The following is a 71217-nucleotide window of genomic DNA, read 5'->3' on the forward strand; positions in this document are numbered from 1 at the left end:
AAAAGTGAACTTCTCAGACCTAACGTGAAAACAACCTATCATATGATTTCTTCCTGGTGCACGAACTGGACAATACAAAACACCGTTGATGCATATCCCGTGTTTGAAAGAATGCTGGGGTGTGGAACACTTGATCGTTCTCCATTTAAGTTCTTGAGTTCCCAATGTCAGAACTTGATGCTGCTGATCAAGAGGAGTTATTTTTGAGTACCCTGATAAGGACAATACCTTGAATTGATTATCAATGGGATCATACCCCAGAATGCTTCTCACCCTAAATATAAAGCTGCTACTCTTTATTTTCGGTAAGGTTAAAGCTTGTCCTGTGCTAGGGTTACATATTATCTGTAGTGACATCCGCTTATGTATAACTCTAAGAGATACCAAGCCTTGGACATGACCACTAACGTAACAAGAAGAACCACGAAAGGGGATACACGATAGATGCTTGACAGCTACAGGAGGCGAGTTCTTATCAAGATTCTGAGGAGGCGAGTTCTTATCAAGATTCTGAGGCTGAGGTAACGAAAGGAATACAAGCTTGTATTTTTGTCTGTAGACGAACAATAGCTGCGGGTGAGCTGAAGCTCGGGTGGTGAATAACTCTGTTGTACAGGGAAGATCAACTATTGAGGCCCAGAGCTTCGATACGCAACGACATCTAGCTAAGGACTTCATCGGCAGTTTAGACAGTATATCGATTATGAGATCAGTAGGGATCGTCTTCTCTTCCATTCAACAAGGTCTTAGTTCGCTTATTGCGCTTAGATTTCATGTCGGAGATGACCTTGCTGTAAACCCTAGCTTCCCTTAAAAGAATAAAATTAAAGCGGCGGTTTAAAGTTTGATCTCCGTATATACATAGCAAACGTATATTGTGCATGCTTTCTTGGCTAAGAGAAGCCTATAAAGCATATCGAGAGGTTTGAGGCCTTTGTTAACGTGCAAAAAGTAGGATCTCAAAGGGTTCTTGAGAGTCATGTTTAGTTTCTTACCTTCTACACATTATATTGATTGATCAACCAAAAAATAATATTATTTCACATTCAAGGTGTTGGGGTTTTTGTATGATTCATATGTAAAATATGATGTAAAACACATTGTTTTCTCTCTTTTCTTCTTCTGTACTTGTAAACTTGATGATTGATTAAGGTAATACCAAAATCTTTCTATAAACCATGTAAAGTACCTGAAACATTTTCATAGTAGTGGCTATTACAAATTAATTTTGCTTTGTTGCATGCTTTTGCCAAGAGCGGCGATTTTGGTATCATAAACACATGCATGTTTTTTTATCAACATTTAATTTAGAAGACTTCAAACTCCATTAGAGGAGGATAAAACAAAGCTACAAAGAGCCAACAACAATAAGAAACTGATAAAACAGGGGATATAATTGATACAAATCACAGCAAGAAACAACAAAAATTGCATAACAATTTCATAAACTTCTTGAATACTTGCATCTAGTGTAATCCAAAGGATCACAATCACTGTACCAAAAGCAGAGATGGGGATTAGTTGGGAGGAAGATCCTTCCAATACCAACAATGCTTGCGCTTCCAATTCACTCCATACAAGAGGAAATATAGAAAAAAGAAATTGCTCCAAACAGGAGACAACCGAGAACTTCATATCCATCAACACCATATTCATCAAGTGAAATATGCCAATGAGTTTCTCTTGCAACTGCCACCAAAAAGAGAAAAACAAAATCACAGCACCAGAAGCTAAACTGAATACAACAAAGAACCTGCAGTACTGGATACAACAAAGAACCTGCATACTGCAGAGAGAGATCGCACAAAGGTAGAACTGAAGGAAAATCTATCCATCAGTACATCATCAACTAAAACCAGAGACCAACACATGCATGTTTTATATCTTTTTACATGTGCATAAGCTTCACATTCTCTGCATGGTCTACAAAGGTGTAAGCTCTGTTACCTTTAAAGGCTTCCTTTTCCTTTATATTCCAACTCTCGTGGTAAATGTAGAAAGGCTCGGTTTGGCTAGACGCTTGGTAGTGCCGTGAGTCAGTGACAACACGAGCCATCTAAATAGTCTTTTTTTTTCAAATACATTCCTGCACGACGCTGATAATACGGATGTATCCTCTGACCATTACTATTTTCAGCATCTTCTAAAATTTACAATTTTTCATAATATACCATGGTAGTTTATCAATATTTTCTTTTAAACCAAGTACTTGAACCTTTTTGGTGTATATACAGAGAATTACAATATCAATTACAGAAATCTACACACAGGATCTCACAGTTACACATTGGTAGATAGAGAAGAGTATAAAGCTAATGTTAGCTAAGAACAAAACCCATTGCTCTTGAGTGTGTACTGAACCAATTCTGCAAAGTGTAAACATATCCATAAAATACTCCCTTAAAAAACATAGGCGACTCCATTGCTTTCTCCCTCTTTGTGAATTCGAGTATATGTTGGGTTATGGTTATAACTAAACAAACCAGTGGAAATACAGTGGCGTGGCTTTATGAAAATCTATGATCTTTATTTTTTTGTGAGAGCTTTAATTAAGAGCCAAAGCAGCTCTCTTACAGATCTTAAAGTCATAAGAACAGTTACATAAGATTCACGTTCTCTACATGGTTTAGAAGCGTTCGAACACTTCTACCCTTTAGCGCTTGTATTCCTTGGATTTCAACTCTAACGATACTGTTTCTCTTGATATTGTAGTAGAAGAGGTAGAAAGGTTTAGTTGGAATGTCCATCGACAACACAATTTCATCTGTACCAATCACACCAACGAAGTACAACTCGGCCATCCCAGCTAACTCAATCCCCAAAGGAGGCAACACATAAACATGCTTGGACCATTTATGTTTCTCGGCGTCTTGTAGAACCCACAAGACAAAACTTCCGGTTCCTCTACTAAGAGAGTAAGGCTCTTCCCACCTGAGTGAACCTAATTTACCATTATAGTTTATCAAAGTTGCTTTATGATCCACTGCTCTACTAAAATTTTCAGTGACTTTCATAAAACTGAACTTCTCAGACCTAAAATCAAAGCAAACTATCATAGTAGCCTTTGTGAAACCGTCTCCGTTGGCTCTATAATACAAAAGACCATTGATGCATATCTCATTATGTACAGGACAATGAGGCACACAACATTCCTTCCTTCTCCATGAGAGCTTTTGAGTTCCTAGTGTCAGAATTCGATACTCCTTCCAATTACCCTTATATTTATCATTAGACGAGGTCATGGAAAATAACTTGTATTGTTTTCCAATAGGATCATACCCAAAATAACTCTTCTGCCCAACCGTCTTCATCTTCGGTAAAGGTAAGCGTTGTCCCGTGCTAGGGTTACATATGAACTGCATCTTTGAGCTTTTCCTTTCCTTTACGATATCGTATCTAAGGCAGAGGAAGCCGTTGATAGTACTAAAACTTTCATTGGAAAAGTTGAAGGGGACTTTCGTAAGACAACTAGCGGTTACAAGAGACGGGTTCTCAACAGGATCTTGAGGCTGAGGTGAAGAGAGGAAGAGCAACTCGCTCTGTGTTTGGCAGGCGAACAAGAGCTGTGGACTAGCAGAAGATTTGGTCAAGAACAACACATCAGTGAACTCAGGACGGTAAAAAATTGAGGACCAAAGCTTCGAGACGCAGCGACATGTCGCTATATATTTCGCTATATGTTTGGTCGGAAATCTTGAGAATATCTCGATAAGGAGATCAGTAGGTAACAAGTCTTCTCTTACATTCGTCGAGTTCTTTGATAGCTTAGTGAGTCGGGTAATGGTAAGACAAACTTCCGTGTCGTTCTGCCGCTGTGATTTCATGGCGGAAACGCCCTATAAACCCTAGATTTCTCTGAATGCGTATTGTTCCGAACGATGTTGAAGAGGTAAATAACTAACGTTAATAATTGATTTTCTCCATATATATAGACATAGATAGTTAAATTTTATTTTATGATTTATAGGAAAAGTAACAATAACATAAGAACATGTAAATTGTTTAATTAAGTTTTGCTGTATTTGGTCTAAGGAATTGGTATTTATCCAACTAAACAAAGGCTTTCCTTTTCCAAAGTTCTGAAGATTTTAGAAATTTATTTTATCTTTTATTTTTAGATTTATCAGATAAACTAGCAACTTTATCCCTAGAAATTTCTAAATAGGTTTATTAGATTAGAGGTTTAAAAAATATAGAGTTAAAATAAATCTTTTTACTGGATGTATCAATTATATGAATTTATTAGAAAATGTAGATTTTATCATGTCAAAAGATATTTTTAATTATTAGAAAAAATGATTTACACAATCTAAAGAGATGGAATGTAAAAAAGAAAAATCAATTATTTTTTGACAAAAAAACAATTATTTTATTATTTTTACCAGGCCACAATACTTTCACAGCGTAGTTTTAGTTTAAACTCAAATTAATGTTGTAGTTTTAGTGAACGAATTCTTAATTTATGTAAAACCTCTATGTATCAAATGAGTGAATGATGCGTTTTAAAACTCTCAACATAAGTTGTCGACAATAAAAAAACTTTCACCAAAAGTTTTAATAAATAAAATCTATCACTAAGAGGTGCTAAGACCAGATTAATCCAGTCTTTTAACTAGAATTCTTAGTTTTGGATAAGAGAAGATTCTTAACTTTTCTTAGATTTTAACTAAGAAAAACTAAGAATCGTCTCTTGAATAAGAGATATAAAAATTATTTCTTAACTGAAAAGTGTAAAAAAAAATTCAAATTATGAGTTAAGAACCCCGACTAAGAAACCGGGGTTAATCATGTGTTACTTTAGAACATAAGTAACAAATAGGATTACTCATGAACATAACAGTATAAAAGGATTAAATTACTTAACAAATAGGCTTACTCATGAACATAACAGTATAATTCATCTTTAATGTGTGAATGATTACGAATAAGGGACAAAATATATACTCGAAGAAAGATGAACGCCATAATTAAAACCAGAAAATAGTTATTGAATAATATAAAGGACTGAAAACTAAATGATCATGAGCTGTTACAATCTCAAGTAATAAACAAATTCCTAGACAACTACATAAGCTTCACGTCCTCCACATGGTGTAAAAATGTATTAATTGTACGATGCTTAAACGCATCCGTTCCTAGGATTTCAACTTTTCTGATAATTCCCCTCTCGAAATTGTAGTAGAAAACATAGAAAAGGCTAGATGAATGGCGTGGTGACATCACAATTTCATTACCACCTGATATTCCAATGAAGTAATAGGTATGAACTATATCTTTCCTTCTTCTTTTTGGAGCAAGAACTATATCCTTCCACAAACTGGGAAGTTCGTATATATGTTTTGACCATTCATGTTTCTCAGCATCTGCTAGAACCCACAACTCAATCAGTGCCGTGCGAAGGTCTACCGGGGCTTGAGGCAAAAGTAAAAATGAAACCTTTAAACCAAATTTTTTTTTTGATAAAAATATAATGTATAGTTAAAGAAAAATTAACAGTAGTATGATTTAAATTAGTAAAGATTAAGAAAAATTAATCAGTTAAAAGAACTATTTATAATTAGCTCTATAATAAACAAATAACTTACCATAGTATAAATTAGTATGAGATGTTAACTTAACAAAATACAAAAAAAAACAAAAAGCACTAGAAAAAAATAAATTAATGACAAGGTCTATACATGAAGAAACATATATCCGAATACAAGAAGAGATGGTAATGATTAAATAAAAAGAAACCAAATACATATAGATCATGTAGGATAACGCGTAAGAAATAAAATATACAATTTAAAAAATATATATATATAGATCATGTATAAAGTAGTTGAGATTTATTTTCTTTTTCTATTTAGAAATTTTGATATCACGAAAGGGATCTTTCTTTCTGATTTCGAAAAATTAACAATAAAACAAAATATTTTTTTCTGATAAAAGAAAAGAAGAGCAACTGTGAGGTTCGAACTTCAGTTGACAAGATAGTGTGTTTAATAAGACCACTATGCTACACAGGATTATTAAAAATTTGGGGCCCTAAAATGTCTATATATTTTGGGGGCCTGAGGCAAAAGCCTTTTTGATAACACATGAAGCACGCCTCTGAACTCAATGCATCTACTTTGTCCAATAACTTGGCTATCCCCGTCTGAGGTAAGTGTAGCTAAATTACCATTGTAGTTTACCAGATTTGATACAATACATTTGACATCTTCCATAGGTTTTCTAATAGATGTAAGCTTTTCAGAAGTTACATCAAAGCAAACTATCACATAACGATGCTCTACACTATCAACCATAGAATAATAATACAAACAACCATTGATGCATATCTCACCAGATATAGGTTGATGGGGTACGCTACATTCGACCATTCTCCATGATAGTTTTCCTGTCCCTATAGTCAGAACTTTGTACTCCTGGCATAACAAATAACTTCGATAACATGGCCAGGTCATGGATAATACCTTGAATTGCTTACCTATCGGATCATAGGCAAAAAAGCGTCTTACGTTAACCCTTCTTCTCGTCTTCACTTTGGGTAAAGGTAAGGATTGTCCGGTGCTAGGGTTACATATCTCTGGAACTGTATGCTTCCCTCCCTTCACGGTCCGAAGATGTGTAAGGCAGACCAAACCTCGGACGTGACCACAAATTTGAAAGCCAATACCAACAAATGGGAACTTCATATGATAATCGGGGACTACAAGAGACGAGTTATTGTCCGGATTTTTAGGTGCCGTGAAGAAGAAAAAATCATGATCCTTTAGGCAGAAGAAAAGAAGCTTCTGACGAGTTGAAGATCTGGTCAAGAATAACTCGGTGAAATCATGGCTACGAAGTATGGAAGCCCAGAGCTTTGATAGGCAACGAGACCTAGCTATAGATTTCGCGGGCAATCTCAAAAGCAGTTCGTAGATGAGATCATGTGGGATCGGCTCCGAGTTTTCTCTTTCGTTGAATGCTGTAGAGGAACGTGATATGCATGAGAAACTGGTTGGAACATCGTTTGAGAGGTTGAGCCGCCGTAGTTTCATGGCGCAGACACTTGTCTTCAAAACCCTAGGTTTCTCTGAATTCGCATCGTTCGGAACCCTAAGTAAATAACGTATCACATCACACTATCAAGGATTAACTTTTGTGCATGCTTAGTTTAGAGAAAGCCCATGTAGCCAACACATTTTGGCCCGTAAATCAAAGATTCGTTAAAGAAAAGAAAAACTGTGACTTGCTTGTATTGTTAATTCATGTGTAACTTTTGTTTTTGTGATTCATTTGTAACTTTTGTTTGTAAAGTAAGACCCCTTCTGAAATCCTATAAAACCTTGAAATATTCATGTGTTTTCTTTGTGTTATTTGCAACAGAAGTAAACGGATGGGAAAATTTAAGATCTTATTTGTTGCTTGCGTTACTAGGAAACTCTTTATAACACAAAGTTACAAAAAAAAAGAAAAACTCTTTATAACATCCCAGCATCGCTACAAACACTTATCTGATCAGCTTTTCAAAATCTCTCAAACATTTGTTTACAAAAGAAAATCTCTAAACATTTGACAAATTCTTCTCTTCTTGTTATACAATTCTAAACAAAAGTTGAAATACACAAGTGTAGCCTTCTAGGCTTCTCACGTGTTAAACTTCATGCATGCACGAAAGTTGTTTTCATATTTTTAGATATCTTTTAACTTTATTAAGAAATGTACAATCAATGATATTTTATATAATTGTTTAAATCATTACTAATTTTTGTTAAATAGTATTTTTAAATAAAAATCTATACTATACTAAAAGCACAATAAGATCAAAATCTAAGGTGTCCACCTAGGATTATTAATTCCAACCAATGATAGAACTTCATCTCTCCACATCACCATCGGTTTTGTTTAAGTTTGTGAGCCCACGGTTTGGTTTGGTCATTAATTTTTTCTAGCGTTCAGATTTCGAATCTCCATCTCGGTTCAATCATTTTGGTATGTTCGGTTATACTGTTTTTTTGTGATTAAGATTAGGGTTCCATAGTCACGCCTCTTCAATCTGACGTTTCCGTTTTCGCTTATCTTTTATTGCAAAGGCAATGAAGTCTTTTCTCAACTCTTAGCATCCTCTGTCGTTCAACTTCTCTTTCTGGCCAATAAATGTGAAAGGAATCGTTTTTGGCAAGCATGCAATGCAAATCACAGTGCATCAACGGAGGAAGGTACTGTGCTCCTGATACAACGGGAGAGACATGATCGATCAGGATTTGCGGCAGGCTTGCTTCTTTAGAATGATGAATGAAAGTGGAAAGCCTTGGCTTTGGTGGGATTATGTCACCGACTTTCCATCCGTTGTCCCATGAAACAGGAAAATTACAACAGACTATAAGCCGATCAAGTTATTCGTTCTCTTGGTAAACCCAACATCTTCTTCTTATTCTATATATATATATATATATATATGTCTTTCGAGTAGGAGTAGATGTTAATAAAATAGACAAATTCATTGGGGACATCAAAGCAAATACTGAGAATCACGTGTTCAGAGGTGAACAAGAAGCACAAGTGAGCTCTCTATCTTTTTCTCCCTTTTTTTCCACAAATGTAAGGCTTCTGATTATTGATTGCTAATTTTGTTTAAGGTTGGGAAAGGCTCGCGAGGAGATGTGACAATATTACCAACTATTGTGATAAACAACAAACAACCCAGAGGTGAGAGAAGCAAGGATGTTCTGTTGGAGAGATCGGTGGTGCTTATGGACCTTTGCTCAGGGTTCAGCGAGACGACTGAGCCACACATATGCTTAAACAAAGGTCCTCTCTATCCTTCCTATACATATCTCTATTTGATAAACACTAATTTTAACGTATGGTTCTGTGATTGCGCAGGCAGACATAGAAACCAACGAGTGTTTGCAAAACAATGGAGGGTGTTGGGAGGATAAGACTATCAACATTACAGCTTCCAGGGTGTGTAAGATCTTAAAATAATTTTTATTGTTTTGTTAGAGTTATGCTATATATATATCTACGTATATGTTACAGTAAAAAGGAGTCTCTTTATTGCAGGCCACTTTCAGAGGAAGAATATGTCAATGTCCTGTTGTTCAAGGTATCAAGTTTTGGGTGAAGGTAAAAAATAATGCTCAAATGTATGTTATAATTACCATAATGATATTTTTTTCACATGTTTAAACAATGGAGGATGCTGGAAACATACTCAAATGGGAAGAACATATTCGGCTTGCTGTGTAATATGGCATATCTCAAAACTAACTAACTTCCCCTCCTCTGTTTAAACATTCCCTCTCTTTCTATATATCTGACTTACAATGATTAATTCTTACCTCTTTTTCAAAAAAAAAATGATTGATTCTTACCTTTTATTTTATTTCTGTAGTTGTTGCTGCTGTTCAGTATGATCATTCAAAAGGCTGCAAATGTCCACCTGGATTAAAGGAATCTGGGCTCAAATATACAGTTTGTGAAAGTCATGACTCATGAGACTTGAACTGGAAATGGTGGAGAAAGAAAAGAAAGAATTCATCTCTCGGCTTCTCCAAGGTCAGTATCTTTCATTCAGTTTTTTAAACATATATATGTTTAACAACGTCCAAAGCTGTCTTTTTCATTTGTTTTGGTTATGTTAGTTGTAACAAAGCTTATATATCAAATAAATGCAGGATTTGGAGGAATGTTGCAGCTAAAACAGTCACTACACGTGTTCTTTAGGTGCGGAATCGGTAATGGTCGAACAGCTTCCTTCTGGTACGATTACTTGACTGAGTTAGGGCATATTGGGGATCTCTTGGGTCCTGCGGGATCAACAACTTCGCATACAGTGGAATGCAACTTTTTCAGTAGCAACACGTCTTGGAAATTATTACTTTCCTCCCGTACGTTTTCTTAATGCAGAAACTCCAATGGTTGGCATTTCTTCTACACAACGTCCATAAAATTCTTATGCGATGATGTGTATTTGTGGTGAGGTCCTGCTGGAATTTTTTTAAATAGATTGATCTCCTCCAAAGTGACATAGGAACGGCTTAGACAACCTGGACCTGTTGTTTCTTGCCATACTACGGTTTGGTTCAAGCAAGAAATTCCAGGATGATCTTTTGTTACTTGGATTGCTATGTCATCTAGACTCCCTTCTAGAGATAGGCTGTTGTCTTGGGGTTTGACTGTCCTTGCAAGCTGTGTTCTATGTACGAATGGTACAGAGTCTCATGGACATCTCTTCTTCCACTACGCTTTCGCAGTTGGATTGTGGAACATATTCACGGGGAACCAGCTAGACATTGGCCCATCAGACTTCTTGGACTCGGTGGACTACATGACTTATCACCGGACAGTGCAAACATCTTCAAGCTGCTACTGCAACTCATCATGTATAATATATGGAGAGAACGTAGATATATATATTTTCAGACAAACTTCCTCTTCTGCTGAGGCGGTTCTCAGTATAATTGATTGATCAATGAAGGATAAGCTTCTCTCCATTCCAACAGTTTACATCTCCCTCTATGCTCTAGCTCTACTTCTAATTCATTGAACCTTTCAGCTAATGATGCTCACTCTTTGTTTTTCATTTTCTTTGTTTCTCCTCCTCTGTCCTCAAAAGAGATAATAAAATGAGAGGAGATTTTGTTTCGGTTTGACTCGAAAAGAATCTAATCGCCATGTAACCATTTTGAGTAATCATGTCATTGACTTTGGCTCCGATGTATTAGATATATATTGGTGTTAGCTTTGTCTCCTCCCAGTTCAATTAAATTGTATTATATACTTTTAAATTATTTGATCAATGTGAACAAAGCATGTGTTTCCACGCATTAAAATAATGAACACTATTCTAAATTTTAATAGAGATATAGATAAAATTATAAAACAAACCAACATGTATGAAATTATGAATATGTCATCAATTTAATAAAATTAGGTTATTATGTTGATTAATTGTAAAAGCCTATCATATATTTTCATTAAAAAAAGTCTATCATTTTATTATAAATTGTTGTCTTGAACAATATTTCAGCTTAAACTTTTAACTTAACAAAATTAAATTTATATATATTTAAAACATCTATTACTCTCAAAGTATAAATGAAATTTTTTCGAACAATTTTAAAATGTTTAACAACTAAATATTCTACCATAATGAGCTGAATTTACATCAATATTGTTTTTAGGTCCAATATTAGTCCATTTTAACAAATAATAAAGAATTTACAAATTTAAATATTATTTATAAGAAATTTTTTAGCATAAGTATTCACGGGTGTATAATACCAACTCAATATCACTATACTTCTTCCACATAACCATTATATATCTTCAAAAATGGATTTCAAATCATTCATTATAAATCAATAAAAAACTCCATAAACAAATCCAAAGAAATATCATTGCATGTGCAGATCAATCGTCGAGGAGCAGACAACGTTGGTAATATCATGGAACCATCAATCAACGATTTTAAACAAAAGCACTCAAGATAACCGGGTATGAGCAAGTGCAACAGAACAGAAGTCTCTTGCATCATTTCTAACCAGATCAAAAAACAAAAAAATTAGAAATAAGAAAGAGAAAGCCTAAAGGAAAATAGAAGAGAAAAAAAAACGATTCTTAAAAAAAAAGACGTTTCTGAGGTTACTTCTTCACATGTCTTCTTTTTAGTGGCAAAAAATATTAATCTATGAAACCACTTATTCATTAATTTATAAAAACCACTCATGATGTTATTCATGTTGTCCTAAGCAAGTACAAAACAAAATAATACACTATTTTCACAAACCACTATCAAATACATCAAAAAAATAATTTTCAACTCAATAAAAATAAAACATACAAACCCGGCGCGTAGCGCCGGAATACCACTAGTATTTTTTAATAACTGGACATTTGATTAAAACATCATATACAAAGAAAGTATATGCTATTGTGTAGTAATCACTGAAAATTTATAGCTGGATTTGGGTATGGATGCATAGATGGAAAACCGGGCCAGATCCGCTCATGAGCATATGCAAAGGAACCGTTTTCTTAGACTATGATGGTTCTTTAATACATTTTATTTCATCTTTTAACGTTCTATTTCAACTTTTTTTCACCTCATCATTCAACACGTATTTAACTTTTACACACTAAAATGTTTTTGTTCAATAAAATCCAACACTCTATTTCATTAATTAATAATTATTTTTTATATATCCAAATTAAATAAATCTAGTCTTTATTCATAAAAAATTGAATAATAAATTTTTGTATAGAAAATAAAAATAAATTATTTAATTTATAATGTGAATATTAGTTTTAAATAATTAAGAGGATGTAAAAATATTAAAATCTTTAAAAAGTGACATGTGTCATTGTTAGACTTCACTTTCTTTTTATTCAACATGTTAGAATTTTTCGACACCAAGTAATCTAAATCATAAAATTTTATTTTTCAACATTTTCATTTTAGTGATTCATCTTTTATTCAACATCTCAGAACATTACGTATACGAAGAATAAATGCATAAATTTTTATTTGATCGTAGTACATTACAAAAGTTTTAAAATGTCAAACCGAGACTGAACCCGGTTTAGAATATTGATAACGTAGGCCGGTCTATTTATAGCTAACAATGGTATTGTGGTCTTACATCATGTTGTTAGGATTACTGCATGTATTTTATGAATGGATTTGGAATTAATTATGGATGCAGAGATGGAGAAGCGGTTTAGAGTATCGATAGAGGGGGAGCAGGGCCGGTCTGACATTATAACTTTTTTTATTTATAATACTCTACGTTTAAAAGGGCTAAAAAACTAGAGGTGCGAGAGGTTGATATCAAGCCGGTCTGAGACTCGTGCCAACGTCTCTGTCCGAGTTTAGCTAGACCTTTTATGTCAAATAATGCCACAAATCGAGCAGCATATGTGTTTGTCGCTAGCCTTTGACTATTTCCTGATGAAGGTTCAAAATATTCTCTAACTGATTGAATCAAAGGTTAACTAACCAATATTTTGAAGGGTGATTTGCCAAAAGTAATTCAAACCACGGTGAGAAATATTTAATAAAAATATTTATATACAAACAATAAGTCTATAGTGAGCAAATTCTATTGCACCCGCCGGCCGTAAGTATATTATTGATTTCCGAAACGACTATCATAAGATTATAAATCAATAAATCATAGGTTAAAATCTAAAATTTATATAAAATTTGCTTATTCTATTTGATAATCACACCTGTATACAAATATAATAAAAGATAGTTATTTGCGTGTAGTCTTTGACTTTCATTTCTCTCTCTCCATGTTCGACATGGATCTTCAAATCAAGAACACCACACAACGTGAGCCAACTTCTCCCATTCACAACAACGAAGATGGACAACAACAACAATTCCATCGAGGACCAGCCTGCAGGGAAGAAGAAACCTACCACCCTCTTACTTATCCCATGTCTCCTCATCACTACCTCTATGCTTCTCCTTTATCTCTCCCAAAACAAAATCATCCTCATCAGCAGCACCACCACTACTATCTCCGATTCCGATCATTCCAGACTCAGATACGATCCATGCGTCGGCCGATACATATATATTCATAATCTACCTTCTAGATTCAACAAAGACATCCTCCAAGACTGCGAGTCGATTTCAAGACCAAAAGATAAAACCAGCATGTGTAGGTACATTGAAAACTCCGGATTCGGACCTCAGATGGGTGATGGTGATTCCACCGATTCTAAGTACTCTCGGAGCTGGTACGCGACTAATCAGTTCATGCTTGAAGTTATTTTCCACGAGAAGATGAAGACATACGAGTGTTTGACGAGTAATTCGTCGCTGGCTTCGGCTATTTATGTACCTTACTACGCTGGTCTAGATTTACGGCGATATATGCAGTGGAGTTGTAACGTCTCTGAAAGAGACGCAGCCGGGAAGGAAATATTTAAATGGCTCAAAAAGCAACCCCAATGGAAAGGTACATACGCAGTCGTGTTATTATTATTTTTGGTAAGTTTCGCTTTTGACCCTCAGTGTTTTGATTAATTGCAATTATCACTAGTTACTAATTTGATTTAGGTGCTGATTGGTGAAAAACGTAAATTTCAACTCGAATAATTTCAATCGTGCTAAATACAACCCAAACAATTAGCCAGTAACGTCGTTTTGATCTATTTTTTTTAAATATATTCATTCTGGAACTCGAATCGTGTCTTGATCAATACCATTAAAAGAAGATCATTCCCAAATTATGTTTCTAATAAAAATTATATTTTTGCCAAAAATACCCTTATTTTTTACGAGAGAATAACAAAATTTATTAATGGTATTTAAGTCTTTTGGTTTTGGCCTACAAATACAGCTAAATAGATTTATAAATAATGGGCATATATATATATATATATATATACTTATAATATATGTTAACTTTAAATTTAATATAAATATTCTAAGTACAAAAATAAGACATACATATATTATGAACCATATATTATGAACCATATATAAATTAACAAACACAAGAAAATATTATTTTCTTAAATCTACGTATCAATATTCAAAATATATCATTAGAATATTATGCAGATTTTTAATACAAACCAAAACTCTATATCCTACACCATATATTATATACATATTTGAATATTATTTTTACGTGTAAAATATTATTTAACCATCGAAATGAGTATATACACACAAATTAAATAAATATATTTACTATGTCATTTTGTACATAATATTGATATGGCAATTACGAGTATTTAAGAATATTTTAAAAATTATCTTAAAATCAATTTTCAAATCTAAAATAAAAATACAAACTTATAATAGGTTATCAATAACGAAAATAAACTAATATTGTCATATCAATAAAAAAATATTATCATTTTTTGTTTGGATAGCATAATAAAAATTTCATCAAAGTCTAAAGAATCAAAATTTTTTGTAATATTAAAAAATACATGAGTAATTTAATCAAATATTTTATAAATATAAGCAGATATTTTGTGTGTTTATCATACCAATGGTATCAGATCGCGGTTACTAGCAAGTTTTTGAACTTTTACTGGGTTTTATCAGATATTTAATTAACAATTTTTTTCATTAAATCTGAACCGCATTATGTACATGTACCAGGTCTACCGGTTCAACCAAGAATCTAAGTTGGATATAAAAACAATTCTTAAACTCAAACATTATTATAGAATAACTAACATATTTGAACAAATGTCATATTTTGAAGAGAAAAAAATGATAAAAACCTAAAAACTCAATTGTTATGATTCAAAACAAATATAATGGTAGTTTGTAATTAGTTATCGATCAATAAATGAAAAAATAAACTCGCGCTTTCTAAGTGCGGATTAAAATCTAGTATTCATTTATGGGGGTACACTAACCACTAGACTAAAGTAACTTGTTGAAATATTATTACAAATTAGAAATTATATAAACTAATATACTTCTTCATATTATCCAATTAAAACTTTGGTGATGATTGTTTCTGATTTATATAGATACATCAACATTTTTAGTTATTATATCTTTAATAAACTTATATATTACTAAAATATAAATAATAAAATATTTATAACTATACGAAATGGAATACACTTAAATTTTGATACTATTTATAATATTTCTTATATACATTATTTTTAAGTTTTAAACTTAAGTGGAAAATTTTTATTTTTGAAATTTAATGTTATATATTTGTGATATTTTGTTAAAAATGTTAAGAGGCCTTTTATCTTTCTTTCACTAAGATATTTTGTTCAAAATATTAGACATATTAAACAATAACTAAAATATATATCTTACTAAAATAAAATAATAATATATATATATACTTATACGAAATTAAATATACTTAAAACTTTGGAACTATTTATAATTTTTTTTTTTTATATTTTTTTCAAAATTTTATACCTTGAATGGTTTTTATATATTTTAGTTATTGTTTAATATGTCTAACTAGATTTTGACCCGCCCTTTAAAGGGCGGGTATATGTTTTGTTTTATATTTAATTTTCATATTTGTGTTTTTTAATTCTATAACATAATCATGACTATTGATCTATTCTAACATGTCCCTTCAAAGGATGGGATTAAAATTTGATTAAAAATTAAAATTTGGTTTAATTGAGTGGACGGACCTGATCATTGACTTATTTACAATGCTAAATCAATGTTCGGTACAATTTTCAAAACATTGATTATCTATTTTATTAATAGATCATGAAAAGTAACCGACAAATCACCTTCTCTAACCTGGAATAAATCTTTACAAATATTTGGATTTGATTTTTAATATGATGCTAGTGTTTTAAAAATGTTTGAATTCGAATTGATCATTCGGCCTGATATGTGTTTAAGATTATTTCGTTCGATAAGAAAAAGTCAAGTGGTTCTTGTTAACCCTTTAATAAATAATAAATATTTTTTTGAAAAAATAAAGATTAATATTATTAATGAGACATTTTTATAATACATATTGAAATTGGTTTACCAATATTGTTTTGGTTTATGAAACTAAAATTGGTTTATAAATTAATTAGGTTTATTAAACCGATTTCAATATTTATTTATATACACACATATATATATATATACATATAAATATACATAAATATATAAATACAAAATACACAAAAAAAACAGCCGACGAAAAAAACCTAAGTAAACCTAACTAAGTTGTCGTCTTCCTCTTCCACCGCACCCTCGACGCTTCAGCCATCATCAACGCTTCAGCCACCATCGCTTCAACTGGAAAAGAGACAGTGTAAGAGATCCAAATCCTCTCAGCTTGCCAACGGTGACGAACTTAAGACCATGACGAAAGATTGATTGTCTCCACATCAAGCTTGTGATTGTCATCTGTACGGCGAGCAAGCATGATCCTTTGATAGCATGAATTGAGAAGAAATCCAGATACGAAAGAAACATGTGGTTGGAATGTGTTTTATTTTTGTGCATCATAAATCCATAAATCCGACTGTTTTGTTATAGAAGGAAACGTAACTGTTTAGATGAGAGAGAAGATCGTGGCTTTTTATTAAATAGATGCAGTTAGAAAATATATGGCTAATTTTTTTTAAGTATGTATTGTTGGAAATAATTGTTGGACATAACTTTTATCAATGGGTCACACTGCTGTTTTAATAGAATAGATATTTTTAACAAAATATCTTAGTGAAAGAAAGGTAAAAGACCTCTTAAAATTTTGAACAAAATATCACAAAAATATAATATTAACTTTGAAAAAAAATTCGACTTAAGTTTAAAAATTAAAAATAATGTATATAGAAAATTTATAAATATTTCAATGTTTTAAGCATATTTAATTTTGTATAATTATAAATATTTTCTTTTTAATATTTTAATAAGATATATGTGTATTAAAGATATTATAAGTAAAAAAATGCTAATGTATTTATATAAACCAGAAAAAATCATTACCAAATTTTTAATCGGATAAGATGAAGTATAATAGTTTATAATTTCTAATTTGTAATAATATTTGAAAAAGTTACTTTAGTCATATTTTTTTAAAAAAACTAGATCAAAACGACGTCGTTTTATCTTATTAACAATTGACTAATTTCTGTTAGAGTCAATGTTGATTTAGGCACATTTTAAAAAGTTAGTGTAGTTTTTTTTGAATTATAATTTAGTTGAAATGATATTTGGCATTGGCTAACTGTTCGGATTGTATGTGGCACGATTAAAATTGTTGGGGTTGAAATCGGCCCTTTTCCCGTGTTTATTGTCTCTGGTTTCCAAAATAGTTTTGAATTTACTGGAAAACTATTTTATCTACTAATCAAGATAATTGAAATGTGGATTCATGTAGAAACCATATTTGTAAACAGTTGGTTATTTCTTTTCAAATTAAGTATCATCATAAAATATATTTTTTGCTACAAAATAAATATTATTTTATAATTTCAATGCATTTATATTTTTATTTATAATTAAATTAATAAAATTTTAAATGTTATAGAATTTGAAGAGTGAGATAAAAGTAAAACAAAATATCAACTAGTTTTTAATTTGTGTAAAAAACCTTAACTGATATTTTGAAACAGAAAAATACGGTTTAGCTTTTGACCCTCAATGTTTTGATTAACTGAAGTTATTATTGGTTACTACTTTGATTCAGGTGATGATTGTCTCTGGTTTTTAAAATATTTTTGATTTGCTGGAAAATATTTGTTCTACCGATCAAGACTTTTGAAGTATGGATTCCTTAAAAAACAGATTTTGTAAATATCTACTTATTTCGTTTCACATTAAATATCTACTCATGTTTTCCTGAGAGTTTGCTATACATCGCAAGAGAATTTTTATACATTTTTCTGCTATAGTTATATTGCTATTTTGTACACCAGTACTGAAATTTGAGAAGATATTAAAACTAAATATATACTATTACAAATTACAAAATTATAAAAAATAATTTTTAACATTTAAAACTCAATACATTTTAAACAAGTAATATATATCAACTAAATTATTGTTATACATATCAGTAAACTTAATTAAATTAATGATTTTAGATTATGAAATAAACTTATTTTTATGGTATTAATAATATTTTGGTGCAATTTATAAAATTTTGTGATCAGTTATTTTATTAATTTGAAAATTGTTAAGATCTTACATTATTAGTGAGTTACTCATAATTATTTATGGCTAAATCAAAACACAAATCTATTAATTGAAAAACTAAAATTTAGAAACAAAAATAAACCAAAAATTAAAGCTAAAAACTACTCAAACAATCATGCTTTAGTCATTTATTAACCACTTTTTTTATTCTTCCTTCCACATGGCGATTTTGAAGAGAAATTCAAAAACATAAATCATTTTCAATGGTAAAGTACTCTTGTTCATATACTAGTATTGTTCAGTTATATAATATTAAAAAAAATCTTTGTCCAAAAAAAATTAGTATTAAAAGAACACAACTATGTTTTGGTAAGTATTATATGAGTTTCTAAATTTTTCTCTTTTTATTATTTTAAATATAACAGACTCAGATTTCCATTAAAGATGTTTTTATAATGTACCGTTTGCTATCAACCAAATATAGAATTATAAAACGCAACATACACAGAATTGTAAGAAAAAATAATATTATGTATAGAATAACAGAAGTTAAGTAAATTAAATTTATTAAATAATCAAATTCTAGTTTTGACGTATTTGTCAGTCCTACTAATGTTAGATTTGTTCTTTTGTTGGTTGGTAATATAACTAATGTTATTTTAGTGTTGGACGTGTGAGATTGTGGGCTTCCAACGCTACTCACTTACTCAAAATATTGTCAGCCAATTATTTGTTTTGACATAACTATCAAATTTAATTGTTTAATTGAAAATATAGGTCTGTCAGGCAAAGACCATTTTCTCGTTACCGGTCGGATTTCAAAAGATTTCCGGCGATACTCCGAAGATAACTCTAGTTGGGGAACCAACTTAATGCTTTTACCGGAATCGCAGAACCTTTCTTTTCTCACCATTGAACGAAGTCCAAAAAGACAAAACGAGTTCGCTATTCCTTATCCAACCTACTTTCACCCGACTTCAGCCGTCGAGATTCGCCAGTGGCAAGACAAGATGAAGCTCACAAACCGAACAGTACTCTTCTCATTCGCCGGAGCTCAAAGGCAAAGCAAAAACTATAAAGGTTTGGTTCGCACTCAAGTTATCGAACAATGCAATAGTTCTTCCAAGGCATGCAGGTTTCTTGACTGCGACGTTAAAGCCAACATCTGCGATAATCCGATCAGTTTGATGAAGCTTTTCGAGAGTTCGGTTTTTTGCTTACAACCACCGGGTGATTCGCTAACCAGAAGATCAGTATTTGATTCGATCTTGGCTGGTTGTATTCCGGTTTTCTTCAGTCAAGGAAGTGCATACAAGCAATATACATGGCACATACCGAACAACATTAGTGAATACTCTGTTTATATTTCGTATAAAGAGCTGAGAAACGGGGGAAAGAACAAAATCGAAGAGATTTTGCGTGGAATACCGAATGAGAAAGTTGTCGGTATGAGAGAAAATGTAATAAGACTGGTTCCTAAGATTGTGTACACTAAACCAAACCGACACAAACCGGATGGTGGGATTCTTGAGGATGCTTTTGATATTGCTGTGAAGGGAGTGGTAAAGAGAATAGAAGAAGCAAGGAGAGAAATTCAAGACTGAGGCACTTTCATTTTATGTATTTAGACCCAAAAAATGAGTTTCCTACTTTTTTGTATGTAGAATATAAGAAACAATAATGCTACCATAAAACTCATTTTTTGGGTAATGATTTGCATTTTTGTTAATTTTTATTATTGATTCATTTATTTGTATTTCCTCATACAAGTTTATACTAATCAAATCTAAAATGAAGGGAGAGAAAGACCTTTGTAGTGGTCTTTCTCGAGATTGTACTGCTAGCTTCTGGAGATGTTGGTAGAAAACTTCAAGACTAGATTCGTCTATGAATATTACATCAGAACCAGTGTTCATCTCACTCGCATTGTTGTAACTTGCTGAAAGATTCAGCTTCGCTAACAAAAACCTTGCCTGCCTCCATTGTAAAAAACATAATGACCAATCAAACCACAACATTTATTCACAATAAAAGAAAAGTAAGATTGCAGGATTATAAGACCACTTGAGATGAATAATTAAAAAGACGATTATGGATATTTCTAACCTGAGATCCATGTTGATCGCATACAACTAGTCTTGGCATGGGAAACGTCCATGAGCGATCATCTGCGCATCCTCTTGAGGCTCTTGCAATAGTTGCGCAAACGCCTACAAGACAAGGAAAAAAAGATCAGTTTATGAACATGTAAGATAAGTTATTTTTTAAGACATCAGTTGCATCTGTGGAGCTTATAAACCTGGTGCTCAGGATGATTCTGATAGCCAAGAGTGGGCCACTGTGCTATTGTCAATCAATGGAATACGACAATACTGAAGTATGAATCCAACAAGAGGATACGGTCTGAAGCGATTGAAGATACATCCAACAATGCTGCTTGAGGTATTGAGTTGAACGAATATGCTGTTAAAGATGGCTGTATCATAACGGCTGCGTTTGAGATATTTTCTCGGTTTAGTAGCATCCTGCTGTAGGCAGTTTCGTCTGGACTATTGTTGAACACCTGAGTATCATCATCACATAACATGTTAAGCAGAGTCACTTTTTAATTTGTACAGATTAAAGATTACAACTTTTTAAATGATCTCAGTTAATATATAGGGGTTAATTAAAATCGAAGCCATAAGAAATAGCTAGAGTCTAGCAAGACCCATGCATGATGAATTGATGATGATGATTCCTTTTGTCAGAATTTTAAAATGGTCTCATTGGTGCAAATTGTAGATAACGAATCAGGCTCGAGAAACAGGCACAATACTTTTTTTTTTTAAATGTAGCACAGCCATAACTTTCGAAAATCGTAATATGGAAAATTGAGAAACTTCTTGTTTTTAAGTCATACAACCACGACATCCAACTTTATAATGACTTAGTAGCTCAAATCATCATATAGCTACTACATCGTTAGTAATATATTATATATGGTTAACAAAGGAAAAACAAGTTGATCCGAGCATGTCATATATATACGTTAAAATGGTAGGTCTCACTTCACGTGTTGATGAATGTAACTTAAAAGATGCGAAACCCCGAAGGTGCCCATAGCATGTGGGACACATTCACGTACACCCAAACACAACACCAACAAACCCAAAACTCTCTATATAGACAACAACAAAAATCAAATTTAAGCCGAAGGAGAAGAAGAAAAAAAGTTAGAAGCAAAATGTCAAAAGTTTCTCTCGTTAGATGGTCATTGTTAGGGCTTCTGGTGATCGCCGTCGTGACTCCATCGGCGAAGTCCACCCTTCTCGGAGGGAAGTCAGATGTTGGGAACGTTCGAACCAACATTGAAATTCAAGAACTTGGAAGGTAATATATACGCATAACATGATACATTATAATTGATACATCCACCAACCATATGTCGTCTTATATTGGAATTAGAAGTGTGATGTGACTCTACGATTACAGGTACTGCGTGAAACAATTCAATCTACAACAACAGAGCAAGCAAGGTAACGAAGCATCCAATGCAAGAACGGACGCGGCTGTGTTGAGTCCGTTGAAATTTAGCCGAGTTGAGTCGGCTCAGAAACAGGTCGTGGCAGGTACCAAATACTATCTAAGGATTGCAGTGACTCAACCCGATGGCACGAGCAGGATGTTTGACTCGGTTATAGTTATTCAACCATGGCTCTTCTCTAAGAAGTTGCTCGAATTCACTCCTGTAGCTTAACCTTATTTGACTAACTTCATTTCTTTGTTCGTAAAGTCCCATAATATAATCGGACAAAAACCAAAATGTGTATGATGTGAATCTATTAGCAATGGGTTAATAGTTTGGTCTATAAAGATGTTTTACGTTGTACATAAATAAAGGTAAAATATGTTATGAAGATGTGATAAATTACTGAAATTTTGCGTCGTCGAGGAAAGTTTATAAATTTTACAAAACTTTATTTTTTGGTGTTTATTTATCAGCCATAAACATTTAATTCTAGGAATATATATAGGCAACGATGGTCAATGTATGTGAATCTTAAGTTAGTAACTGATAATGTTTTTGACCTAAACTCTCATAGACCAAAAGGGTAGAAACAAACGGAAGAATATGTAGTAGATTACTTGGCAAGGAAAGTAATAACGAATACGTAACTGGCATTATAGTTGAATCTAATCTACATAGCAATATTATATACACACAAGTTCGTTTGCTTATAATGATTTTAGTTTTCACTCTTTGTTCTTGGAAGATCGGTCTTTTCTTTGACCACCGAGAATACGTGAAATCTGCAAACCTCTACTAAACGCTTGGTTAAAGAGCATTCTTGTCTGAAACTCAGACACGAACGGGAACCAAGCCAAGAACGCTACCGGAGTGAACAAAAGCAAACCCATCAGAATCTCATAGCCTCGTGCCAGCGTCCGAACCGATGACCATATCCCTAGCCGTTGAATCAGAGGCTTACACGCTTGTGCAATCTATAGGCAAGAAGGGTGTTTTTAATTAGTTAACTAAAGATCATAACCTATTTTCACAAACAAGACAAAGACAAAGATGTCTTACCAGTAACATTCCCCAACCGGTTGGCATGAAAGCGAGCATACAAAGGAGGATGTCTTTAGGTGTTAAGAGACGAAGAGCTATGAAAGTAATGAGGATTGCAAGGAACGTGAGGAACACAAGACCCTTGATGATCCTGAAGAGTAGCTGGAAGTTTGTGCTGAACCGTCTCCTTCCCATACCCAAACCCTGTGATCGGTTTACATTCGGTTTAGTTAACTTTAGCTTTCACTTTAAACCGATTATATATAAAATGAAATGTTACCATACCTTGACAATGAGTAAAATGAACAAGATCACGAACCATGAAGCTCCATATATCTGCCAAAACATCGAAAACTTAGTTTACCACAAACTACAAGATTCATTGTAACATGAGATGAGTTAAGTTTCTCTCACCCACAAACTTTGATTCTCCTGTTTAAAAGTGCTGAGCTGGTACACAAGCCCATACTGAAAGATGAAGAACCGCAAAGCCAAAACAATCTCAAGGATGATACCGCGCTTTCCCGAGTGCCTAAGATGCCCAATCTCCTTCTCCCACCAAGACTCCCAGCTCTTCTCTGGAGGAACACCGATCCCTCCTCGGTTATATATCCACTTGTTCCAGTCCGTCCAATCATCCACAATCTTCTGCCACTCGAAACCAGACGGGTTGAACAAGAACGGAGCAAACAGCCACGTTACCACCATAAACCATATCGAAACGGTGATCAGAATATACGTGACCACGCCTCTATAAGCGTGTCCGAATATCTGATACACCAGGAGTAGTATCATCAGCTCTATGCCCTTCACGAAGTGGCTGCGGGAGTAGAATCTGTAGTTCTCGGCGAACTTGGCGTGGAACACCACGAAGCCACGCCCTGTGCCTCTGTACTCCGCGCCTCCGTGGAACAGCGTTCTGCCGTAGTAATGAGTCTTTGTGCCGAGCTGGAACGTGAAGAAGACTGAAGCGAGCTGTAGCTGCATCAGCACGAAGTCGATCAAGGCGTTGTGGAAGCCTCTCTCGAGTCCAATCTCCATCATCATGGGTAAGGCCATTAAGAAACCGATTTGCACGAAGGATTGAGAAGCGAGGGCTGCTTGAAGAGGCATGTTGGAACGGAAAGCCTTTTGGTTGCTTAAACCTTCTTCAAGACCACTGAGGACGAGGTATAAACGTCCATAGAGGAATACATAGACCGTAAGCACCGTTAACTGTTATAAAGACACAAGTAATGTTTCAGACAGAGATATGTTATACTGATTGTGAGATCAAGTAGAGCAGAGTTTAGACGTACCATGGTACTGAAATAGAACCCAATTGTAGTGAAATAACAAGAAAGCATACGGAAGAAATCGAAACGGTGTCCTAGTCTGTATAAGTCACGGCTTAGAGTTTGCTCTCCGTTTCCGTTAGCTATCTTTGCCTCAAACATTGAAATCTGGTTGAGTCCCACATCTCTCCCTTTACCAACTTGTATGTATTCATGATGTGTCACATTGCCTTCACGTAGAGTAGAGTTGAAACCTGAAAACAAAGTAAAGGTATGAGAAAACGATTAAAGGAAGTAAACGTGTTACCAGAAGAAGGGAGTTGAAGCAAGTGCCTGCAAATATGTCTTCACTTAGGTTGATAACTTTAGAAGCTTTGCAGACACCACCTCTGGTAAGGTGAAACAGCCGATCAAAAACATCCGGATGTCCATAATGGAATCGTACCCTGGAGGAGTTTAAACAAAAGGTCAACTTCGCAATATCCTTCAGAAAAATTCAAAACAGGAGAAAGGAACTTACTTCAAGGGGCTAGCTAGCACCCTCTGTCCAATAGTAACAAAACTGTTCTCCTGATTTGACATAAACCATGCAAGAGAAGAAACACTGCCACAAGTACGAAATGAATTCGTGCGTGAATACCACAGTGGCTCTCTAAATGGGCAGTACAAGAGATCATATTGTGATACCTTCCAGTGAAAATATGCTCTCTAAGTCCAAGTATTGTAGGGGTTCTTACGCCACCATGCTTTTCAAGAAACTCTTGCAGCAAGTTCCTCATTTTGAAAGCTTCCTCCATGTAGTTATCCTGGTTCATGTCTATTGTTTGTAACCCTTCTCCACGAGTAAAAATAATAGCATGATTCTGATTCTCCGGCTTTCCCTCTCCTAGTATTGCAGGTCCTGGTAGCTTAATCCGATAGATGACCTGCAGGAATAAATATAAACTCAATTCTCCAAACCAAAACAACAATGTATACTCATGACCCTTTCTAGTCAGCATACATGGAGTTATTTTGAAGTTTATACCTGGTCTAGTGTTTGCACAGATTCTGAAGAATCCATAGGTTTGGTCTGTGGAGCAGCTTTGACAAGAGCTGAGTAATAAATTTTGTCGTCTGCCCCTTTATAGCTGTCTTTATGTGTCTGCTCAACCTCATCGATATAAGCAACACGCAGAGATGGGTATCTGCCACAAAGAAACAGTTACATTCAACTCAAGCATCCGAGAATGAAAATAACAAAACAACTGAAGAAAACATACGTAGTCATGAGCCTCAATATGTCTTTAGCACGTTGGTCACCAGATCTCTTCTGGATACTATATTGTTGGCACGAAACCACAAAGGTGAACTTCATATCAGCAAGTGCTTGACACTGAGCCCAGAGTGACTTTCCGCTCTTTGATGCATCTTCGCTAGTTAACTCCAGAGCCTTGTACCCTTTCATTAATTCTTAAACAGAACAAAAAGCAGATTCAGGAATGTTTTCACAGGTTCTAAGAGCAGAAGTAATCATAAACAATGTCTCGAGAGGCACCTTCATCCTTTGCCATATCAAGGAAAGCTTGGAGCTCCAAAGCCTTTCGGTAATACATCATGCCTCGCACTGATTTATCAAAATCAGTCACAACATGCATATAGCAAGCACAATATCATAGAGCTAAAACGTGAAGCAGAGTTTGTCTGATGTAAATATTAATACAAAAGACCACATAGTACCAGTTTTGGTCAGTGTTTGGCCTCTGTAAGAAGCCCACAGACGAAGCTCCTCTTCCAAGTCTTCTCTTGCTCTGATTTCTTCCTCGCTGCCACATTTAATTCGTTCCAGAAAGTTTGTCCACTCATCTGAGGTGAACAACAGACTCAGTTGACAGGGTAGAACTCCAGATTACAATTTAAGTGTCACAAGAACAAATGGAAACAAACCTGGAAAGATCTTCTGCAAGTAAAAGAGAATGGAGACTCCATCTTCATTTTGCTTCTCCAAGCCAAAAATGGAGAAAAGAACATCCTCTTGATAGTATGGTGTTAGGACCCTATGGAAAATCAAAAACATAGACACTAAGTTGTTGTAATTACAGAGAAATGTAGCATATGACTGAAACAGAATTTCTTCCTCAGTCCAGAACATTCATCCATACATGCAAATGCAATATATGGCCAAAACTTAGGTTGAAAGAGGATGGAACATACGAAAAAGAAAGCATGTTGCGGATCTTGGGTGCATCTGGCATTTCCATGAATAAGGAGTTTGAAAAGAAAGTAAGACGCCTACGAGCTTCCAAGTTAGATGGTACATCCATAGCAGACTCTTTAACAGTAAGCAAAAGATGAAGCCTCTTGATCTGCGCAATGAAAAGAAGGAAACAAACAAATAACTTAAAAGGTCCTCAGATGCAAAAGAGATCAAATCGATGAATTTAAATGAGAAAAAACTTGCCTTTTCTTTCCATGCTTCTGTTTGAGAGTACACAGGGAACCGAAGTTGGCTGAAATATTTTTTCTGTTGATGAAGAGGAGTCATTACATCGTACTTGACATAAGTTCCATTGTGGGCTGTCTCTAGCAAGCTGTAGAAAGAATAATCTAAATGAGTGTGTCTCAAAGAATATTGACCAAACCATTCAGTAGAAGGCCTAACTCAAATATACTTACCTTGGGACCTCGTAGTCCATTATGTCTCTAGTTACAACTTCTAACATGTTCAACAACACAATAACAATCTGGTCCTTGTCCTCCTCTTTGTTTTCCATCTGTTGCAATTACACCAAATAATTCATGCCAAAGTTGCAGAGGTATTCAACATGGTATTGCTACAAGACTTACCAGATACTCAATTAGTCGAACAAACTGACCATAGAGATCAGGAAGCGCACTCAAGTCCAGCGTCTCTATCAGTGTTTCGTTTGCTATATATTCATCAATCTTGGCAAAGATTTCGTTTATGACCCTGCACAAGACAAATAAATTAGAACAGTAAAATGTATTTTTCCGAGATTAAACAACATTAACTCTACTAAAAAACTCACTGTCTTTCACGTTCCCCAACAACCAAGAAGTTTATGAGATTCCTAAAAGAGGCATAGCACTCTCTAACTGCACAAGTCATGTAACTGTCGATACTCAGTCTCTTTTTCAGTTCACGATCTTTTCCATTGCTATCTTTCGCCATATCCAGAGCTATTGGTATCTACCACATTAATAACAAGAGTAATCAAGATAACAATAAAAAGACAAACGTAAGATCATACTGAAAGACCAAGATCAATGCTCACCTTACTGGCTAGCAGAAACGGTGGCCAGCGGATAAGATCCAGATCAGGGTCAGCCCAATATGGTACAAGAAGGAGTTCCATTTCCCTGCGTATTAATGAACATTAGCACTGAACTCTTCAATCAATAATAGGCTAATAGCAATCATTTTCAGACTGGTAAAAGGAGGAAAAGTCTAAGGCACACTCAACCTATTGCTAATCAAATCCTCTTCTCTGAAACTACTGATGATCTTGTTCCACATCTGAGCAAACCGTGCAGCCTCCTTGTCTTTACTAGATGGAATCTGAAATTGCCAGAACATAACACAACTTCAAACGGAGCTCTATCCAACAGAAGTTATTAACATTATTCATAAAAATACTGGTCCGTATCATGTTTCGTTTGTAAGCAGACCTGATCGAACTTGCGGGAGAAAGTCGCCCTAATCCCTCTCTTCTTTGCAGTTTCGCTTTTCTCATTTGGAACCAAGCAAGCATTAAAGGCCCCTGGTAAGGACTGAAATCTAGACCTCAACATTCCTAGTGTTCGGATCTGCAAATTTAATAAACTTCATCTCAGACATTGTTTATTTTTGTGGGAAACTCAAGATATGTTAGCATGCCACTTCATCATATAATAACTAAGTTCTATTTGCAATATAAACCTCTCCAAGACGTCGAAAAGCTCCATTTAAACCCCCAACAAGAGTTGATACAATTGCGTACCATATCTGGGTGTCCATGAAATAAACCTGTATATGAAAGTTAGCATAGATATATGTAGGGGAAGTATATAAAGGAAGCATATGTTAGAGGAAGCTGTGGCCAACTCACAAGAATGACAGGTGACCAGAGCGCCACCACAACACCCAAATTATTCTTTGCTGAAACAAAAGGAAAAAAAAAAATAGAAAATTATTATGCAATGAACTAATACTGTACCTACACGCTACTAAACATTACCATGAGGGAAAAATTCGTGCCAACGGTACACTGAGATATGAACTCGCATAATATCTTTGGTTGGGACGACAAGAGGTTTAATCTGCTCCAAGAAATGGAAAGTATGAGAAACATATGTATTTAAGGGTTGATAAAAATGTCACTAGAATCATCTCAACAGCTGTTAGTGAAGAGTCTTCATTTATAATATGCTCCTTACATATTGTTCTTGTTATATTAAGAAAAAACACATTCAAGATAACCGCAAAATGTAGTACCTCAGCATAAAAACTGAATGCAAGCTTTGATATCAGAAGGACAACCCAGTACATCGTGTACCTAAATATCATTACCAAAACCTCGTTAGGCAGTGCGTTGTAAGACAATCAAACATTAATTATATTATAACACTAGCATGCAAGTTTTACAGTCTTACTTAAAAAGCGACCATGCACTCTCATGCATACCCCTTCCTATGTATAGCCTCGGCTGCATCACCAAGAAACAGAATCAAGATTAGCGATCTTCTTAAATAGCATTCATGAACTAGCGACTTATTAAGATTTATGAATAAGGTACCTGAGACCACCACATCATCAACATCACTATTTTAATGTCCGACCTTTCAAGATAACGTCGGATGAATGGGAACACGAAGAGCAGCGTAGAGAGCATGTTTGGGGATAAGTAGATAAGAATGACCATGATGAACAGGGAAGGTGAGGAACCGCTGTGTCCCCCCAACCAGTTCTTAATGGTTTCCGCAATACCGGAAGGGCTTCTCCAGCTGTATGCGTAAGTTACTGGCATGAGTACAACCCATACTGCAGCTGCAATTGCCTTCAAGATGAATCTGAGCTTCGCATGAAATGACATGCTATGTCTTGACTTCCAGCTCAGAGCTATATCAAGGACAGCTGAAATTTTGGCAACCAGTTCAGAGAAAGAAAAGAGCATGTCCAGAAATGCAGAAATAGAGAAATTTTTGTACAAGATAGCTACTATGATAGCTACATATGGAAAACTTTAAAGCGGTATGAGTTGACGAATCATTACCTTGTGCAAGCTTTAAAATAGCTGCCGTGATGAAGATGCTCAAAACCTTTAGGAAGACATCACCGTGAAAGATGGCGCCTAAATCGCCTGAGCCGTTCCAAGCAATAATGATCATTGCCTACACAATACATAAATGAATCAAAACTACATGTCATGACAAGAAAGTACAGATTTGGAGACTGTATTTAATGGAAATTACTAGCCCTACCTGCAAAGACAGGATATAGAAACTCCACATTCTATCGAAACTTCTAAAGATATGCCAGAAGGAGCGTATCTCAACAAAGTTAACTTTCCCCATCCATCGATCTCCAGTTTTTGGTTTGTCCTGCAGCATTGTGAACACCAACCATGAAATTCTAGATACACAAAACTTGAGGAAAACAATAGAACACTTCTACCTAACGTATAGCATGACTAGTTGAACTATAATTTGAAGTATAGAACTTGTATGTTTCTTTAACACAGTATACACAAGAAGTTGAAAACAACAAAAGATAATGAGCCTAGTTTCTTCTACCCTTACCTCACCCTTGTCAAGTCGAAGTTCCTCAGCTGTCTGACAAAAGAAATCAGCATCAGCTCGCATAGGCCACCCTAACCGAAAGCACCGAACTGACCTACAAGTTGATAAAACAAAGAGCTGTAAGAGACCTGACATTTTAGAAGGTTACAAGATAATTATGTTCAACGTACCAAAAATACTCATTTAAGTCGTCATAGTTTCTCCATTCAGAATGCTTCGACTTTCCTCCTCTACTTCTCTTTGCTTCCTACAATACACGAATATGATGATATAAAATGGAGGAGAAGACAGCAAAACAAGACAAATGGTCAAGACTGAAGAACCAAGGCAATCAACCTTAGCTATTGTCTTGTATATCGGAGTCACGACTTTCTGCAGGAAAGCTTCATCATCACCACCATATGCTGGTTTTATATGCTCCCCTGTTGTTGGACTAACACTCCCAGCCAACATCCCGTACAATTCAAAAGCCATCTACACAAATTCATACGATGAAAATTTAAACTCAAGTAAGAAAAACTTCCTAGTAAATGTCAAATATGTATTATTAAGTTCTAAATGTTTCATTTTCTTTGTATCCACCATGGGAAAATTTCACATACTCACTAATACTCAACGATGGCTATGGTTTACTTCCTCATCCTTATATCTAATGTTTTGAGCTCTCCGAAGTCCGAAGTTTACTAGTATATAGCTACGTCTAATGTAGTAGCAAAGATCACCAAGAACTGAACTCACATGCTCTTCTCTAAATTCAAAATGTAAGATTTCACTTTCAGGAAAACAAACTAGAGGAGAAGCTGAAGACATACATGGTGATATATATAGCAAAGGCATTCTGGCATGAATCTTAGGTTTGCAGCCTCTCCCCAAATCAAGAGATAGAGTCCCATATAAAGCAGTTTCCGCTGCTGAACCTCTTGTTGAATCGTCGGCAACCTACAAATGAGAAACAATAGAGATGAATATGTAGAAAACTATCTTTTCTATGAAATAAATGAAAACAAAAAATGAGACGTTACAAGAAGAATCCTCACCAGAGACTGCTTTTCCGACCCAAATACTTGCACCACTTTTTGTAGTTTTTGAAAAGTTTCTTCATCACTATAGTCAATGCGCGATCATCCAACTAAAGGCAGACATTGTAAATTAAACCATTAATGCAGATAGGGAGAACCACTGAACAAGACACATAAATTGTAAACTGTGAACTGAAGTTCAAAAGAGAAGATACCTTTGGTTGTTGTTCAGGTCTCGGAAACTGTCGAATGTGGACATTAGCAAGTAACAAAATCAAGTGCTCTCTTTGATTGGCAACGTTATCTTTCTGCCATTTTAAAGGTTTGGATCACAATCAAGCACATGGAGATATTCTCAATCAACTAAAGAAAAACAGGATATTCACCTGAAAACCAAACATAGTTTGAAGCCAGTCTAGCATGTCTTCATCGAGTTTCTTTTTGTGACCTGCTGGCCATGGTAGACCCCTAGTGTTACGAAGTGCGATAACCGTAGCTTGTATCTGTAGAACAGTGTGTAAGTGTTAATTTTTCTGACACAGAACACAACTAAACATAAAATGGAAAAGTTTATCTGGTTAAACCTCAGGAAATCTCATTATAGCCTGATTTTGACTGTCGGGATCAAGTGGAAGAATGTTGTAAGGCACGTAGATTTGGCTTTTTTCTTCAACCTTTGTGTGGGCTTCTAGAATCTACCAGTAAGAAAAAGGATGAACAGGAACGAGTGAGGCAACAATTAAGAGAATATCAAGATGTTTCCTGCATAAGGACATAAGTACTATTAAGATATATATTCACCTCATCAGCCACTTCCACATCTTCAGTCTGATTAACAGCCTTCAAGACTTCAAAGAGAACAGCAGCAGTTTGATAAGCCTTTGTAAGTTGAGCACTACAAGGCCAAAAAGAAAAACATTGTTGCATTAAGACAGAAAACACACATCAAAAGATAAAGAATAAAACATGGTTCCATGAAACACAAACCGATCAGCTTTGTCAGCAGCGTTGAGCAAAGCCTGGATGTATTTCTTGTAGTAATGTTGATAGAAACTCTGCATCTCGCGTGCGTCACTCTTCTGCCTTCCTGCAAGAGTTGTTTCATTCTCCTGCACAAGTTCAACAAAATAAAGTAACTAAACATGACACAAAAAATCATTAAAAAAAGAAACGAAACTCAAGCAGAGTAGTAAAGGAAGTGATGATAGATATTCACCCGTTCTAATCGCTGAAGAAGCGCAGTCTTAAACTGGCGAACACCACGACCACTTGACGTTGGATCAAGCCTGTGTGCCTTCTCAAACGCATAAAACCGACCTGAGAGAAGAAGCATCCTTTCTTAAAAAGATTGTTTAAGAAGAGCAAAGTTTACAGTAGTTCAACTCACATAAGTAAGCAACACGAGGGTTACTAGCTTCTACTTCATTAGCAACACGAAGAATTGGAGCAATCTCCACGAGTGACGATGGCACCACTTCACTGTCCAGCATAGCCTCTCCGAGATTGCCAGCTGTTTGAGTCCGCAGAATTCGCCTCTGCGGCGGAGGCGGATCAGGTCCTCCTCCTCCTCCTCTCCTTTGAGACATCCTCTAAATCCTCCTAAACAACAAATCTGTATGAACTGAACAAAAAAGAGACTGCAGTCAACTAACGATCCGACAGAGAAAAGAAAAAAAAAACAAAACATGAACTGCTTCGGTCTGAAGCAAGATGAGATTCACACCAATCAATAAATTCGATATCTTCGAGAAAGGACGATAAATGCTAAAAAGTTACTTTTTATTAATAAATTGAAAAAGAATCCGAACGGTCTGAAAGTAAAGTAAGCAATAAGATGTGTAAAGCCACAAACTTTATCACTCCCCGAACCTAACTCATCGATCATCCATAGCAAACACACAAGAAAGTTCTGATCTTTACAAGTCTCAAGAGTGTTCAGTGAAACTTTGAATCAGATTCGGGCTCAATCAAGTGTGTCAGTGAAAAACCCAAGTAAAAAGTTTTGACCTTTGAATCAGATTCGGCTCAAGAAATTTACCTGATCGAGAGAGCAGAAAGGGGGAGCTGATTATCGAAACCTAAGATAGCTTCAAGGAGAAGCAAGAACATGCGGTGGAACAAGAGTACAGAGCGACAAGCTATCTATCATCTTCCTTGGGGTAGCATCAGAGAGAGAAAGAGATAGAGAGAGAAAGATATAGAGAACAGATAAAGATTGGGGAAAGCAACGGGAACAAGACAGGCGCCAATGTTATTTTCTTTGTTGCTATTTTTTTATCACTTCTTTTTAATGTTTTGGTGTTGGCGTTTTTATTCTATTTTAACCAATAAGGAATGTCCTCGACATCATCCCCATGCTCCACATGTTCTTGTGCTTTTAATCTTTAGAAGATGCTGGGTCGTTCTCCTATGTATTAATCATGTAATGATAGACTTTTTTTACCAACATATACTTTTTTTTTTGTGGCCAACCACCGATTTATATTTTATAAACCAAATCTCTAAAATGAAAATCGAAAAGGTGAAACAGATATGTTCTATTCTCATCTATTAGATTTCTTTGAATATATTTACTTGTGATTTATTTAGGGAATTATAAGGTAATTTCCTATTTTATATATGTAAAACTTGATAAACAAGTTTGAAATAAATTTAAAACTATTTAATAAACTTTTTAAGAATTATTGTATTTCCTCCAAATCTATCATCATCAATTGAAAATGGAAACTATATATAATCTGTACACGAAATATATAGGCTCACGTATGTTCAAAAAAGAAATATATATGCTCACATGTTTCTTTACATACCATCATACATATGTTGGATACAAATCCAAAACATTTTACATACTTCCTATTTTGAAAACATATTGTAGTAGACGAAATAATATTTAGAAAACATGATATATATATATATAGTAGTTTTTGTTGGTTGTATTTGCTTTTAGATTTTTTTTTTTTTTTGGTATAAATGTTAAGTTGCTTTTAGATTTTGGCACAGTGAACTGATAGAAAACCTTTAGAACTTATACTAAAATTGGCTAACCTATCAATGGACGAAATTTAATACAACGTTATTAAAGTGGACCACGAGCCGTGAAGCTTAGCATGTGTACGGCCGAAGAGTTGCACATTAGTATAAATGCATAATAATGATAGGTGAAGTGAGTGTGTGAAACATGACGAAGATGCAATCACCATTCTTTCATACTCTTCATTTTCTTCTTTTAATAATGATAGCTTGTAATTTATATTTTCTGTGAATTTGATTTTTATATATTACGTGGAAGATTCATCAAACTAGCCACCCTGGTTTAAAATTGAATTTATATGTATAAGATGCAATGCTCAAACTTTTTTAATTAGTTGGGATAAATAGAGAACCATTGTCTTTGATCAACTAACGATTAATCGTAGTATTACTTTTTAAGCTGATATCAATGTCACTATATTAATTAGTTTAAATATGAAAATCTGGTAGCCTTTGAAACCAGGAAAACGATTGCCTAATGAAAAATGGTTTATAATGATCTTACATGTTGACAGGGTGTTCAAAACCTGATATCGTTTATATTTGTAGTTAAGAGTTTTGATCCAATGTCTTCTTATGAAGGATACCTAATGAAAATTATATTCAGCATATATAGAGTGTCATTGGTAATTTTTGGAGTGAAATATAAAAGGTGGAATTGAAAAGAAATAAATAAATAAGAGAGTGAGAGGTTATAATAAGTGTGTGATTCTTTTGTTTAAATAGTAATCAGAATTAATGTAGAGTAAATGAATTTCACCTGATTGGCCATTTCTCAGTTTAAATAAAAGTAATAAATGTTTCAGCTATGTTTTTTTTTCTATGTTTCAGCTATGTTAGTTGCGCCAGAAATGCTATCCAGTCAAAACCATAGTAAAAGTGGAACAGAGAAGGATAAGTAACAATGGATGTGTCAGACTGTCGGTGTAGACGATACAAACTGACATCATAGGTCAAGCATGTCATAGGAAAATTGAGACGAGTATGGATCAAGCTAAATATGCATACACTATTTATCCATATCTTTACTCGGTACGTAAAAACATATTTACATTAAAAATGATTAGAGCCAGTCACCTTTTTTTTTTTTTTTTTTTTGCAACTTAGAGCCAGTCACCTTATAATCTTATATACCCTTGTTTAAATAGAGTTTACTCTTGACAAAAGAAAATAGAGTTTACTCTTTAAAGGGTATGTCTTTTTCCAGTGAATTAAATTCATTTATGGCTAGTAAATTTTGCGGCTATAGTTGCACGCAACTGAAAAAAAATCAGTGACACTTTTATTTGTCAGTCCAGAAAAAAAGAAAAACTTTTTTTATTGTTGAATTCACATGTGTGTGCTTAATTGTTTGTTGTGTTTTTTTTTGTCGGCTTTCTATTATTTTGTCAATAATCGAGAAATGATTCATAATAATACTCTCATTATTATTTATAAATATAATAATTAGTGGTGAAGGCATGGGATAAAATTTCACGTAACAAAGATATCGGATCCGGATGACACTAGCCGAATGATCTATATAATTTTCTATTAAAATCGGTTTGATTACCGGTAACCGGTCACCGGTCTCGCCCGGTCCCTAAAAATACAAAAAAGTTTTATCCTTTTTAGCCAAACTCTCCGCTTTTTAGTACCATCTTCATTTTTTCAATGCCTTAGCTTTTACTATAGACCAAGAATCTTAACTTTCTTGTTTTACAGAAGAAGACTCTCTCCGTCTACCAAAGAAGTGACTCATGGTTCACATTCGAGTTGTCTCTCTGCAGTGTTAACAACGATGAGGATGTGCCTTTTCATAATCAATGACTGGCAAGTGGCTTTCACGAATTTGAACTGTTTCTTGGTAAATTTTGGGCTATATATGTGTTTTTTTTAGATAATGGATGCTTAAATTGTGCTATCTTCTCACCAGGTTGGTTCAAGCTCAGTATCAAGAAACAATGCTACGACCAGTGATCATTTGTTTAATAGAAATGCGGCTCGAGTTGATTGGAGAAATGACAACCCTATCTCAGACATATTGATTGATTCGTTTGGTCGGTTACATACCTACTTGAGGATATCTTTGACAGAACGGTCAAAGATGCAACCTTCGGTGTCAGTAATGTAGGCCGTCTGAAGGCGTGGAGCTTACTCCTAAGCCTCAGTTTCTGTCTCAGTCTGAGATTGTTAGGTTGGCTGGTCTTTTTGTTTCTTGGGTTACCAATATTAGGTTGACCGGTGGCTAGCCTACTTTTAGGAAAGATATCGAAGAGAAGAATTTTGCCAACTGAGAAGTTGACTTAGTGTACGAATCCTTTGGGTCACTTAGTTGGAGTATAAGGGATCATAGGTTCGTTTTCCGTTTGGAGAGTTATGTTCTTCTAAGAAAAATTAATTTAACATGGTTAAAATTTTGCCCTGAGGAATATACGGATCTTTGGGCCTAAAACCTCTTAGTCAGTTGAAAGATACCAAAGCTTAAAGAATCTGGGCTTGATTCGATAAATATGAGCCTGGATACTCTGGTCCTAGCAAAGTTTGAGTTTCTGACTATACCTATAAAGGACAGTTTCCATTTGCTTGCAGTAGAGCGATATTTGATGCTAATGTGTTGTCAACTTGTCATGGAGGGATTGAATGATGATGCGATTTGTGATTTTGTAAAGTTGACACGCAATAATCCTATCAATGTCCGGTTCATAGCGTTTATCCATTTCATGTGGAAATGTTTGGAATGTAAAGAAACTTGTGCCTTACGCACATATCATGTATGATAAAGTGGTAATGTAAAGTTCTTTTAGTGTTTAGCCTTTTTGAGATTAATTCGTTGACCTTTCCTTTGAGCATATTCATCATGATATACTTCTCCAATCGAGCAAAAGGAAAGTTAATATCAATGGCGACCAAAAGAACTATAATATCAATAAAGGATTATACTAAATTATAAACATACTAAATTGTTTTGGAATGTACATGGTACGGCTTAATACTGTATCTACATAGAGTACTGACAAATTTTACATCAATATAACGAATCAATCATTCAAACTGGAAAAGAATACGAAACAAATGTTCCAAAAAATAATAAAATAAGGGGATAACAAATTAGAGACATATGTCTCTAATATAAAATTTAAATAATGATCATATATATGTCTCTAAGATGGTGATTATGATGATGCAGCAGTTGTTGGTACTACATCATCTTGTAAAGAAGGCGAGGCAAGAGAAGAAGACGCGCCATTAGAGGAAGGAGACATCTCGCCACCGGCAGGCATATCCTGAAGCGCCGCCAGAATTCGGCGGATGCTGACGGACCTCGCCGGCCGAAAACTGTAAGCCCTCTTAAAGGGTTTTGATTTGGAGAAAACCCTCGATGACTTAGTGAGGATGAGATACACCAAACCCTGTACCAGAGCGAACAAGACCACCTTCATAAACATCGTTCCCAAGCCTCCTTCCATATGTTGTAATAGATAGAATACTCGATGAGATGATATTAAAAAAAAAACGTTTCTCTTCTTTCTTGGATGTGTGTCAAGATTTGTAGATGTGTTTGAGATTGTAACTCTTAATCATGCAAAAATGTAAATTTATAGAGGGAGATAGCGCCTTGCGTATTTGACCAAAGGCAGAGACGTGGACGTAAGGAACATTTTATCTTACGACCTTATCCGGTCAAAGGAAAGGACACGTTATGTTTTCTCTAGAAAAGTGTCGATGCTCGAACATAACATGAAAAATTCAATATTTTAAAAGTTGACACAAAAAGGTTTGTCATTATAATAATATAAGAAAATTAGGGAAGTGCACTGTGTAACAAAATTGTCATCAATAGACAAAATAACTATTATTTTGTAGTCGTTCAAAAAAAAAATTTGGTGTTGACTACAAAAAGTTGAATAAGTGTTAGAGCATCTTTTATCGAAAATACTTCCTTTGTTTCAGAAAGTAAGATTTTCTAAAATGTTTACGCTTATTAAAAATTCAATAAATATTTATAATTTAATTTTTCTTTTAATTTATTATACACTTTCCAATAATTTTTCACCAATAAAATTTAATCAATTCAAATATTTTCATTTAATATTTCTTAAAAATATAAAAAGTACTTTAAACATATAGAAAATCTATCTTTATGGAAAAAGAAAAAAATCTAAAACATCTTACTTTCAAAAAGAAGGAGTATTTCATAAACTTTTTCAACATTTACTAAGCCAAAATAGTGTAAGTTATTATTTCAAAATATTTAAAACTAACATTAATATGTTTGTGCATTCACACTGATTTGATTCGAAAGGCTCATGTTGAAAAACATCTTTTAGAGATGCTCAAATGGTATCCAATACGGGTAGACTAGCTCATTTTTTGATCGAAAACTAACTTAGACTAGCTCTTTTGGTGTTTAAAACCGTGATAATTTTTTGTAATAAAATCAATGTACAATAGAATGCTTTTAATGTTATATAAAAAAAGAATGATTTTAATCAAAGTAAACATCATTACATAGCCTGGTTTTGAATATATATCAGAATAAAAGAGGGAAAATGTTGCAAAGGTATACGGTTGAATTGATTTTACTTCGAAATAGTATTAAATGAAAAAACATGTGTTGGGATAGAAATAGGAATACCAGTAACTATTCGATACTCTCTCTCTGTTTCTAAATATAATATGTTTTAGATAATATACACTTATTAAGAAAATTACTTTTTACTAAAAAGTATCATTAAAATTATAAACTAAAAACTATTCAACTAATTACAAAATAGAACTATTAAATTTGATTGGATATACTATTTTTGATAAACTTAATATTACCTAGAAAGATGAAAATATCTTATAAATTGGAACATAAAATTTTTTCTAAACATCTTATATTTCGGAACGGAGGGAGTATATGATTGTAATAACATTCATCCTTTCATTCAGGAATAGAACTTTTTATATATTTACAATATAAATCTTTAAACAAGAAATTGATTATTCTACACAATCTATATATATATAAAAATGTTTGTGTCTCTCCTGTGCTGCCACCTAGGATTCCAGGTCAGAAAGTCAGTGATTTTAGACGCGCCACGTGGCAGAACAATCAGTACTCGGCGTTTCATTAAATTCAGACTACTCTAATTGTAAAGCGGTGTTACACAAATGAGATCTGGTAGCGTTCTTTCATCATCATCTAACTGAAACTTAAATTAGGGTTCGTATACTTCATCGATCTCTGAAGCTCTTCAGCAACAATGGTGTTTCGTGATGAAGAGTTAGACGAATCATAAATTAGAAGCTCTGACCGTGTCTTCCATGGCGTCGTTTCGTCTACGGTTCTAAAAATCTGAGCCGTCACGATGGTTTGATTCATTGCTCTAAACAGCCGAATTAACTTCATAGACCGACTTCAAGCGCGATCTGACATTGAATGAGAGTTATCCTCTTCAAGGCGGTGTATCTAAATCTATAAAAAAGGTTAGTTTTCTTATCGATTTGGTATACAATTAGGCTTTACTTCAGATCCAAGAAGGCTCTGCGAAATTATTTTGTAAGCGTTTGATGGTATGGTTCGACGATACATTTTTAGGTTTTAGCTTTCATCCTACTCTGATTATTTTATGAAATCTGATGCAGATTCTTAAAAAGAAACAAGCGTCAGTTCTAAGAATGATTCACTTCTTCTATTCTTGCGAGCGGCTCTAGGTCTCCTCATATGCCTTATTATCTTTTCTGATTGAGCAGTGTGCTTGGTGCTGTTTAAGAACAAAGCCTGCTTAGTTTGTTTCTCATAATACTTATCATAGTGTTGTTAATAAACCTGAAGAGATACTGCTCCTTACATCACGACCTTACCGAACAGTATTATCAACTATATGGTGTCCTCCCATTAGAACTATATCTGTTCTCGCGTGATCCATGTATGTCGTGATATAGTTTAATGTGGGTCACACTTGAGTCATAAGTTTTGTCCGAAGCTTGCAACCCATGTGTTTGTTAAATCATGTTTCTTTTTCATCTCTTTTGTAGACTGCTATTAGTGGGTTACAAGCAAGGAGGCAGTACATGAAGATCATTTGGTCTGTAAGAGTGTTGGAGAAGGCAATAATCAATGGAGACAGAAGATAATATTGCTAGAGGACTCCAGGGAGCCAAGCTCAGGCAGAGGAACATCCTCCAGGTGAAGCATATGAATATTTCTGCAAGACGAGTCAGTGACAAGTATAGGAAACGCTCGAGAGATCTGTAGTGCGGATCCAAGCCATGTTCATGTCTAAAAAAGTTCAAGATAGTTATCGGAGGATGAAGCTCGGAAAGACGCTCATATAAAAATAATGCTTGCCTTTTTTTTCCAATTTTGAACCTCTCAACCACAGCTCATGAAGAAGATCGTAAGGTTGTGGCATTGGGTGAGAAATACAGTTCGTAGGTAACTTATATAATTTTGGAATCTTGTGATTTTTTTCTGCAACGAAAACACTAGACTATTGTGAAATTCTTTCTCCCAGGTAAGCGGAGTGGCATAAATTCTTACGGGTTCTCCTTCTGCCTACAGTCTCCACTACTCACACCGCTGCTGCAAGAGCAGCAGCATCATCATTAGGTATTTACTCATTTGGGTGTTGCTGGAAGAGGAAGTTCTGATGAATGCAACTTCTGCTCAGCAGAGTAGAGTCCTTCAAAGAAACTAGCTCCTGATTCTTCAGACAAAGAAGATGGCAACTCTTCTTGAAGATGAAAAAGGTATAGAAATGTCTATTACTAAGCTTTAGCAGAAGAAACTGAGTAAAATGTTTCGTGTACCCTCATGGATCCTTCAAGACAAGGTTTTCAAGTTCTTATATTGTATTCGGGTTCGTACTTAAACGCTTTTAATCGTTGATACTTGAAACTTTTTTTTTTGTTGGGGTGAAATGTGAATGAAACTTTCTTTTTTTTGTGTACATGATTTATCTTTGAAACGTCGCAGATTACAGAGGAACTGAGTCTATATACATACCTATTCTTGACCAATCACCACAGCGAGATGCTTATTTTATATACATCAAGAATAGTGTACTTGATTTTTCAAGAATAGGTATTCATAACAATTCTTTTTGTGTACATGATTTTATATACATCGAGATGCTTATTTTGTTTCTCATAATACTTATAATAGTGTTGTTAATAAACTCTTCAGGTATACTGCTCCTTTAATTATGAGACAAATCAAGATGAAGAACAATCCATATTCTGTTCCTTACATTACGACCTTTTCTGCTGATAACATATTTCTACAAATTTTGTTTTGAAAGAAATTATCAGATGAGAGAATTCAAACAAATCCAGTTTTTGTTTTCATTTTCGATACTTCTTGCATAATCTCTATTTTGATTATGTGCAAGCTATCCATGCAATTCATTTGGTTTAATAAAAGTGATTATGTCTTTGGTTCTCAACATAAAACAAACAATGAGAATATTGTACACTAATGGGACATGGACTGCCTAAACATACACATTGTTAGTATATGCATTACCTTCTGACGCAAGTAAACTTGGTAAGGTCCCTTACCACTATGAAACCATTTGCCATCTTGGATGTTTAGACAAAGTATCAACAACACTACAATACTATCTGAAAAAGTTATGTTTCTTTGACAAATATCACTCTTTCTACGATGAAGGTGAACATGGCCTTTTAAGAAGAACTAATAATAATAAGCTGACAGCAATTATTCTTTTTCCTGGATAAGGCCCAAACTCTTTCTACAAACAAAATTATTAAAATAAACTTACTAATTTTTGCAAACCCATAACACAAAAACAATAACCTCCCCAATTATGGACTGGAAGTTTTAAAAAGCCAACAACTTCAACACCATCAAAAGTCCACGCAGCTTATCAAATATGTCACCTCAACGCTTCTTCTCCAAACTAAACTGTTTTCATAAATCAAATTGACCAATATTGTATACAATAAACCAGAGCAAACAAAATAACTCATCGCATTTAATTCTTTTGTAAGTTCATTTCCTGGAATCAACTCTTCCCGCGTAATACTATTATCATATGCATTATTTCCAAATGCAAATAAAACATACAACAATCAGAGCTTTGGGAATTCTTAGAATCCTCGACACAATGATACAAATATCTTACATGATCTTTTAACCGCAAGGCAACCAAAGTTGCCTCATACTTAAAACTAATCGTAACTTCCTTCATTTTATTATTGAACACACTCATAAAAACATAACTAAAATATCTAACAATGCGAAGTTCACAATTTATTTGTAATATCCTATAAAATAAAACATTAAAATCAATAGGAGATTAAAAAATGTCCTACCTAATAATGATTTCACAATTCTGTTGGAACGGAAATAACTCAAAATCTGAAACCATATACCTACAACCCAACACAATTAGTTCGAAGACCCAAAGAAAATTAGTAAACAGCCCAAACATCATACCACGCGTTATGCTCAATGTCAACTCAACTTTCACACTCTACCAAATTAGACATAATGTTACAAAGATCTACAATTATATTTTTAAATCATTTTGTCAATCGCTATTTATTTGTTGAATCAATTTGGTTATTCATTTTACAATATTTTACATCAAAACTTATATAAGTAAGATAAAGGAATATTTAGATAATGGGTCCGATTAGTTGAAGCTTTTTTTGTCTAAAAATAAAAAAAAATTTAAACAGCTGATTTAAGAAAAAAACAAAACATAAAAATAAGGAGAGTGTCCATTAAACTATTTGGATGCTAACTGGAAACAAAATTCATAAACATATTTAAGTGAAATGAAATATTTATACAGTTCAACCAATTAAACATCATAACTAAAAAACATAAAAATAAGGAGAGTGTCCATTAAACTATTTGGATGCTAACTGGAAACAAAATTCATAAACATATTTAAGTGAAATGAAATATTTATACAGTTCAACCAATTAAACATCATAACTAAAAATTATATATTTTTTTATTCTACTCATCACCTTATATATAATTTATAATAACAAAAAAAATAGAAATTAAAATTTTTGAAATGCGTAAAACAAAAACAGTGAATATTTTAAAATGATTTTATAATTGTTTGCCTACTTATATTTTTTATAATATATTATAATATTATAAATAAAATAAACATACTAAATATATAATCAATATTTAAATTTAAACAAAAATCCCGGGCGTAGCCTGGGCTGGCCCTAGTTAATATTATAAATGATAAATTTAGCTATTTATATTGATAATCCCTTATATATTAAAAGAGAAGCATTGTAATAAATGCATTCACATTATAATAGACACGTGGCAGCTTCACAATGATTTGATAATAAATATGCTAACGCGTTCACACTATAATCATAAATGTGTTCACACTACGTACTTTGTGATTTTTTTTAATATAAAACTCACATACATAGTTCCAATAAAACTCTAGATTTTTCGGTTCGAATAAAAATAGATAACGAATCAAAAGCTAAACTATATATATATTATTTTTATTGTTTACGGATAAAATTAAGCAAAATATTCATAAATTTTGATTCGATTTGTTATCCGTTTTGATTTGAACCAAAAAATCTTGATATTTGAAACTCTACGAAACAAATCAAATACTAAAATACAATATCCAAAAAAGAAACAAATCACTAATACCAATATTTTTAGGAACATATATCTAATTTGATATGTTATATGCATATATATACATATATGAAAAGAATTATATATATATGTTATATATATTATACTTTATATCAGTTTTACAATATAAATTTATTATATTAGGTACTAGAATTAAAAGGTTATATAATGTTTTATTTTTGTAATAAAATGTTATTATTAAATTATTTTTAAAATTTTATTTTATTTACAATCAAATCGAATATTCTTTAAAATTGTAAAACATTTCGGATATCCGAGTCACCGAATATCTAGGTGGCTAAAAATCGAATCGACAAAAATGCTTCCAAATATCTAGATACTTGATATGTGTCCACCCCTATTTACGAATGTAATTTTATTTTCTTTTGATGAAAAAATGACCAATGTCAAGGTCTTTTTTATTTTAAATAAATTTTAATTTTATCTTTCATGTATTATTCTAAACAAAAATATCATTTAATATTAATTAACAATATCTTTATATATTTTCAACTATTTTTATATACTTTTTACATAAATATACATGTGCACCTTGATGTGAGCATCTTATAACTAAGTATTCACCACAGCTGAAGTATCTAATTTTTTTGAAAGTTGAAATATTTTTTCTTAATGTTTCTTTCACTATTGACCAAATTGTAGTTAAATGATTTTTCTTAATAATTTTCTTTTTTTTTTCTTAAACTATTATCTGTTTAAAAACTATAATATGAAACTATTGGTTCGACATGATGACTATCTAAACTTCATAATATGAAAATAAACATATAATATTAATTTTAGGTTTTTATCCGAAAAAACCTAAAAATCAAATGTTTTAACCGAATAAACTAAAATGAATATTAATTTAAAATAATAGTTATATTTTAGAAGATTAAAAACAAAAAAAACGTAAAACCTAACTAATATCCAGATTAAACAGATTTATTGCCTTTTTTATTAAAAATAACGAAACTAATAATCACATCCCGCGCAAGGCGCGGGTTATTACCTAGTGGTAATTAAAAATACAACAATGGCATATATTAAATAGCAAGTAACTTTAAATTTCAGAATACATAGAGTAGCACAGTTAAAGATAAACACAACAAAGACTAAGACCAAGATCATCAAAATATTGTCAAAGCAAGAAATAAAGCAAAGGATAGATTCTTAACATCGGTATTGATAATTACGCTTTTGCAAAATCCTTGTTTGTTCGCCTTCCATAAATGAACGAATATGCGGGTTATGTATAGAACTCAAGTCCAGCAGTAAGATTTTGTTTTCTTCTCCAATTTCTTTCAGTGCGTAAGTTTTGCTTTGAATATCCAGAAACTGTTGTCTTTGTTCGTTTGTCTTCTTCAATTGCTCTAGAAGTTGTTTGTTTCCTTCTTCTATAGTATTAATAAGAAAAGATTTTTGATCAACATTTTCTCTTTTCAATTTGGATTCTTCAGACACAATTGGTTCTTGAGGTGGGCATTCCTCAAAAATTTCACCATCGTCTTCCAAGGCACATAAAATCTGGATTCTTTCAATGATCTTTGTGTGGGCTTCCATAACCTACCACCAAGAAATAAAAATGAGAAACTAGTGAGCCAATAATTTGATATTCAAGGATGCGTCATTAAAATCTTGCCTTAAGACCTATAAGAACCAACAAAAGTGAAAGATTTAACAAGAAATAATCTACTATCAGATTCACCTCATCAGCCACTTCCACTTTTAACGACTTCAAGACTTCAAGGAAAATAGCGTCAGTTTGATATGCCTTTTTGAGTTGAGCACTACAAGGATAACAAATGTTGTATAAATGAATGAAACTAAAACACAGAAAGATAAGACTCCAATAGAGATAAACCGCAGATCCGAGCGAACACTTCCATGAAACACGTACCGGTCAGCTTTGTCAGCAGCGTCTAGCAAAGGCTGAATATATGTCTTGTTGTAGTGTTGATAAAAGCTTTGCATTTCGCAAGCATCACTACCCTTCTGCCTATCTGCACGAAGTGTTTCATCCTGATCCTGTCAAAGTTGAAAAAAATATGGTAAAGTGACACATAATCCCCACCTTGCAGCAACGATATTATTGGCAAGACAACAGCAAAATGAAGCTCAATCAAAGTATATATTAAAGTGATGATACATGTTCTAAGCGTCGAAGAAGCGCAGTCTTGAACTGGCGAACACCACGACGACTTGATGTGGGATCAATCTTGCATGCCTTCTCAAAAGCATAAAACCGACCTGAGAAAAAAACAACCAAGGAAACTTTTTAAAACTCTTTTGACCAATGATCAATCGCATCATTAGGAAATTTTTTTACATTAGTTCAACTCACATAAGTAAGCAACACGAGGGTTACTAGCTTCTACATCATTGGCTAAACGAAGGATTGGTGCTACCTCCACAAGAGATGATGGCACCACTTCACTCTCCAGATTAGCCATTCCGAGTTATCTGCGGTTTGAGATATCTTAATTCTAAATCCTCCCAAAAAGTCTTTTACATCACCATCAAGGACAAAATTAAAGAACTATATGAGCTAAAACAAAAGAGTTAAATGTAAGCTCATACAAGTGAAAAGACAGAGTCTGCCACTAAATAGCGATCGGAAAAGAGAAAACGAAACATGGATTGCTTAATTCCGAAGGAAGATGTGATAAGTCTATAATAAATCGATATCATGAAAAAGGAGTAAAAAATTGCATCTATTAGTTAAGAGAAAAAAAAAGAATCGAACAGACGAAAATAAAGTTAGCATAAGACGTGTAAAGCACAAACTTTATAACGAAACCTAGTCACCCAACACCTTGTTTCACAAGCATCTTTAACTATTCATAGCGAGACACAAGAAAAGCCTGTATTAACTAAAGTTAACCTTTAAATAAGTTTCGGACTAGTCACGAAGCAAAGGAAAAAAAAAAAAGAGCAAAGACATAGGCTTCCGAATAAAAAAGAACTATGGGCAAACCAAAGAGATTAGTGATTACCTGAACGAGAGAAGGACAAAGAAATGTATGGTCAAACTGCGATCGAACAAGAACATAACGACGTGAAAAATATAGAGAGAAGACAGTCTGGCGCCGATGTTTTAAGTCTTTAAACGTATTGTTGCAACATTTTTATTTCAACCAATCTGGGAATGTCAACGACATCACTGGTCCATGTTCCGATGTCAACACTATTAATTTTTTTAGAATGACAAACATTTATTATTCTCATTGATATAATTGAACATGCATGAAGCCATGAACTATATAATGAGTCAATTAGCCATCTTTTCTTTCAATGTTCCTTTGCGGCTGCTACTTGGACTCGTTTTTTATGGCAGGTACATGGCGTCTCCTCAGACTTCGTTAGCAGCGATCGTTCAGCTCTGTCAGCAGATACAGGGCCCCCAGGCTCCTTCTGCAGTAGCAGTCCTGAAGCTCCTCAATCAAGTCATCAACTACTTTCTTTGGCGTGAGCGGAATGCCCGCATCTTCAAAAGCTTATCTTTTACTCAAGAGGCGTTCTTCCGAGTGGTGGATCGTGCTATGCAAGATAGGCTTCTGTCACTGTCTCGACCCACGGTGTCTGCTCCCTCCCCGACGTTGCTTGAGCTGTACTTTTGGTTCCTATCCCCTTATAGTTAATGCTCTCCCTTGTTCCTTGATCCATTGCTCTCTTGCTCACTCTCTCTTCTCTCTTAACTTTCTTTGTAATAAGTTGTGTCCCACAACAATGTACTCTAAAAAACGGTATAACTTTTAACATTTAGACCAAAAAAAAACTATAATGATTTTCATTCAGTTTTTAGTTTTTCTTACATACATCTATAAACTTACACCAGATCTCGATCCGCGCGGTTACGCGGGTGTTTATTTTCACCTTTATATACGTAGATGTTTATTTTAGATCATTAGTAATATACATTTTTAAACAATTAAATATTATATTTAAATATTTATATAACTATTTCAGATACAATAATTTAATAATTTTATAGTTCATATGTTGTAGTTAAACAATTGTTTAAAACCATCATATGTATTTGTTGCTTCGTATTATATATTTGTCTTATTGTGTTTGCATTTAGTTATTAAACAAAATAATATATACATGAAAAAATATATTTGAAAATTATTTTGTATTTAATTTTGTCCTATTAGCAATATTTTTTTTTTACTTTTATTCATTTTAGATAATGTATTATTGTATATAGGAAAACCTTAATATAATACATGTATTATATAGTTTGCTAATTTTAAGTTGTTATATCATAATATTATATTTTAACATGCATATTTTATATTTATGAAGAGTAAAATTTATAAATTCATCAATTTAATATAAATTTATCATTTTTAGTTCAATATAATAGTTTTATTTTAACATGATGGATTAACTTTTTGAAAATTAAAATATTGTCAAAATATTTATCAACAGATTTGTTAGAATAATTTATATATATATATATATATATATATATATATATATATATATATATATATATATATTAAAAATAAAATGATATCATGATTAAAGTAGTTAAAAATATTTTATGTTATTAGCTTTAATGAAATACATGTTAATTTTTATACATGTATTATATAGTTTGTTAATGTTAACCCGTCTTACCAACATATTATATTTTTGAGCATATGTGTTTATAATTATGAAAATACATTATATATAAATTTATTAATTTAATATAATTTACCATATTTAGCTCATATGATAATTTTCTTTTAATATATTTGATAATGATTATATAATAAATAAAAAATAGGATAGTATTTTTTATTTTTTATTTTATAAACGATAACTGAATATATTAATGTCTAATAATATTTCAAAACTAATTACAAAACTAGTGAAAATATTTACATATAATTTTTGAAAATTAAAATCTTGTTAAAATCTTTTCAATCAGATTTTTTTGATTTTTTAAAATATATATTTTATATTTAAAATGAAAAGATATGAAAAGATGTTATGATTAAAGTAGTTTAAAGATTCTATGTGTTATTAGTTATAATAAAATACAATAATAAAAATTTAAATAATGGTCCAAATTAAAAATATTATACACGAAAGAAGTCATGACTTATATTTTAGTAAAATAGACTGGCGTTGGAAACTAATCCAAAAACATTTAAGATACTTCATATTTCGAATATATATATATGACATGAAAGAAAAAGTAGAAAACGGATTCAAGTATTCATATATGTAACTAAATTTATCGTAATCAGTTGTTTTTTTTATTTTGCTCCCGCTAACATTTTTTACCAAGATTCTCTATAAAAAAGTTTAACCATTGGAAATATCTCGATAAGGTTTCTACAAGAAAAAAATTGATACGAGAGTGTATGTGACAAAATATCTCCATTGAGAATTATCAAAATGCTTTTAAAATATTCAATTTACAAATTTGATTAGTTTAGCCTCTTAAAAATTATAAATTATTAAATGATATTTTAACAGTATTAATATTTTATAAGTTGTTCAATGCTATTATAAAGATTGTCATGTTCATATTTCCTTCCCTTTTGGTCGATTTATTATGAATATATCAAGTTAATAAAAAGTATTGATCTATTTTAAATCACACTAGATTTCCACCCGCACAACCGTGCGGGTATATTTTTTTTTTTGTTCAACCCGTGCGGGTATATATTTTCACATTTATATATATATATATATATATTTGTTTTACATAATCCCCTATATATTAAAAGAGAAGCATCACAACATATTTTTGTAGCCACATGTCATCACCACAATCATTCTTAGAATCTTTAGAAAAATATGTTGGTCCATATAAATGTATAATAAACTTTTTATTAAACTAACCATAAACTAATCATAAATGTTCTCCATTGTTTCCTTAAATAAAAATCACGGAATTACCTAATGTGGCTAAAATATATATGACAATTAAATCAAATGATTTTGAATAATAAAAGATTTGATAAAAATTACTCTATTCTATCATTTTAAAAATTTAACTAATTAAAATAAATTAAACAACCATGTTAACTTAGATTTTTTCGTATATGCTATATTTTGAATTTTTAAAAACGAATATAAATGACTAAAGTTGTTAAAAATCTCACATTGAAACTTTTGTGATCCATGGTCTAAACTTTATGTTATAACAAGATACAAATGATTATGAAATTACAGAAGTAGGAAGTCTCATTTAATAAATATTATATATATGTATATTAATATTTTTAAAAATACATTATATACCATATAAAATACATAAGTATTTTAATTTCGAATTTGCATTGAATTTTTTTGATAAACATTTTGAACAATTATTGACAACTTAATATTTAGATTTTAAACTTTGCACTGAATATTTTTAAAATTATAAATTACTAAAAATATTAAAAATCCCATAATTTTTTTATTGTTATCTTTTATTTAAAAAATTTGTTATAAAGAAATACAAACGATCAAAATAATAAGAGTATAAAATATTTTTTAGCAGATGTCAATATTAAAAATGTACTTTATATCTATGTTAATATCATGTAAACTTAATTTTATAACATATAAAATAGAAAAAGTATTTGTCTCGATTAATAAAATTTATTTAAGTATTTGTACCAATTTAGTTACATACGTAATAGTTACTAAATTTTTTATTATTCAATATATATTTATTATTTCATAATATATAAAAAATATATAATACTTCAAAATAATTTATATATAATATTCATCCCGCCCAAGGGGCGGGTCTTAACCTAGTTATTATATATTTTTAATGTTACTCACATATTTAAATATTTGTATAATTATGCCAAATATAATAATTTTATAGTTTTCATGCTGTAAATTAAAATCATCGCATATATATGTTGCTTATTATATATTTGTCCTATTGAATTTGCGTTTGATTACTAAACTAAATTTTTTAATGCATGAAAAAACATATATGAAAACAATTTTTTATTTAATTTATTATAATCATGATCCGTAATTCAAATCGCTAGATTTTTTTAGTAATTTTTTAATGTTTATTAATTTTATATAATAAATTACTGTATATTAAAAAAGTTTAAGATAAGTTAAATTTTTATACATTTATTATATAGTTTACTAATATTAACCTATTCTACCAACATATTATATTTTTAGCATAAATATTTTATATTTATGAAAATAAAATATGTTAACTTATCAATTTAAAATAATTTTATCATATTTTGTTCAATATAACGTTTTTATTTTAAAATGATAGATATTATTATAAAATTGATAAAATAGGATATAATTTTATTCTTTTACTAACATTTCATTACTAATTACAAAATTAGTTGAAAATATATATATTCAATTTATGACAATTAAGATCTTATTATAATCTTTTTCAAGAGATTTGTTAGAATTTTAATTTTTTTTAAAAAAATTAAAAGATATAAAAGATATTATGATTAAAGTAGTTAAAAATATTATATATATTTCCATTAGTGATATACATTTAATAGAAAATTTAAATGATGGTCCAAATAAAAATATCACTCATCAAAAAATCATGATTTTTATTTTATTAGAAAACAAATTTGAAAAAAATAAAATAGAAATAAAATATTTATTTCTAACAAAATCTTTAAAAATTATTTGTAAATTTATTTTTGAAATTAATTAATTTCATTTTATTTAAATTTTCGTTTATAAACCAAAACTATATTCAATTTTAATTTCTTATTATATTTTATGATAATTTAAATTAAACTAACTAATTTTTGAAAGTAAATTTAAAAATATTCTAAGAAGATCTTAAAAAGATTTTGTTACAACATTTTAAATATTTTCATTTGTATTTCAATTAAAAAGATAAAGATATTAAAAGATATAATAATAAATTTATGTAAAATATGATATTCTCTAAGAATGGTCTAAACTAAAAAAATCACACATGAAAAGAAGTCATGACTTCTGTTTTAATATATTAGATATGAATGGTTTAGTGGTAGCTGGATTTTGAAAAACTAAGCAACCAGGGTTCGAAGCAATTCTGTGTGTGATTATGTGGATATGAGACTATATTTTGAATTTTATTTGAATATCTAGAGAGAAGATATATCAATAAATTGTATTTTCTGTTGAAGATTAATCTGGACGCGTCCATAAACTTGAAATATCCCAAATTAATCAAAAAGTTAATGATAGGGGAAAATGTTTCTTCATCTCCTTGTCGTGTTTCAGACATTAAAAAGGTTATAGTCTAAGTTCATGCACGTGAATAGCCATCGGGAAGAATTTTGAGATTTTATTGTTATTAGTTTCTGAATTTCAAAAATCTTAATAGAGTCCATTGTTATTGGTTTAAGAATTTTCAAAATCTATTCAAATTTCTTGTTATTCTAAACGTTTAGTTATTATTGATTCTCTAATTCTAACAAAATCTAGTATTATTGGAAGATGAATTCTATTCATTTTTACTCATAAGACTTAATTTTCAAAATATCATATGTAATCTTGTGATTTTCAAAATCCATGTAATAAAAAACTAGAAAACAAAATAATTATTCTTACCAAATATATATTGCACCTTTAATCCAAATTATATGTCCAAAACTATAATTCATTGCGTTTATATACTTTTACATTTTTAGAATATATAATTATTTTTATAAATAATTATCATTTTGAATATAAATATTAATAATTTTAAAATAGTTGAAAAAAATTTTGAATTTCAAAAAGAAAATTTGAGAGCCAAATCTTGGGTTACGCGAACAAACGTGAGTTTAGAAAATATTTTGAAAAAAAAATCGAAAATTATAAAAATTATTAAAAAGTTCGAATTTGAAAACATATTTCGAATTTATAAAAGAAACTTATTTATTCTCAATTTCTTATTACTTTATTACTTTTATATATATAAAACAAAGGGTAAAATCGTCTTTTACTTTTTCATGAATTTTTTTGGTCATTTTTTTCTTTGAATACTCTCTTTGTGACAAAAACTTTAAAATGGCTATTTAAGAAAAAAAAATCAATTTTGTATGTATCACTATTATTTTCTTTTTAATTTGAAAGAAAAAATAAATAATAATGCTATATGATTTAGAAAATAAATAAATTATATATTTACTTTGCAAAAAGAATGAAAGAAAATAGGTAATACAAATTCATGAAAATATATATTAATCCAAAAAGTTATGATCAAATTTCATAAGTCAATGTATATAAATTTTCACAATCTACATAACTTTTAAAATCTATCAACTCTTAAAATTCACCAACTCTATACAAATTCATCTCCCAATAAATTGCACTCAGTATGATAGTAATATATTGAAGATTTTTTTGATAAACAAAAACGAAACTTGATTAAGCAAAAATTTTTAAAGATAACGGTTTATAGTTATTTTGTCAGTTTTGTAAAAAGAACGAAGCTATTATTAAGTACTCATTCTCTTTCATTATAAGTGTCGTTTTAGGTTTCGGCACACGGATTAAGGAAAAAATTAATTTTGTATATTTCCTATAAAAAAACACTATTACCTATACACCTAACCATATTTTCAACCAATAGAAAAACAAATTTTGCATAAAATTAATAAATTTTGCATTGAAAATCGAAAACAACACTTATTTTGTAACGAAAAAAATTCTCTAAAACGACACTTAATATGAAACGGAGGGAGTAACTTATTATAATGGTTTGTTATATGTTCTCTCTCTTTTATTAAAAGAAAGTGTTTACATCATTTTCAATATTTTATCAAATGTGTCGTTGATGTCATCATTCCTCCTCCATCGCTGGATAGAAAATAGACGGCGAAGAGCAAAAGCAGAGAAGCATCTATAAGTTTTTCGAAGTTCCTCAGCTGTCTGACAAAATAAATCAGCATCATCTCGCATAGGCCACCCTAGCTGAAAGCACCGAACTGACCTATTAAGTTGAAAAAACAAGGAGATTCAATCATGCAGAACTTTAAATGAACATTTAAGAAGATTACAAGATAGTCATATGCATTGTACCAAAAATACTCATTAAAGTCGTCATAGTGTCTCCTCTCAGAATGCTTCAACTTTCCTCCTCTGCTTCTCTTTGCGTCCTACAGTACACGAATATGGTGATGGAAAATAGAGGAAATTACAGGAAAAGAAAACAAAATGGTCAAGACTGAAGAACCAAAGCAAGCAACCTTAGCTACTGTCTTGTCTATAGGAGTCACTACTTTCTGCAGGAAAGCTTCATGTCCACCAGGACCACCACCATATGCCGGCTTTATTCGCTCCCCTGTCATTGGACTAACACTCCCAGCCAGTATCCCGTACAATTCAAAAGCCATCTATACAAATTTAGAAGACGAACTTAGATATAAAAACATCCCCCTAACGTAAATATAAAACATGCATTACTAAGTTCTCGATGTCGCAACTCGTCCTTATATATTACGTTTTCAACTCTCCGGAGTCTACTTATCGATAACTACGTCTATGTAGTAGCCAAGATCACGAAGAATTGAACTCACATGCTCGTCTCTAAATTCAAAATGTAATGTTTCACTTTCAGGCAAACCACATAGAGAGAAACTGAAGAGTGAAGACATACATGGTGATATATATAGCAAAGGCACGCTGGCATGAATCTTAGGTTTGCAGCCTCTCCCCATATTAAAAGATGGAGACATATATATAGCAGTTTCCGCTGCTGAACCTCTTGTTGAATCACCGGCATCCTGCAGAACAATAGAGATGAAAAGGTAAGAAAACCTCAAGGCGTTACATCTCTTTTCTATGTTTTTAAGAAAGAAAAAAATGAATACAAAATATAAGACGTTACAAGGAGAATCCTCACCAGAGGCTGCTTTTCCGACCCAAGTATTTGCACCACTTTTTGTAGGTTTTGAAAAGTTTCTTCATCACTATAGTTACTGCGCGATCATCCAACTAAAGGAAGAAATTGCAAATTAGACCGCTAGTGCAAACAGAGAGAAGTAGACTCATGAATTGCAAACTGTGAGTTGAAGAAGTTGAAAAAGAAAACATACCTTTGGCTGTTGTTCAGGTCTCGGAAACTGTCGAATGTGTACATTAGTAAGTAACAAAAGCAAGTTCTCTCTTTGATTAACAACATTATCTTTCTGTCATTTAAAGGTTTTGATCAGAATCAGCACTCAATCAACAAAACAAACACAGGATATTCACTAGTATCACCTGAAAACCAAACATGGTTTGAAGCCAGTCTAGCATATCTTCATCGAGTTTCTTCTCGTGGCCTGCTGGCCATGGTAGACCCCTCGTGTTACAAAGTGCGGTAACTGTGGCTTGTATCTGTAGAACAGTGTGAAACTGTTTATTTTGTCTGACTCAGAACAGACTAAACATAAATGGATATGCCTATTTGGTTAACCTTAGGAAATCTCGTTATAGCCAGATTTTGACTATCAGGGTCATGGGGAAGATTGTTGTAAGGCACGTCGATTTGGATTTTTTCTTCAACCTTTGTGTGGGCTTCTAGAACCTACCAGCAAAGAAAAAAAGATGAACAGAAACAAGTGAGCCAAGAATGTGGTAACCCTATTAATGAGATATCAATATTTCCTCCATGAAATCATTGCTAAAGACCTGCGTAAGAACAGAAGTACGAGACACAAAACTACCTCATCAGGCACTTCCACATCTTCAGTCTGATTAACAGCCTTCAAGACTTCAAAAAGAACAGAAGAAGTTTGATATTCCTTTCTAAGTTGAGCACTACAAAGCAAAAAACATCTTTGTTTTATGAATGAAAAACACAAATAAAATATAGAGATAAAACACCGATCCGAACAAACAGTTCCATCAAACACAAACCGGTCGTCTTTGTTAGTAGAGTTGACCAAAGCCTGGATGTATCTCTTGTAGTAGTGTTGATAGAAATTTTGCATATCGCGTGCGTCGCTCTGCTGCCTTCCTGCGAGAGTTGTTTCGTTCTCCTGCACAAATTTAAGAAAATAAGGTAAACTGACACTTAATCCCCAATTCCCCATGCAGGATGCAGCAATAGTTTTATGAGCAAGCAACAGTAAGGTAAATGAAGTGATGATACATGTTCTAAGCGCTGAAGAAGAGCAGTCTTGAACTGGGGAACACCACGACCACTTGATGTGGGATCAAGCTTGCATGCCTTCTCAAACGCATAAAACCGACCTACAAAATAGCCCATGATTTTTGTTTACAATATCATTTGAGATGATCAAATCATCAAGGGACTTTTACATTATTTCAACTCACATAAGTAAGCAACACGAGGGTTACTTGCTTCTACTTCATTGGCTACACGGAGGATCGGAGCAATCTCCACAAGTGAAGATGGCACCACTTCACTGTCCAGAGTAACCATTCCTAGTTTACCAGCAGTTTGAGACATCTTCTAAATCCTCAAAAAAATCTGATGAAGACTTCTTCAAGTATAAATAGCTTGTACAGAACTATATGAGCTAAAACAAAAGAGTTAATAAAGGGCTCACGAAGGAGAAAAGACAGAGACTGCCATTAAATAGCGATCAGTAAATTTAAAAAAATACATGGATTGCTTAATTCCAAAGGAACCTGAGATTCACTCCAAATAATAAATTGATATCATGGTAAAAGAAACCTTAAATGCTAGTAAAAAGTTGCGTTTATTAGTTAAAAGAAAAAAAGGTTCCGAACAGACGAAAATAAAGTTAGCATGAGACGTGGAAAGCACGAACTTTATGTCTAAACCTAGTCACCCAAAACCTTGTTTCACAACCATCTTTTTACTTTCCACACACAAGAAAAATCATGTACTCCATCAAGCTAGTAAAAGAAAGAACAAATGTGTAACCTTTGAATGAAAGAGAGAATTGAAGGGCAAAATAAACGAATGGTCAAACTGTGATCAAAGAAGAACATAACGACGTGAAAGATATAGAGAGAAAGACAGACATGCGTCGATGTTTTTATTCTTTTCAATGTATTATTGCGGCATTTTTTTTATATTAACCAATCACAGAATGTCAAAGACATAACCGATCCATGTTCCAATGTCTTACGCCATTGGAGTAATTTCTTTGAGAATAACAAACGTTGTTTATCCTCATCGACTGAACTGAACTGGATTTAATCATGCAGCAATGTAACTATGATGCAAAAAGTGTTTACGACTAAGGTTTATTGTAACCAGTTCTATTTTTATTTTGCTTTGGGTAAGTTTTTTGGTTGTTTAATGAAATAATATTTTCCATTTAAACAATACCCACGAAAGGTATATATATTACTCATGCCAACTAAGAGCATCATCAATCATCAATCATGAGAACAAAGAATTTCTCAACAATAAGTTATTCTCCCTCCATTTCAAAAATATATACATATATACTAGATGATAACCTGCACATGCGCTGAGTGTATTATTTATCCTAATATTTGTTCATTAATTCGATTTAACATTTTGCAACAGTACAATTTTTATCGATTGTAAAATGACGAATATAAATTTCGGTATCTTAAATGTATCATCGTTGTTGAAGAGTTTAACATATTACAACTCATTTTAATTATTTTAAGACTTCATATGCACAAAAGAAAATTATGTTTTATGAATGACACAAATCAAAAAAATCACATAGGCAACTTTTATTGTAAAATGACGAAATGGGAGTACGTTTTCTGGTTTCGATTTGCTTACTATTGACTATCCATAAATGATTTCATTTTCTACTTCTATAAATTTATGCTTTCGTTCTCGTTTATGTTTCACTGATATGAATTTTTTTTTTTTAACTTCTTCTGTGAATTCGATGAATTACATAAGTGTCAATTTAAAAAGATACACATATGTAAAATTAGTTCCACTCCAGATACATATCTAAAAATCAAAATTTTGAAGAAAATCACTGGCAAACTCTATTCACAAGTTAGTGTTCAAATCTAATGTATCAAATTGTTATATAATATAAGTACATACTCGTAATATAAATGTTTGTCTATTGTATATTCACCAGTTTGGTCTAAAAACATCTAATTGTAGAACAACAAAAAATTACTTATTTTATTAACCTACGTTTTTTAGGTTTAGTTATTTAAGAGTATACCGATAAGAAAATATAATGCTTTACCATTCTAGTATATGTAAACTATGTATAAGTAAAAATTGTTTATTTATTAAATGATAAACCAGAAAACTTATAATAAATAGTTCAAATCTCTCATTCTTACAATTATAATAGCTAGATATAGTATTAGGGAGAAACAAATAGTAGACGAATGATCTAATCATTCATTATTCGAACAAACTCAAAAGGAGGTGATTGAAATCTTGTCATGATATTTCATTAAACTTTTTCTAGGAGTAAAAATCAAGACTAAAATACTTAATGAATGAAATATATATATATATATATATATATATGTATATATATAGTGCTTCCAATATTAAAAATCACTTAGATTTGAAAAAGTATATTTTTGGGATTGTCAGGATAAAATAACATATTAGAAACCACCTATTTAAAAATAATTGATATACATAAAAGTATATACGTTAGAGTAAGCACATAAATCAAAACCAATACTTTTTATTTATTTACAATCATGTTTATGGTAAATAAATCAAAACAATTATTTTATTTACTTTATATGGTATATAATTAAACTATAGTGATATTTACATATATATATAGTATATTTTAATATAAATATATATTATTGACACTTCCTACTTATATGATTTTATTAACATTTGATGTAATAAAAATTTAAATCGTTAATCACAAAAATTTTAATGTGAGATTTATCAATTTTAAAATTAACATATTTAAATATTTTGATATAGTATATAATTTAATTTAAATGATATTAATATATATATATAATATGAATATATATTAATGAGACTTCACATTCATACGATTTATGATCATTTGTATCTTGTTTGAACAAAAAAAAGTTAAACCATTAATGAAATATTTTTCAATCTGGGACTTTTACCTTGTTTAGTAATTTAAAGTCAATTTGATAGATATTTTAATAATAAATATAATATATATTTGTATGTACCAACTTATTTTTTTAAAGATTCTAAGAATCATCCTACTGATGACACGTGGCTAAAAAAAACATATTGTAATGCTCCAAGATTAATATATAATGGATTTTACAGTGTTTATACATATTAAAAAGCATTTTATTTTTTTAATTATAAATGATTTGTTTGTAATTAACTATTTTACAAAAAGTTAGCCAATAAAAATTCAATAAACAAAATTAATTTTCCTTTATTATCTAATAAAAATGCATTGAAAATATAAAAATAAAACATTTTGTAAAAAAAAATTCTAAAACATGGATCAATTTGAAACGAATGGAATAATATTTCATGTATTGTCTAATGAAAAAGAGACAAATCATAAATAAGTGTATACAATGTGTTTTGAGTATCAACCAAAATAAATTTCCTCTTTCACTACCTTCAATTTTTTTTTTTCATTTCTTATTATGTGAAAAACTCATCAAGATACCATCTAATACACATGCTCTACAATGATGTCATTTTCTAGAGCAAGGTTCTTTTTCTTATCTTGACTATTAGAGATAACTCAATTTGTATATCACTCGCAGCAATATTTGAAGTATTTTGTGACAGGGGTGGATATCGAACATATTTAAATATTTTGATATAGTATATAATTTAATTTAAATGATATTAATATATATATATAATATGAATATATATTAATGAGACTTCACATTCATACGATTTATGATCATTTGTATCTTGTTTGAACAAAAAAAAGTTAAACCATTAATGAAATATTTTTCAATCTGGGACTTTTACCTTGTTTAGTAATTTAAAGTCAATTTGATAGATATTTTAATAATAAATATAATATATATTTGTATGTACCAACTTATTTTTTTAAAGATTCTAAGAATCATCCTACTGATGACACGTGGCTAAAAAAAACATATTGTAATGCTCCAAGATTAATATATAATGGATTTTACAGTGTTTATACATATTAAAAAGCATTTTATTTTTTTAATTATAAATGATTTGTTTGTAATTAACTATTTTACAAAAAGTTAGCCAATAAAAATTCAATAAACAAAATTAATTTTCCTTTATTATCTAATAAAAATGCATTGAAAATATAAAAATAAAACATTTTGTAAAAAAAAATTCTAAAACATGGATCAATTTGAAACGAATGGAATAATATTTCATGTATTGTCTAATGAAAAAGAGACAAATCATAAATAAGTGTATACAATGTGTTTTGAGTATCAACCAAAATAAATTTCCTCTTTCACTACCTTCAATTTTTTTTTTTCATTTCTTATTATGTGAAAAACTCATCAAGATACCATCTAATACACATGCTCTACAATGATGTCATTTTCTAGAGCAAGGTTCTTTTTCTTATCTTGACTATTAGAGATAACTCAATTTGTATATCACTCGCAGCAATATTTGAAGTATTTTGTGACAGGGGTGGATATCGAACAAATATCTGGAATTTTGGTAATATCCGTGATCATTTCTGCTTAGATCAGCAATTTTTTTTTATAGATATTCGTTGTCCATATATCCCAAAAATCTATAATTTTTATCGGATGTTTGATCAAATCCGTAAAACTGAATAATTTCCTTTTTTAATAAAATATTTATAAAATAATAATATTTCATTAAAAACACAAAATTATTTTTAAATTTTTTAATAACTAGATAATCAGTTGAGAGTATAAAATATAACAATTGTTAAATATATATTATGTATATATATATATTAGAGTACACAAGACAAGCCCAAAACAATACCAACAAGCTCATTTCTATGTTATAAACCCATGTGTGTTAGGGTTCATTTGCAAGTGAGTTAGTAGTATAAATAGAATTGCAATATGGTGAGAAATGTAACCTTGCTGCCGTGAAAGGCAGCCCCTCTTATCCTTAATGAAATACCAATTTAATTCTTGTGTTCTCGGTGACAAAGCTAAAGCATTTTCCTTCCTTTACTTCTCTGTATAATAAAGCTCCTTGAGATATTTCTAGTTTATATTCAATAATAAAGTCCTTAAACACACAAATCCATCTTGTTCTTGAAATGCTATCAATATACACATATGTATATTCAGATCGAATATCTGTTAAAAATGTATTACTATTTTTTTTGCTTCGTCTTTAATGAAAATATAAAATGTAGTTCATAAAATTAGGCATTTCTAAATTTTTCTGATCGAATGGAAACATATAACAAACTAAATCAAATTGTATAGATATTTGTCCATCCTTATTTTATGGGGGATCACTCATTGCTATTAAAAAGATGAGTCATTTAGGTGTATAACCATAAAAGGGGTGGTAATTAAGTATCTGACCATGTTGTTTTGGCAAATTATAAGAAAGGTGAATATTCCATTTATACCCCTACACTTAGGTCAATAGTATTAGCTGACATTCTCTGTGCTCATGTGCTAAACCTATGCTCCCCTATTGACTACTAGAGAGTGACCTACTACACGCAAGTAATGATGTCTGAGATTTTGTTATATTCTATATGGTTCTTCATCGGGAACTCAAAACGTTTCAATTGGTTATCGACATACTAAAAAAAAAATATAGCTGGGGTGGTCATCTTTAAACGAAAATGGCGTCGTCTCCCATAGTTGACATCGGAGATAACGTAAATCGAAATAATATGGGGTCGTTACCGGAAATGATGTTTGCTGCCGGAGAAGAGCCCGTCGGAGTCAGGGTTCTGACCTACCAATCATCTCGAGCGATAAAAAAAATAATCAAAGGGCTTGATGAAGAAGAAATACTCTCTATACGGGCATCGTCTTTTGGGAAGATAATCGACATTGTAGATAAGCCATCGTTTTCGGGAAGATTCGCGAGGTACATGATGTCAAGGCAGCTGAAGGTAAAGAAGAAGCACGAGGTGTGGTTTAGGTTTGCCGGACAGCCAATTAGGTTCTCGCTGAGGGAGTTTGCTATAGTAACTGGGCTTCCATGTGGTACATTTCCACCTAAATCGAAGATGAAGATTAAAGAGACTATTACCGAGAAGCCATACTGGCCTTCGTTGTATGGGAAAGTGGAGGTTGTGACTGTAGCTTCCGTAATCAAGATGCTCCGCCGAAGAACAGTAAGGGATAGAGAAACCCGGATTAAGTTTGCATGTCTGGCTATTCTCTCTTCTGTCCTGCTGCCCACAAGCCTGAATACGAAGATCTCCAGAGAGCATGCTGAGGCCATTGAGGATCTGGATGACTTCTATTCATTCCCGTGGGGGAGATTGGCGTACGAGATGCTGATGAATAGTATAAAAGAAAGAGATGAGATCTCACTGTCGCAAAATACTATTGCCGTGAAGGGCTTCGTTCTAGCTCTTCAGCTAGTACTGGTAGAAGCTGTACCCTCTTTAACAGAAGTAGTCCAAGAAACATGTTCTTCTTCAGAATCAGAAAGCGCGGACGATGTTGAGGAAGGGTCTGAAAGGTCATCAAAAAAGCAAACGCTAAGCCCTGCTCACGCCCGTAACCTCGACAAGAAAACTGAGGTTGTGTAATAAACAATTCTTATCCAAGAACAATCGAAAATATATATAAAGTGTGATTATTATGTTCGTAAATGAGAGTAACGTGTGTTTCTCAGCTGGTGGTTTATGTTGCATTGCAGGTGTATGTGAAGAGCATAATTGATGAAGATCCAAGCCGACCATTGGATGAGAGTACGCTCGGGTGGTCTGATGATGTGGAAGATGTTGGGGTTGACAATCTAGTGAAGCTTATAAATGAAGGCTATAAGTTTAGTGCCTCTATGTTTAAAGGTGGAGCCACAAAGTCTGATGTGGAGAGGATGAGAGAGGATGCAAAAGTACGAGGTAAAGAGAAGAAAAGTAGCAAAGCACCAGTGAAACCAACCGGTGTAGATGGAGGAAATTGTGAAGTTGCTGCTGTTTTGATGGATATGATAAAGCCAGATCTGGATAGGATTGATGGGAATGTGTCATCTACAATGAGAGCCGTTGATGATATGATCACAAAGATAGGAGTGTGGCATGGGGCCATAAAAACAGAGGTGGGAGAATGGATGGGAAAAATAAAAGAGGATATTCAGGGGCAGATTAGCTTGGCTCTTAAAGAAGCAGTTGGACCATCAACACATCCTCCAGGAGTTCCTATAGTCACACCAACTGCCCCGATAAATCCAGTAGGTGGAGGAAGTGTAGAGGAAGCATTTTATCGGGATACCATCCGAAACATTATGGGGAGCATCGAACAGTACAGGACGCCTCCGCGCCAGAACATCCAGGTTCAGGTGAGTATGAAACTAACTAATTTACTAATAATGTAGTTCCCGGGTATTGAGTTAATAGATTATTTGAAACACATAATTAGGAGGTCGGCGTTGTTGATGGACGTCAAGACGTTGGAGCCGAGGCCAGCGTCCCTATTGTTCCACATAACGACGGGACTGCTCTATTAGCATCGAGCCACACTCATATGAGGAAGGATGGAGTCGATGAGATAAAGGTCAGTTTGTAAACTCATGGTGTCTTACTACATATAGGAGATGGTGATTGAGAATGAATTTGTAAATAGAAGATGACATAATTATGGTTACTAGGTAACCGACAATGCGACAAAGGAACAAGCACCTGCCACTCCTAATTTTTCACTCGGTCTCACTCAGCAGGAGAATAGTCCTTGTAATGAGCAGTTTGGGACAGTAAGGCTAGCTGCAGATCTAAATATTGCGCATGACGAAGGGAAGGAGGATGTGGAGGCAAATAACGTGTGTAGGAAAAGCAAGAGACAAAAAATATTTCCCACCAATTTGATGGCCGATTACGAATGTGGGCATAACATAGTGGGTCCTGGTCGTAAAGCCCCTGTGTTGCTGTTTGTGTCGTCAAACAGTGAAGATACTCTAACAAAGTACCAGAAATTAGGGGAGAAGCTTCTGAGCTCATTGTAAGTAAATCACAAGCGGTCCATAAATAGCCGTATTTTTTTTATAAGTAAAACCTTCTAGAATATGTAAATCCAGAATCAAATATAAGGATAAAGACGTTGTTAAAATAACCGGATCAGACATTAGTTATGTGTATCCAGCTTCTGTAGTATACAACCGGATTTAAAGGGAGGTTTTAACGCAATGCTTGGTTTTGTAGTGTTATCAATGTGGCCGGACTATCCGTGTCGGATAAGGACATTAAGGACATCGCTGAAAGATCCCGTCCTCTCACCGCAAAGGTTGTCGATCTACTCACCTGTATACTCCGTACAGTTCAAGACAAACATCTAATCAGTGAAAGGAGTACAAGAGATGAGTTCTTTGATACCAAATTTGCTGGATCTCTGGCAAGAAATTACTCCAAGTTCGCCAAGTGCAAGAACAAAGAAGGTCACGTGTTCCCAAAAGGTACATTGGATTTTCTATACAATATAAAGGATTCAATATGTATGATACGTCGGTTTTACCTGCCATTCAACTTTGACAAAAAACACTGGGTGGGAGTTTGTATTGACTGCGAGAAGTGGAAAATATATGTCCTCGATTGCAACACGTCGATTAAGAGTGACAAGGATATTGTGAAAGACCTTACACCCATAGCGGAGGCTTTTCCGTATCTGCTCAAACAGGCGTGTGGGTCGGCCTACGAGGAGAATTTAGATCCAATGGTTATTGAGAGGGTAAAAGGAGTAGGACAAAACATGGAAGAAAGCGTCTCCGGAATTACTGCAATGGTGCTAATGTGGAATCATTCAATTGGAGGGTTGGAGGGTTGCCGATCAGTCAATGCTGATCATGTAATCTTAGAAGCAAAGGGGGCAGCTGTAATGGCATATGAGCTCCATGAGGAGCTGAAGTGATAAGATCAGTTAATGTGTAAGCTTGTTTAATTGCCTCGTATTTTGAATTAAGTTTGGATTTTTAGTGTGTTTTCGGTTAATGTGTATCTCTGACTTGATGAATACTTGGTTTATGTATGAAAATTGATGCATGTTATCGTGGTTTATGTATGCCTATTTAGTGTGTTGTGTTCAATAATGATTATTAGAGTTTGTGTACCAGAATGTGATCCGGATTTCTCAGGTTATATTCTGATTAATAATACATTAAATCCTTTAAAAAATTACAAGGACTGGATTTAGTAGGCATGTATGATCTCTATGATCCGGATTTCGTTGCTAAATGACTCTTTTCAGACTAGGGATGGTTCAAGCCTTAGGTGATATTAGTTGATCGAAGTGTGAAGTTAAGTGATTATATATAAATAATGATCAAAAATGGTGATATTTATAGTTGATATATGTGATTGTATGAAGAGTAGAACCGTATTTGGTAGGTTGAGTTCTGATTAAAAATGAATTAAATGCTAAATGAGTCTACCTTCTAAAAATTATGAAAAGGACTGGGTCATTTGTTAACCATGAATTGAAATCTGTGAATAGCAAACTAATACTTGTCGAAATTAATTAGATTTAAGTAAATTGAACTCTGGATATAAAGGTTATACACCTAAATTACTCTTTCCCACGTATTGAGTGTTTTTTGTCATAACCAAATAAAAAATGTATTCGATCAACCATACTCCTTGAATAACTGGATTGCAATAAAATAACCGGAGTACCATCAAAGGATATATTTTGGTAGAACCAGATATGATACGTAAATATATTTACAACATCCGGATTTGTGACCTTGAAATTTAAAACATTTGGATTTCGATAGTTTGTGTGGGTGTAATATGAGTGTTATATCGTGATTAAGTTAACATAACATTCATCGAAGAAGAAGCTATGGGAAAATGGATCTTTATTTATAATATAGTCTCGGGTAATAATACAATCCTGCCACTACCATAACTGGTTATTATATTTCACATAAATGATTAGGAATCATAATCCTAATGCTGCCCAGCAACAGCTGCCACCGATCTTGCCTTACACCTTCATCATCCGAGTCGACCATCTTTCCCATAAACATACTTCGAAATAACTTATATTGGCATCTTGCAAGTAGCCTTGTTGTGACCACTTGCCTTACAGCGGCTGCATATGTGTTTCTTCCTCTGTGGCTTCATCTGCAATAAACAGTTATAGTTATGTAAGAGTTGTACAAGTTATTTAGAAGGGAATGATAATTGGAAGTCTTACCCTGATTTCTCCACGAGAGAGGATTCTGGATTTCCTTGGACGACCAGGAGGGCGTCTAGTAGTTGGCGGAATTAACTCGACATTAGCATCAGTAACAACATCATCAGTATGGATCTCGAGAGGCACTGGAGGGGGAGCTGAATCCGTAACCGGTAGTATGTCCATATCATAAGCAACCAGTAGATTCTCTAGAGTGTAAAAATGAGAGACAAGGCTTTCAACTCTAACTTTACCAAAAACAGCTGCAGCAATCGCATGGGAACAAAGAATCAGTCTGGAACTCGTTGCAGCTACATGTCTTTTTAACTAGGTTGACATGGAAGACAATTCCTTCCTTATCACTCACTTGATACTCAGACCGGTTCACATTTGTCACGCCATATCCACCCCCGAGGTCAAAATTAGCAGCTACTATCTCTGCAACACGCGGAGTAAGGGTGTCGAATGAAATGCAAGTTGTAGCTCTTCTAGTAGCGAACCACTGCATTAGCTTGTCTCTGATAAATTCAACGAGTGGTTTGATAGGGAACTCGTGAGCTTCGCGTAGGACAGCGTTCCATGATTCAGCAAAATTGCTGGTCATGATGTTGTATCTCTGACCTTTGAAGTGGGAACGCGACCAGTGCTCAAATCCAATGCCGATTAGGTAGTCTGCGCAGGAAGGATTTATCTTCTTGATCTCGTTGAATATGCGGTAAAAATCTGAAACCTTGTAAGCCCTAGCCGCTTTTCCAACCATGTAACCTAGGTGTTTGTTCTTGAAATGAGTCTTTATGTTTCTTTGCAGATGCAACACACAGGCGCAATGCCTAGCAAGCGGATAGACCTACAGAACAAAGAGTTTGGAAAACATAAATCACATGAATACGTGGAAGGATCATATCCAGTAAATACAAATTATAATACATACTTTAAAACCGGTTTTATGTGGTTACATATCCATATTTAGAAACCGGTTTTTGTGGTTACATGTCCATACTTTAAAACCGGTTTTATGTGGTTACATATCCATATTTAAAAGCCGGTTTATGTGGTCACATATCTGGTTAGTGGAATGTGGGTTATCCAGTTACATATATATAATACATCAACTTTTGTCAATGCAAGGATTACTAATATTGAAACAGGATATTACGACATGAAACATAGATGAGATCACGAACCTTCGCTATTGCGTAATAAATCGAAGAGTGGCAATCCGAGACAAATACCAAATCCTCAGACTGTGGTACGACCTTCAATAAGTTTTCAAGGAACCACTCCCATGCCTTGTCGTTCTCGCCATCGACGATTGCAATAGCTAATGGATAAACTTGGTAGTTTCCATCTTGAGCGGCAAGCGGACAAAAGGCATCCAGCGTATTTTCCCCGGAGATGTGATCCGTCAACGATTACAACTTTCCTTAGATACCTATACCCTACAATGCATGCTCCAATCGAAATGAACAAGTACTTGAATCTTTGGCCAACTCCATCCTCAAATTCCGTATGTAAAGCTGTCTTCGTCCCTGGATTTGCTTGAACCAATTGCTTAAGATAGTCTGGAATCAGGTTGAAAGAAGCGCCAGAAGATCCTTTAGCAAAGTCCAGAGCAATTTGTCTAGATCTCCAAGCTTTCCAATATGAAATACGGACATTGTGGTCACCTTGCATGACCTGTCTTATTTCTCCAGGGAGGTCCAGCGCCACTACCGCCAAACCTGGCTTTCATCATCTCCCCAATGACCGAATGTGTAGCTTGGCTTTGATACCCTACACGTATCACGTGTTTAGACAGTTTGTAATTTACTGTTTTTTGGATAATATGAAATTGTGGTAGTAAGGATAAGCGGTTGTGTAATACCAGCACGTGAATCAACAGAACACGTGTGTTGCAAGTCAACTCTTCGAATTTCATACGAAGTTACAATTTTCATCCTTTTGGCGTAAACACGCCAGTTACAAGTGCTACTAAAGCATCGGAAGACCATCCCATTTGGAGAAGACCTTGAGTTACGAAACCGAAATTTATTTTTGATCGCATACATGGCCATGTGGTGTTTGAACTCTTCCCTGCTTTTGAAAATCATGCCGACGTATACAATGTCGTCTATTGGTTGCTTTGATCCTACAAATTTTCCATAACTGATGTTGATTAAAAATCAGTAGATGTTTGTAAATAAATCTAATTGACACTCTTGTGGTTTGACTATGGTTTAATGATGTTCTAACATAGATTGCATTACGTAAAATGAAGACATGAAAAAGGTACAACATTGCTATCCGGTTTAAAAGAGATCAATCCGGCTATGAAAGGAGACATATTGAAACAAAATCCGGATTTACTCCGCCGCAAATATGAAAAGTAAACAAGCAAACATAGATATAAGACCCTAGCTTCGTCATAATAAAACATGCAATTAGCTCCAAATCTATTGAGTCGGACCAAACCCACCATCATTCTCGTCGGTGTCAGAGGATGAGTCCCCTAAGTTGACGTAACTACTCCCCGATCCATTTTTGTTATCAGTATCGAGACCCAAACGCAGATCAAGTGAAGGACCACTGCCACTCCCACTTCCTTGCATGAAAGACTGAAGCAGGTTTCTTTTTGGTAGAGCGGGCGCATTGGACGTGCCACCTGTGGGAAAAATATTGAATGATCCGGAACATTAATGCGTAATTATATATTGGAAAAATAGGATTTATTGGAAATGAGCAAACTACCTTGTTCAAATGTTCCTCCACCAACAGGTCGATGAGGTGAGTGAACCGGAATCCCTAACAGCGGGGGCGTCCTGATATGAGTGATATCAGCAATGAGTCCATCAGACGAGCCAGTTTGTGAACCGGAGCTGTCTCCATCGCTAAGAAGCGTAACGGTTGCTCTAGCTGTCATCTGACATGGTTTAGCGGGCTGGGGTAGTGATAAAAGACCTTGTGTTGGTCTCGGCTGGGGGGGGAGGAGGAATTGGGTCATCATGCATACCATCCCAGAAGTCATCGTCGTCATCCCTCGTTTCACCCCACGCATTTGGTAGACGTGGGACACCCCTTCCTCTCTCGATGTCTAGACTGGCACCTCTAAATATATCAGAGGAATGGTCTGGAGAGATTGGGTTTAATGGCTGAGAAGCAAAACTCGGATGTTGAGTTTCGGTCACTACGTTACAAAGTATAAGGAAAAAAAGAATCGTTAGTTACATTGAATGTGATAATCTGGATATTGTATAATAATTTGATTACAGAAGACCAAATGTGGATATTTGTTAAAATATTCAGATGTGGAATGAAAATCTGGATTAGACAAAAAAGGGTTATGTGATATTAACAAAACGTACCGTTGTTGAATGGATGGAGTGGCAATACTCGATGCGCATGATTGTTGGGGCCCTGAAGTGGTAACGTTTGGTACGGTAGTTGGGGAGGAGGATGTTGAATATCGTCATCCCACGCGAGTGCGGCGTCTATCTCCATTGCCATACGATAAACAATTATCAGTTGTTGTTCATCGAATAGTAGCTCCAAGACACTCTTAGCGCATCTTATGGGATCGCCTCCGACTAGATCTTAATCAAATAACACTGGCATGTTAGTATGTTTGCTATTTTTAAAAAGTCAATGAATCAATATAATAAATAGTCGCCACAGTTTTAAGAAGGAACGTTACCCCTAATAGTATGACGGTGTTGAACTTTCGTTGTCCTGTCGCCGAGGAAGGTCATAGAGCCAACTGTAAATGGAGATCTACAGTGGAACTGGTATTTGGCAACATTCTGTGGACCGAATGTGACATTAAGTGTAGGGTCCGGGTCGTAAACCCTAACACTCGTCATCACCTCAACATCGTTGTTGGTACGAATGGTGAAGGGGGGGGGGTTTGTTGCCCTCAGGTACAAGCATCCATTGAGGGAGCTGATATGTTAGAACGAGAGGTGTGGTTTGATTCAACATAAGCCTCGCCCTAACCATGTTGGTCAGATCTTCATAGGTTTCGTTCTCTCTGACTAAGAGAGTTTCACCAAGGTAAACTGATGATGATTCAAAACGCCAGTCTCCGATTGCTGTTTTGGTCCACACACCTTGAAGGAGACGCAAAAGCATCACCATCTGAGACAAACATTTTCGAAATAACATAATCAGATGTGAGACGTTGTCGCTATATAGAGGGAAGAGATAAGAAGTAAATCATGCAGAAGAGAAGAGAATATATTTGCGACCCTACAAACTATAAACGGACCGACATCATAATAAATGATAGAAGTAAAGATTCAATAAGACAAACCTCTTCTTTAACTTCAAGTTCTCTTCAATATCCGGAGGAAACAGAAGAAAACGGATTTAAGGTTTCTTAATGGAAACAGTTGAAAACGGATTTAAGGTTTCTTAATGGAACTGGAGTAGATGCAGTGTGCATTTTGTTGGGGTCAAAATCGGTCACGACGGAATCAATGTCTGAAAGTCCGTAAAAATCAGCATAACCGTTTTTACGAAAAGTAATCTTCGTAAAGATATCTTTACGAACAGCCTTGCAGTAAAATATCGTCCAAATCTCAATCGAACCACTAAATACCGATTGTCCGAAGGCAACAGACATGTATCCAAATCGGCCGCGGACAAGCTCGAGTATGGAAATCAGACCGCGGACAAGCCAAGCTCGATCGATACGCGGTGACCAAGCATGCACACAGCTCGGTCGCTACGTAGCGACCGAGCTCGAGCCAAAGCTCGGTCGCTACGTAGCGACCGAGCGATCGTCCCGCTCGGTCGCTACGTAGCGACCGAGCGATCGTCCCGCTCGGTCGCTACGTAGTGACCGAGCTCAGCCAAGCTCAGTCGCTACGTAGCGACCGAGCGCTCGTCCCGCTCGGTCGCTACGAAGCGACCGGGCTCGAGCCAATGTTCGGTCGCTGTGTAGCGATTGAACCTTTCCGAACGTCAATACGACACCAGTTCTTGCATTCTCGTCAAAACCTTCGAATGCTATCTCCCGAAGACCGTAGCAAGCTCAGTCCATGTTTCCCGCCATTCTAATTCATCGATCAAACTTCGCGGATTAAAAACCGCGGAAAACTCGTAGTAAACGTGTCGAGTCGGAAGACGGCCCAAAGGGACCTAAAACATGACTCGAGGCCCATCCTACGATTTTCCTAATCAAAAGCCCGTAAACCACAGCCTGGTTTACGCTTGGTCCACAAGGAAGGATAAATGTCAAGTTTCCGCGGATA

General features: G+C 33.4%; 10 protein-coding genes across 13 annotated transcripts in view; 3 read left to right on the forward strand and 7 right to left on the reverse strand.

The window, feature by feature from the left end:
• The window catches only part of LOC103867849 (putative F-box protein At2g19630), a 1146-nt gene extending 411 nt beyond the window's left edge, over window positions 1-735 (reverse strand). Inside the window, exon 1 of the mRNA XM_009145935.1 lies at window positions 1-735. This exon is cut by the window's left edge and continues 411 nt beyond it. Coding sequence (XP_009144183.1) covers window positions 1-735 — 735 coding nt within the window.
• LOC103867848 (F-box protein DOR) overlaps window positions 1-3881 on the reverse strand; it is a 4714-nt gene extending 833 nt beyond the window's left edge. The window contains exon 1 of the mRNA XM_033291773.1: window positions 1-3881. This exon is cut by the window's left edge and continues 833 nt beyond it. Coding sequence (XP_033147664.1) covers window positions 2598-3824 — 1227 coding nt within the window. The 5' untranslated portion in view covers window positions 3825-3881 and the 3' untranslated portion in view covers window positions 1-2597.
• A 2078-nt stretch (window positions 3882-5959) lies between these two features.
• Window positions 5960-7107, reverse strand: LOC103847861 (F-box protein DOR-like). The gene has a single exon (XM_009124901.2). The coding sequence runs from the start codon at window positions 7029-7031 to the stop codon at window positions 6015-6017; it is 1017 nt and encodes a 338-aa protein (XP_009123149.2). The 5' UTR covers window positions 7032-7107; the 3' UTR covers window positions 5960-6014.
• Window positions 7108-9440: 2333 nt separating this feature from the next.
• Window positions 9441-21797, forward strand: LOC108869367 (probable xyloglucan galactosyltransferase GT15). Its single transcript, XM_033291760.1, has 3 exons — window positions 9441-9534; window positions 9654-13949; window positions 19361-21797. Exons 2-3 carry the CDS (start codon window positions 13349-13351, stop codon window positions 20185-20187), a joined length of 1428 nt encoding a protein of 475 aa, XP_033147651.1. The 5' UTR covers window positions 9441-9534; window positions 9654-13348; the 3' UTR covers window positions 20188-21797.
• LOC103867680 (cysteine proteinase inhibitor 2) lies at window positions 21734-22545 on the forward strand. Its single transcript, XM_009145781.3, has 2 exons — window positions 21734-21955; window positions 22058-22545. Exons 1-2 carry the CDS (start codon window positions 21810-21812, stop codon window positions 22320-22322), a joined length of 411 nt encoding a protein of 136 aa, XP_009144029.1. The 5' UTR covers window positions 21734-21809; the 3' UTR covers window positions 22323-22545.
• A 135-nt stretch (window positions 22546-22680) lies between these two features.
• Window positions 22681-46674, reverse strand: LOC103867676 (callose synthase 2). 3 transcript variants are annotated; one of them, XM_009145775.3, is made up of 42 exons: window positions 33245-33502; window positions 32594-32827; window positions 32423-32523; window positions 32194-32315; window positions 32008-32101; window positions 31791-31901; window positions 31593-31709; window positions 31422-31514; window positions 31225-31316; window positions 31000-31126; window positions 30524-30661; window positions 30358-30434; window positions 30188-30281; window positions 29870-29989; window positions 29662-29779; window positions 29185-29522; window positions 29042-29094; window positions 28884-28944; window positions 28627-28708; window positions 28498-28547; window positions 28329-28415; window positions 28079-28216; window positions 27874-27968; window positions 27685-27769; window positions 27439-27599; window positions 27236-27359; window positions 27065-27162; window positions 26850-26979; window positions 26603-26754; window positions 26336-26445; window positions 26129-26254; window positions 25947-26015; window positions 25672-25861; window positions 25437-25596; window positions 25097-25335; window positions 24930-25013; window positions 24743-24855; window positions 24434-24663; window positions 23550-24350; window positions 23421-23471; window positions 23154-23339; window positions 22681-23068 (listed from the first exon to the last, which is right to left on the reverse strand). In XM_009145775.3, the coding sequence occupies exons 2-42, from the start codon at window positions 32790-32792 to the stop codon at window positions 22820-22822; spliced, it is 5865 nt and encodes a 1954-aa protein (XP_009144023.2). In that variant the 5' UTR covers window positions 32793-32827; window positions 33245-33502; the 3' UTR covers window positions 22681-22819. The 3 variants fall into 3 exon arrangements, with proteins under 3 accessions (XP_009144023.2, XP_009144026.2, XP_009144025.2); XM_009145778.3 differs by lacking the exons at window positions 32594-32827; window positions 33245-33502 and adding an exon at window positions 46212-46674 and having other exon boundaries at window positions 22820-23068; XM_009145777.3 differs by lacking the exons at window positions 32194-32315; window positions 32423-32523; window positions 32594-32827; window positions 33245-33502 and adding exons at window positions 45768-45895; window positions 46017-46117; window positions 46212-46674 and having other exon boundaries at window positions 22820-23068.
• LOC103867678 lies at window positions 34134-43469 on the reverse strand. Its single transcript, XM_033291851.1, has one exon. It carries the CDS (start codon window positions 37686-37688, stop codon window positions 37395-37397), a length of 294 nt encoding a protein of 97 aa, XP_033147742.1. The 5' UTR covers window positions 37689-43469; the 3' UTR covers window positions 34134-37394.
• A 6740-nt stretch (window positions 46675-53414) lies between the features above and the next one.
• On the reverse strand, window positions 53415-58341 carry LOC117134087 (callose synthase 2). 2 transcript variants are annotated; one of them, XM_033291759.1, is made up of 13 exons: window positions 56301-58341; window positions 56108-56253; window positions 55923-56023; window positions 55688-55809; window positions 55495-55588; window positions 55245-55355; window positions 55049-55165; window positions 54883-54975; window positions 54690-54781; window positions 54444-54570; window positions 54034-54180; window positions 53867-53943; window positions 53415-53777 (listed from the first exon to the last, which is right to left on the reverse strand). In XM_033291759.1, the coding sequence occupies exons 2-13, from the start codon at window positions 56241-56243 to the stop codon at window positions 53585-53587; spliced, it is 1410 nt and encodes a 469-aa protein (XP_033147650.1). In that variant the 5' UTR covers window positions 56244-56253; window positions 56301-58341; the 3' UTR covers window positions 53415-53584. The 2 variants fall into 2 exon arrangements, with proteins under 2 accessions (XP_033147650.1, XP_033147649.1); XM_033291758.1 differs by having other exon boundaries at window positions 56108-58339.
• A 3147-nt stretch (window positions 58342-61488) lies between these two features.
• LOC103867847 lies at window positions 61489-64723 on the forward strand. Its single transcript, XM_009145933.2, has 5 exons — window positions 61489-62403; window positions 62523-63164; window positions 63245-63379; window positions 63474-63820; window positions 64021-64723. The coding sequence occupies exons 1-5, from the start codon at window positions 61489-61491 to the stop codon at window positions 64721-64723; spliced, it is 2742 nt and encodes a 913-aa protein (XP_009144181.2).
• Window positions 64724-65853: 1130 nt separating this feature from the next.
• On the reverse strand, window positions 65854-68888 carry LOC103867846. Its single transcript, XM_009145932.2, has 9 exons — window positions 68717-68888; window positions 68445-68630; window positions 67854-68117; window positions 67667-67762; window positions 67406-67623; window positions 67174-67245; window positions 66305-66836; window positions 66011-66252; window positions 65854-65937 (listed from the first exon to the last, which is right to left on the reverse strand). Exons 1-9 carry the CDS (start codon window positions 68886-68888, stop codon window positions 65854-65856), a joined length of 1866 nt encoding a protein of 621 aa, XP_009144180.2.
• Between the last annotated feature and the right edge of the window lie 2329 nt (window positions 68889-71217).

The sequence above is a fragment of the Brassica rapa genome, chromosome A05, assembly GCF_000309985.2.
Source record: "Brassica rapa cultivar Chiifu-401-42 chromosome A05, CAAS_Brap_v3.01, whole genome shotgun sequence".
NCBI classification, from domain to species: domain Eukaryota; kingdom Viridiplantae; phylum Streptophyta; class Magnoliopsida; order Brassicales; family Brassicaceae; genus Brassica; species Brassica rapa.

Coding starts and splice junctions, on each gene's coding strand:
- LOC103867676 (XM_009145775.3), bottom strand. CDS start 32,792: ATGTCTCAAAGGAGAGGAGGAGGAGGAGGACCTGATCCGCCTCCGCCG. Junction 31,515..31,592: donor AAACTATGTTTGGTTTTCAG/GTGAATATCCTG, acceptor TTAAAATGGCAG/AAAGATAACGTTGCCAATCA. Junction 31,127..31,224: donor GGTCGGAAAAGCAGTCTCTG/GTGAGGATTCTT, acceptor TCTCATTTGTAG/GTTGCCGACGATTCAACAAG.
- LOC103867678 (XM_033291851.1), bottom strand. CDS start 37,688: ATGGAAGGAGGCTTGGGAACGATGTTTATGAAGGTGGTCTTGTTCGCT.
- LOC117134087 (XM_033291759.1), bottom strand. CDS start 56,243: ATGTCTCAAACTGCTGGTAAACTAGGAATGGTTACTCTGGACAGTGAA. Junction 54,782..54,882: donor GACCTGAACAACAGCCAAAG/GTATGTTTTCTT, acceptor TTCTTCCTTTAG/TTGGATGATCGCGCAGTAAC. Junction 53,944..54,033: donor TAGACAAGACAGTAGCTAAG/GTTGCTTGCTTT, acceptor CGTGTACTGTAG/GACGCAAAGAGAAGCAGAGG.
- LOC103847861 (XM_009124901.2), bottom strand. CDS start 7,031: ATGAAACTACGGCGGCTCAACCTCTCAAACGATGTTCCAACCAGTTTC.
- LOC103867846 (XM_009145932.2), bottom strand. CDS start 68,888: ATGACAGCTAGAGCAACCGTTACGCTTCTTAGCGATGGAGACAGCTCC. Junction 67,246..67,405: donor ATAGGTATCTAAGGAAAGTT/GTAATCGTTGAC, acceptor AACTTATTGAAG/GTCGTACCACAGTCTGAGGA. Junction 66,253..66,304: donor CAACCTAGTTAAAAAGACAT/GTAGCTGCAACG, acceptor CGATTGCTGCAG/CTGTTTTTGGTAAAGTTAGA.
- LOC108869367 (XM_033291760.1), top strand. CDS start 13,349: ATGGACAACAACAACAATTCCATCGAGGACCAGCCTGCAGGGAAGAAG. Junction 13,950..19,360: donor AAAGCAACCCCAATGGAAAG/GTACATACGCAG, acceptor TTGAAAATATAG/GTCTGTCAGGCAAAGACCAT.
- LOC103867680 (XM_009145781.3), top strand. CDS start 21,810: ATGTCAAAAGTTTCTCTCGTTAGATGGTCATTGTTAGGGCTTCTGGTG. Junction 21,956..22,057: donor GAAATTCAAGAACTTGGAAG/GTAATATATACG, acceptor CTACGATTACAG/GTACTGCGTGAAACAATTCA.
- LOC103867847 (XM_009145933.2), top strand. CDS start 61,489: ATGGCGTCGTCTCCCATAGTTGACATCGGAGATAACGTAAATCGAAAT. Junction 62,404..62,522: donor ACCTCGACAAGAAAACTGAG/GTTGTGTAATAA, acceptor GTTGCATTGCAG/GTGTATGTGAAGAGCATAAT. Junction 63,380..63,473: donor ATGGAGTCGATGAGATAAAG/GTCAGTTTGTAA, acceptor TATGGTTACTAG/GTAACCGACAATGCGACAAA.